The 70,173-nt window shown below is 40.8% G+C and overlaps 6 protein-coding genes and 1 non-coding gene across 10 annotated transcripts; 3 read left to right on the top strand and 4 right to left on the bottom strand.

Moving 5' to 3' along the window:
- Positions 1–13,115: 13,115 nt before the first annotated feature.
- trnat-cgu (transfer RNA threonine (anticodon CGU)) lies at positions 13,116–13,187 on the top strand. Its single transcript has one exon. It is a non-coding gene; the product is annotated as a tRNA-Thr (tRNA).
- A 4,576-nt stretch (positions 13,188–17,763) lies between these two features.
- pla2g10 (phospholipase A2 group X) lies at positions 17,764–24,448 on the bottom strand. The gene is made up of 5 exons (XM_062407937.1): positions 24,250–24,448; positions 20,545–20,628; positions 19,789–19,957; positions 19,014–19,120; positions 17,764–17,954 (listed from the first exon to the last, which is right to left on the bottom strand). Exons 1-5 carry the CDS (start codon positions 24,431–24,433, stop codon positions 17,806–17,808), a joined length of 693 nt encoding a protein of 230 aa, XP_062263921.1. The 5' UTR covers positions 24,434–24,448; the 3' UTR covers positions 17,764–17,805.
- zc3h7a (zinc finger CCCH-type containing 7A) lies at positions 24,400–36,338 on the top strand. Of its 2 annotated transcripts, none has more exons than XM_062407935.1 (23): positions 24,400–24,527; positions 25,844–25,950; positions 27,706–27,745; positions 27,925–28,128; positions 28,970–29,128; positions 29,737–29,817; positions 30,072–30,125; positions 30,207–30,246; positions 30,343–30,680; positions 30,783–31,023; positions 31,134–31,162; positions 31,251–31,395; positions 31,494–31,652; positions 32,160–32,365; positions 32,912–33,012; positions 33,199–33,380; positions 33,529–33,602; positions 33,712–33,845; positions 33,933–34,038; positions 34,134–34,242; positions 34,319–34,452; positions 35,388–35,551; positions 35,637–36,338. In XM_062407935.1, the coding sequence occupies exons 2-23, from the start codon at positions 25,883–25,885 to the stop codon at positions 35,824–35,826; spliced, it is 2,958 nt and encodes a 985-aa protein (XP_062263919.1). In that variant the 5' UTR covers positions 24,400–24,527; positions 25,844–25,882; the 3' UTR covers positions 35,827–36,338. The 2 variants fall into 2 exon arrangements, with proteins under 2 accessions (XP_062263919.1, XP_062263920.1); XM_062407936.1 differs by lacking the exon at positions 24,400–24,527 and adding an exon at positions 24,786–25,729.
- Positions 36,339–36,451: 113 nt separating this feature from the next.
- Positions 36,452–37,531, bottom strand: rmi2 (RecQ mediated genome instability 2). Its single transcript, XM_062407939.1, has 2 exons — positions 37,155–37,531; positions 36,452–37,068 (listed from the first exon to the last, which is right to left on the bottom strand). The coding sequence occupies exons 1-2, from the start codon at positions 37,441–37,443 to the stop codon at positions 36,917–36,919; spliced, it is 441 nt and encodes a 146-aa protein (XP_062263923.1). The 5' UTR covers positions 37,444–37,531; the 3' UTR covers positions 36,452–36,916.
- A 1,085-nt stretch (positions 37,532–38,616) lies between these two features.
- ubfd1 (ubiquitin family domain containing 1) lies at positions 38,617–43,621 on the bottom strand. The gene is made up of 7 exons (XM_062408701.1): positions 43,373–43,621; positions 41,087–41,359; positions 40,774–40,982; positions 40,624–40,689; positions 40,425–40,530; positions 40,246–40,328; positions 38,617–39,041 (listed from the first exon to the last, which is right to left on the bottom strand). Exons 1-7 carry the CDS (start codon positions 43,386–43,388, stop codon positions 38,931–38,933), a joined length of 864 nt encoding a protein of 287 aa, XP_062264685.1. The 5' UTR covers positions 43,389–43,621; the 3' UTR covers positions 38,617–38,930.
- A 1,525-nt stretch (positions 43,622–45,146) lies between these two features.
- LOC133971251 (UNC93-like protein MFSD11) lies at positions 45,147–55,882 on the top strand. The gene is made up of 13 exons (XM_062408534.1): positions 45,147–45,609; positions 46,214–46,269; positions 46,544–46,651; positions 46,732–46,811; positions 47,984–48,080; positions 50,631–50,689; positions 50,866–51,010; positions 51,989–52,038; positions 53,276–53,341; positions 53,433–53,558; positions 53,644–53,818; positions 53,922–54,057; positions 55,124–55,882. Exons 1-13 carry the CDS (start codon positions 45,520–45,522, stop codon positions 55,274–55,276), a joined length of 1,341 nt encoding a protein of 446 aa, XP_062264518.1. The 5' UTR covers positions 45,147–45,519; the 3' UTR covers positions 55,277–55,882.
- Positions 55,883–58,590: 2,708 nt separating this feature from the next.
- kdm8 (lysine (K)-specific demethylase 8) lies at positions 58,591–64,036 on the bottom strand. 3 transcript variants are annotated; one of them, XM_062408909.1, is made up of 8 exons: positions 63,852–64,036; positions 62,003–62,475; positions 60,883–61,055; positions 60,221–60,353; positions 60,048–60,098; positions 59,085–59,234; positions 58,885–58,977; positions 58,591–58,799 (listed from the first exon to the last, which is right to left on the bottom strand). In XM_062408909.1, the coding sequence occupies exons 1-8, from the start codon at positions 63,928–63,930 to the stop codon at positions 58,635–58,637; spliced, it is 1,317 nt and encodes a 438-aa protein (XP_062264893.1). In that variant the 5' UTR covers positions 63,931–64,036; the 3' UTR covers positions 58,591–58,634. The 3 variants fall into 3 exon arrangements, with proteins under 3 accessions (XP_062264893.1, XP_062264895.1, XP_062264894.1); XM_062408911.1 differs by having other exon boundaries at positions 62,009–62,475; XM_062408910.1 differs by having other exon boundaries at positions 63,858–64,036.
- Positions 64,037–70,173: the final 6,137 nt, after the last annotated feature.

The following is a 70,173-nucleotide window of genomic DNA, read 5'->3' as shown; positions in this document are numbered from 1 at the left end:
GCATAGCCCAAATGTGCACCTCTATGGACTGTACACAGGCTGCATGCATGGAAGAATATGATGGTGTGATAAATGCGTAATGTAAATGTAATAGAGCGTAAACAAAATTCCCTTTAAGACGCCTTGACAGCTGTTGATGGGACTAAATTGTGGTGACTGGTAAAGGCTCTGACTAATGGGCCAATTAAAAGAAAAACAGCAAGACATGCCCTGGTTTCACCTTGGAGCCTGAATAACCTCCTCAATCCCAGCTCTGTGCATAGAGTTGATGGTAATGGTTTTGGGGGTGGGAAAAAATAAATTCTGGTGTTAGAAAATGGGTTAATGATTTCAATGAGCGAATAAAGGGAGGTCTGACAGCTGTCTTCACACCATCTGTGATTTCACTGGAAATATTCTCTTTTTTAATGGTTGCCATCACATTCCCTTTAGGGCACACCCACTCCCTGTCTTGTCCAACACACACACGCACACACACACACACACACGCAATAATCGTTACCCCTGACTGAAGGAAGACAGCACAGACAAATAACTGCCAACAGTGTTATTCTCTGCGCAATCCGTAAGCGTGAGCAGCACGTGCACTGTGCTTAACTGCTAAATAAATAAATAAAATACAGTGTGACCAGGAGCACGTCTCGTGCCAAACAATGGCGGTGTTTAAATGCTCCGGGAATGAATTTCCAATTTAAATTTGCTCCACGTTACCTGCGTGTAAATGATGCACCGGCTCTACAACGTGAACGGCTAAGCGCATGCATATTTAAATTCACGGTTGTGCGGTCACAGGTGTGTGGGCGCGTGTGCATACGCGGAGCGGCTCGGGGAGACAGTTCGGGAGACATGTCCCGGTCTTTGTTTTGACCGAGAAGTGAATGGGCTCGTCACATTTTGAGGTGAAGCTCATCACAGCCATGTCTTGGCCTCTACGGCTGCAGCGGCGAGTGGGGGAAGGGAGGCACAAACTAACTCCGTACCCACACACACACACACACACACGGCCCCAGGGAGAGGGGGGACAGGCCTGTTGGCCCGCCGACAAGTGCACAACTTTGTCCCACTAGTCCCCCGCTAATGAACGCGCCGTGCCCGCTAACAGCCGCCCAGCTGCTCTGCGAGCCGCCGGACCTGCGTGTCCTAGCGCCGTCAGAGGACACGCAGGGAAATCCCGCATCAAAGCCCCGCAAACACTTAAGTGAACCATCGCTTTTATTGCCGCTTCTATCTCCGGACTACACCGCAATCCCGGTGCCTGAGCTCTGAGCCGAGGGCACCGGGAGGAGGAGGAGGAGGAGGAGGAGAGGAAGAAAAAAGTCACATATACTCAACCCATGAAAATCTTCTCGCTGCTTTCGGGTGCATCGGGTGTTTGGACCGGGACAAGTCCCCGCCGGCGGTGACACCGCTGCGAAGAGCAGCACTTTACAAATAACAAAGACAACAGTCCGCTCTCCACCTCTCCATGGCTGTCTCTCTACCTCTCCCTCTCTACCTCTCTCCCTCTCTATCTCTGTGCGCGGAGCCGAGGCTGCACCGCAGAACGTGCACAGCGCCCCATGCGTTCACTACACACATTACCACCGATTAGTCGTGGTTAGTTGTGCTACATTGACTGTTCTTCTCTTTCTCAGGTGATAAATATCTTGAACAAGAGGTCGCTATTCCCTTCAGTGATTTTTTAAATAAACAACATAAAAGATCTCAATTCAAATATCAACACGCCCTAAATAAAATTGCACATTGGGTGACATTTTTTATTTTATTATTATTACATAATAAAAGCAAAGACCTTTTCAAGAAATGATCACTTTATAAACACCAATCTCAATTCCTCTTTATATACAGATGTGTCAAAGTGTCTGGCTGCAGTATCTGTCATTATTGCGGCCCCCTTCATGTCATGGGACATGGATCAGACTAAAAATGTCAAACTAGACTAGAAGATGATTTGTTTCTCAAATATGGTTTCTGTTATTTTACATTGATTCATAGACAAGAGCAAATTTTTCCAGCACGCTGAGTTTCAATGCATAAAAAGGGGGGGGGGCATAGTGATTGACAGCTAACCCTAAATCGCAACATAAATAACGCAGACAAAATTTGCCTTTATGCTTGGATGTAACGTTAAGAAAAAGTTCTTCTCGATTTTCTTGATTAATCTTTGATTTATTTGGTTGTATTGGTGTTTTCTTATTATCCATAGTGATGTACAATAAAGTTGGTGGGGACAATGGTTAGACTATAAAATATAAATAGTCATTATTATTTTCTTGCCGTTAGGGTTTAATGAGGACCTAAATGCTGCTTCCTGTTTGTAGATGACTCATCGAAAGTAGAAATTTCCTATTTGACTGTGGCAAGAGCAGGTGAGACAACAATGTGCTTTAAAAGCTGAAAGTCAGCATTTTTTCCAGTCCAACCCCAGACTGCACTAGATGGCTCCACTGATTACTTAATATGTGCTTTGATCAACTGAATCTTCTTAGCATTGCACAAGAACAGATTAGGGAAAACTGGCCAGCAGCCTGCCAGGTTAATAGTACATTGACTGTATATAAAGATGTGTGTAGTGTGGCGCCACAATATCAAGATCCCATGGGCTCAGCCAGTCTCAGCTTTCAATCACGACATTTCGCCCCCTGTTTTATAGCATAAAATAATGAATTCAAGCCAATCGTATCAGAAACACCAGAACATAAGTGGTAAGAACCTAAAATAATAATTTTAGTTTAATCCCGATTCCCATTTGCTTAAATGAAGGAGGCAGGGTTTATGACTTATACGGTGGCCAGCCACCAGGGGGCGATCAAGATGTTTCGCCTTCATTTTAATGGGAGCGCCATGTCGTCCATCGTGGGATGGCAAATTTGCACAACTTGGGACAATGTGAAAACTATAGATTTTGTTATGTTTCCTACTAACATGACTCTGACAAAAAACTTGGAACGCACCCATTCACCTGTTTCAATATATTTGCTTCAAATTGTGCCGTTAATACTGTACTGAGCTTTATCTCTTCATGTCATGGTGTGTTGATTAATAAAACTAATAAATCTATTGAATAAAAAATTAAGGAGTGACAGACCTCCGCTGAATGAACACTACAGTGCCATCACAAAATTAGAAACGCATTAAATCCTTATTTTCTGGCTGAGACTGCTGTGATGCTTTGAAGCAAGACATCTATTGCAGCAATGTTTCAGTTCAACTGATGATTTTTCCACCATTACACACACTTGACATGTCATTACTTAACTTAAGCTTACAACACAAAGACTAAAGACGGACGGAATGCAGCAATAATGGCCTGTGTCAGTTTCTGTGCTTTCATACCAGGCAGCCACTGAGCAATCACATGGATTTTACTGACTCAAAGATGAAAGGCCAGTGGAACGTCATCAAAACCATGTATGCGTTTGATTATGTAATTACACCAAAACCATTTAGGATCACTGGAATGAACAGGGATATACATTTCACACTCCATCACACCACATCACAGGAACTGCCCGCTCGCATCTACAAAACCCAACAGTACACAGCGCTTACAATATTCATGCCAGTGACACTAAAGATGAAAAAGACACTCCAGCTTCCTCAGGGTAGAAAATGGTTTTGGGCAGCAACAGCTTGAACATCCTGATACTCAAATAATCTTCTAGCATCTATCATTCTCTCCATCCACCGACTGTTTTTCAGTTATTGGTCATATAACATCTCAGTGTTCTGCTAACATAGATGTCAAAGGTCAGCATTTCTTCCGCTAGAAAACTTTGACAGTGATTCAGAGCCCTCAGGCTGATGATGTGTCAACAGCATATCAAATCAACCTCCAGTCATGACACTGATTCCTTCACAGACAGTGCTCCATTATAGCTGCACACTGTACAAGTAACTAGAAGTGCAACAGTCGATCTATCAATTGATTTATCAATTAAAATAACATAATCTACACCTTATTTGATTATAGATTAATCATTTTTAGAAGTATGAAACATTATGGTTCTCCCGTTCGAGGTTCTTGGATGTGAGTATTTTCTTGTTACAGTTCATCATGTAAGATGTTAATAGAGTATTTTTGAGTTTTGGATAAGTGGTCGGAAAAAAAACTCGCACTAAAATTAGCAGCTTTAGTGCTTGAAATATGCAAATTTCTATAATTTTGTTCGTAGCTATGGACTGCTTATAGCACAGCCAGTCTACTTCCTCACACTGTAAAAAATATAAATTAAAAATATCTCAGATACGGTTGCCATCTTGTGCAGGTGACAGCACTGGGAGGCATTATTGGTCAAGGTCCCGCAAACACACAAGCTCGACCAACCAGAGTCAGATTAGGCTTTCAATCATGTCTTTCCACTTAAATTTATAACATCATATATTAAAACCAAACTAATCAGAAACATGAACACTTGAACATAAATCAGGGTGATAAAAACGTCAACTTTCAACTTTGACCCACGTCTCACTAACGTGAAGGTGGAGTGTATGACCTGTACTGCAGGCAGCCACCGGGGGGGCGATCAAGATGCTTTTTGGCCTCACTTTTGGAAGTTGTCAATCGTTAAATGTTCTCTTTGGCTGTAGCCCTTAGAAAAAGCTTGACTTTCAGAAATGTTTAACTATTGATAATCTAAAACTATTGATAATTAACTAATACTTTCCGTCAGTCACCAACATTCTCATAAGCTCACAGTTTCATCAACTCAGATTGATTTCTTACGTTGGATACTAAGCCTTCTCAATGTTGTTCGTGTCCACTTATGGCTCAAATTGAAGAAGGGACTGAAGGCTAAAGATGATCTGAAATGAAATACTTTATGTATCTTTGTCCGTGTGTGTGTGTTCATAAATGGTTCACATGCTGATGTTGAAGATTCACACGCAAATATACATGTTTTATCTTATTTGTGTTAACAGCATTTTATTGTTAATAACATGTGACCAACCGGTTTTACCTTAAATCTGATTGTCTTCCTCATGCATCCTCCAGCGGTTCGTCCATTTATTGAGGATTCCATTGTGCAGTTATAAAACCCATGGGTCTGCAGTAACGGTAAGATCCCCGTCATCTCAATGAAATGAAAATGTCTGGCCAGAGCAGAATATAGCCATAACACTTTTTCTTTGCCATCCATTTGTTCCTGGAAGAAAGAAATAAGAAGATGTTGAGTCTCATGTAAAGAGAAAAGTAAAAGTATTTTCTAGGTTGGCGCAGGTTAAGAATTCAGTAATGTGAGAGCAAGAAGTGCTGTGACCAGGAGGTTGGTAAACTGAATCTCTCCAGCAGCTTCAAACGTCTGAGTGTGGAGAGTGAACGAAACATTTTCTCCCCTTCCTCAGCAACTACAAACAAGAAGCCCTGAAGCGACTGGCCCAGTGGAGCTGCTCGAGAGACGGAGGAACAATGGAAGACATTTCACTGCTAAGCACTGAGGTGGAACTGTATGAACCAGAAGTGGTTATTTATGAAATCAGCCAAGACTGTGCAAAATCTGCTTTCTGCTGTAAAACAGTTGGAGAAATAGCTGATAATCCTTCACTGAGAGAATTAACATTCTATTGTCAATTCCAAATTTTTCAACCATCATCTGCTTATTCACCATTTTGTGTTTTCCAGAGTTATTACAAACATGTCTCCTAACGAGGGATAAACTCACACGTGTGGGATGATTTCAAAGCAAAAATCATTCTTGAGTTTTTTAACATTTTCCCGATTCTCGAACATCCCTCTGCGATGAAGTGTTACCAGTGGACAACTTAATGTTTCCCAGTTCAGTCCTTTCATTCGTCTTTTGTTCCACCTGTCAGTCTGGATTTAGATTCCCTTGTAGGACCTTGCCTGAAATAGGCTTATCGGTGCTGAAGACTCTCTGATGGACAAAAGCACTTGTTTTAAAATGAATGCTCCCATTCTGAGACCACACAATAGACATTGCTACTTTTTTATCTTCAAAAGAATTCACTGAAAGTTAAGATGAACAAAGGCAACAACAAACATCTTTGAAACCCGTCAAAACGATCAATGGAAAGTTATGCATTTATTGACACACTCAAAAGCCGTCGATAGGATTAAACCAAATTATTTAGCTGAGGGGGTTTTGAGAAAAGTGTGATGGGACTGTTAAAGCTATTCAATGTTTGTTTTAACTTCTAAAAATGAGTCATATCAAAGGAGCGTTGGAGAATGTATTCTGGAGTCCTGCTGATGTCCTTTGTCCTGGCTGAATATATCATGACTAACAAGCCTTGGACTGGATTAGGCACAGAGGATTGAGCAATTTGCCGATTTAAGTTTATTTTGCTGGGTATTCCAGCTCCTGCAGCGACCACACTCCTGCCGGACGGGAAAAAATCGTATTCAGGCCCATATTTCCTACGGTGACATAATACCAAAGACATACATCCGCAGCCATGTATCTAATCGCGAAAGTACATTGTGAGACATCTGCCGCCTTGAAGAAATTCAAATAGATGTAAGCGGTCGGTCTATCGGGGGTCTTCAGCAGTCTGGTCATGGGATGAACATTCGCCGGTCAAATCAAATGACGTGCTTTGGTTTTGATGAGAGGGACAACAAAACCAGCGTGGCACTGACACGAGAGACGATCAGAGACATAATAGACCGATAAACAACACAATGGGAAGTTACTGGTAACGGCGGTTTTCCTCCCCAGAGATTGAAAAGCAGACGTACCTGCTGGTTAACCTCACTGTGTGCATCTTTGTTTTGTTCTGCCGGATCGCAGACATCTCCCAGCGCTTTTCTATGGATCGAGCACAATCCTTCGCAGTCTGCAGTCAAGACTGCCGCCATCTTTAATCACAGCGGAGTCCATCTGTCGATGGTTCTTCCCTTTCTGCCCTCTCTTTCTCTGTTCCAGTCCCTCTGTTCCAGCCCGCTCTGTTTGTTGTGGGGGGGTTCCTATTTTCCATCCGACATCAAACCACCATATCGACAGGCTCATGGGCCGCCCAGCAGGGGGGCAGCTTGAACATGCTGCATTGGCTGTTGTCCCTTTGCACGCCGGAGATTAACTGGCCACTTTTATTTCTCACAGAGCGATATGGATAGTCCGCAAAAAAAATAATTATAAAAATAATAACGTCAGCTTCCAGGAATTTGATTTCAACAAGCCTGGCCTCAAAGCTCCTCCATGATCGTCCCTTAACGCAACTTTTCCTCAGATGTTCTGAATGACGGATTTGGAGCCGTCTTCAATCGAGGCCACATCTGTATAAATAATGTCCTTTTTGTTAATTTATTTACAATTATGATAGAACTGTCAATAACTGTCTTTCTTTTTTCTTTTAATTACCAGCTGCACCATCATATGTATCGTAAATGAAAGCACCTTTAACATCTGGAATTCTTTAAATATCACCAAATGAAACTACATTTGACCCGAGTAGCCTCGGAGCACATTTATAAGTATAAACAGACTCCTTCTTCTTTCATGCAACTGATGCATTTCATTTAAAGTGACACTTCTTTTTGTTGCCCCTGGTCTCTGTTGGCGTTCAAAGCCCTCAATGCGAAGGCGTATCTTGTTTACTGTCACAGTTTTTGTTCCGCCCAACTCTCTCAAACGAACAATAAGACTGGTTACGTTTCAAGATGGTAGACGCTCTCACCTTCCTCTCCTGCTGTGTGGCTCGTCGGATCTTGTTTCCGTGGTCCGCCATGACTGGGCGCAGTCCCCCGCCTGCCACCGTCTGAGACTTTTTCACACTCGTGCACCTGTTTCAGATTCTTAGGAGTGTGTTGCTGAAAGATGAGCATCTTTACTTTATATTGCAGCTCCAGCCGTGCGACCCTATTGGAGGAAACGAGGACCAGATGATTGTGTGCACAAGCGTATCGTGGCTATGGTAACATACCCAACAGGCATGAGTGATGTGCACCTAATTGCTTCCAACACATTAAGCAACAGGGAAATTAATGGAAAATTAAGCTGCATTGTGCTAAATCTAACAAAGAAATCGTTGATAATCGGTACAAAAGGTTATTAAATAAACTAGATCACTAAATGACATTTTATTGAAACGTCTATTGTATGATGATGTGAAAACAGCCGAGTGAAAGAGGAGAGAGAAGGATGAAAATACATTACGGAGAGAGGGGGAGAGATGATATTGCTTTTGTTATGTAGCTTCATCAGCTGCTCAGCTTTCAACTGGATTTCACACTTGCACGTCTCGTCGTGGTCAGGGTCAGATCCAGCGCAGCCTCCGCACAATGACACAATTCTCCCCTCACACTGCCCCAGCACAGACCGGCGGAGTTGGCTGCCACTTGAATTTGCCTAAACTCAGATGCATTCAAGCACAGTTTATTTCCAGGGTTTAACTTGTCGGATGGTCTGCATCAAACATGCATTATATAGGGAATGTAAAAGACTGTCTTCTGACTAAATTAAAAAAAAGTTACTATAGACTAGCAGGAGTGACATCATTCTCTCAAAGTGTCTTTGAACTTTAATTATGTGCAGAAAACGATGGATGTCTGATGTGATTATCAGAGAGACAGCAGGACCATGTTATGTGTTGGACAATATCACAGCCAATATTTCTTACTGTTGCTTTGAGAAGGGACTTACTTGTTCTAAAAAAAACACTGTGGGGAGTTAAGCTCAAGTGTATATTAGTGTGTCTCTGTGTGTGTGTGTGTGTGTGTGTGTGTGTGTGTTAGTGTTTAGCTAAAGACTAGCATGGCCTATTAACGTGAGTAAGGCTATATCTGTAATTGTAGTACTTTGCTCTGCCTTTCCAACAAGAGACTGTCTTGTTCTGTGCAAAGATAACATGGCTACTTCAATTTAATCAACACACTGTATTTTTTGGTTTAATACATACAATACAAAACTAGGATGGCCCTAATTAGAGCACATTCCTCCACCAAGGCCCAACACCCTCCTTATGAAACCACATCTTAATTCACTAGATCCTAAATATCAGCCACCTATTTGATTTTTCTTCATCATTCTCTGAGAAACTAACATTTTGAGAAACTCAATGTTAAAGAAAGTGAAAACAAAAATCCTGGATCTTTCCTCTGATCCGGATTCACCACAATATTTGATGGGATCGTCCGTTGGTCATGCCCCATCCTTCAACCAAATGTCATTGAAGTCCATGAAGTGTTTGTTGTGTCATATTGCATACAAACAAAGGACAAACCAACAAACTCACAGGGCGGGAAACATAACCTCCTTGGCAGAAGTAACCAGACAAGTCAAATCTGCCATTTACCAGATTATTAACTAAACATTATTTTGCTGGTCAGTTATCAGAAATTACGCATATAGCTCTTGTTTACATAATAGAAAAAAAAACATATTATATTACTGTATATATACTGTCAGAGGCAGGAGTATTTCTGCACAAGGGCAACAAAAAAAGATGATTTTACAAAGCAGTACACCAATAAATAATTAAGTAGGTCGCTACCGTAAAATCTCTTATTCTCTCAGGGATCGAGGAGCTTGGTTTTCCCCACATGAACAAAACATACCCCAGATCCATGTGATCTCAGACTGAAACATACCGAATCTGAGGGTACGATGTTGCAGATGTTTATTATTTAACACACGAACTGCTGAAGAATACAAATGTAAAATAAACTATAAGTAACTACAGTTCTCTAAAATCTGATGGGCTTGAGGATTCTTATTCTGTTTTATTGTTGGGGATAATTTGCTTTTAAGACATTAGAAGTGCATCATTCTGCTCGATAGTTTACTAGCTGCATGGAGATTCTCATCCTAAATAAGAGAGGAAAACAAATATCCAGCTTCATGTGCTTTTATCAAAGGTTGAAGAAAAAAAACACTTAAAGGGGCAGTGTGTATAATTTAGTGACATCTAGTGGTGAAGTTGCACTCTACAGGTGAAAACCCTTCCCTACCAAACATGAAAGAGAACATGTGGTAGCCTTCAGTCATCATAAAAACTCAAAAGATGTTATCCAGTTTGAGCTACTGTTGATAACATGGTGGCACACGTAGAGAGGACCCACTCCCATTGTAAATATGAAGTATTTAAATATAAAGGGCTCATTCTAGTGGAAAGAAAACAACATTTATAAAATTAGGACGAAACACAGATATGAAAACATCAGTAGGATTATTTTATGTTCATTTCTGCCAATAGATCCCTTTCACCTATATCTTACACACTGAACCTGTAATACTTGTGTATTAGATCTGACAAAGGCCAAACAAGAAATATCATTGTTGGCAGTTTAAAGCCTTAAGAAAAAAATAAATTATATTCATTACTTCCAGGAGCCTGAATCAGCCACAGCCGCCCATCAGCCGCCCATCAACAGCCAAACAGCAGCTCCTCAGTCAGTATTCACAATAGAGCCTGACAGATATGGATCTTCGGAGTAAATAATTTCCAATATAGATATATCAGTAAGCATACATACATGTATATGTATGTTTTCAAAACAATAATTATTATTTGCAATGAGATGGTATGTCATTATCAAATTCTCATGACAAAGAAATGTTATCAAGGCTTGTTAATTATTTAACCATAAACTTAAATAATATATTAAAACATGTCATTTGTAGGCGCTTTTCAGAGCACTCAAGCTCAACTTTCATGGCAGAACAGACCAACAAAAAAACAATGTTTCAAAACATCAATAAAATAAACAGTGAATAAGATATCTAGTTTTTGCAAAATGGAAGATCATCAAACTGAATATGCCAGTTTAAAAAGATGCATTTTCAGATGGATTTAAAAATGGTGCATAAATATAAATAAATACAAAAACATAAATACAAAATAAGAATAATCTTTACAATTTCAATAGGGCCTCTCACCATTCGGCCTTAAATAATACCAGAATATAATGTTAACTCTTCGACATAAATGTCAGCATAAACGCCGATGGCCAGCACCCTGCTAACCCTCAACTTTGAGATGTAGCATTTATCTTGAATTTTCATTCATCTTTTTCATCAATGCTCATGTATCAGGATTACCATCGGCAATCAGCACTAAACCTAACTTAACATTTTAAATTGTGGCTTGTTTTGTTTTACTTAAGCGAGACTCGACTTCAACTCAAACATAACCACATTTCCAGGGGCTCTAAATTAAATCTTCCTATGTGCTTTATATAAGAGTCTCCGCTCTTTTATCCATGCACTGACAACGTGCACTAAGCAGGTCAAGGTGAATATCCCACATCTGTGATTTCCACTGCTAACTCGTTCCCAATGGAAATGAGTCTTATTCATTTTTCAAACAGCCTCTGGGTTATCTGATCCACACAGAAAAAGAAAAGACAGACCGAAAAAATAAGGCCCCTCAGGCAGTCATTCATCTTTGATGTTTGGAAAAGAAAGACAGTGAAAAGCTGCAGTCTGGCTTCATGCATATTGTATCGCTGAGAAAAGAATCACAGCCAGCCCACTGTTTCTCATAGTTATTAGCTATGCAAGTTCAATCTCAGTCTGTTCTGCTCTGATTTGGAACAATATATGACCCGACTGTGCAGTTTGCCATCAAACTTTGTTTGGATTTTCATGATCAGTCGAAGATTCGTGGTATTTTGGTGACAAGACCACACCGGAAATGGACTGTGTTGCCGTGGACACCAATATTCCCAGTAAGAGAATATACTGAATCCAATGCTTCCTTGTAAACAGCATTTTCTATTTACCTTGAATAGTGTCATACTGGGAATAAGCAATAATGCAACCAAGACATGTTTAGATACATTATTTAGATACGTTTCAACGCATTATCACGTCCTATTGGAGTCTTCACAGCAATTCATGACATCCACAGCAGATACCAACTGTTTGATGACGCATGCCCAGGGTGGAAACAAGATGGATGTTGAACTCCTTCAGGTTGAGGTTTTAAATCTTGTGAAATACTGTCAGATGTTACGGCAAAGTGGACGTAATAACATGAGTCGTAATGAGGCTAAGCTCTGAACAATGTAAACAGGAATATGAATGGAATATTTTAGTAGCAACTGATGTAAACACCATCCTTTTAATAATTTATTATTCAGAATAAGGTCAATACTAAAAATAGTAGTGTCCATGTTACTATAAACATTGTCAGGCCAAGATACTCCTTCGACAAACTTTGCTCCTCATACACTCATCATAGAGTGCAGATAGACTGCTTCACGAAAGTGGACCCAAAATATCTTGATCGCCACCTGATGGCTGGCTGCAGTATGGGTAAAAAAAGGTCCTTCATCCTCTATGTTAATAGGTGGAAGATGGAATGAACTAAAATGTCAAAATAGTTGAGAATGACTTGTGTTTGGTTGAGCAAGTGCATTGGGCTCCGGCTACAAATGTGCAAGATGGCAGCGTTCAGGTATGCAGGATATTTTGCCTTCATTTCTGGACAGTGGGAGGAATTGGAGATGCATCGTCCATATACATTCATAGTCTCCTTAAGTTTTTAGTGACCTGCGCCCATATCTCTTCCACATCCATGAACCTACAGGACAAAACATTTATTGGACTCTAAACGACTGATTGATGTGAGTTTCCCTCCATTTGTACCCTCTGTTATCTAAGCTGCTCTCTTTTTTTGGCCTGTCTAAAAAATAAAGTTTGTAATCATATTCTGAGGCAGTCTCGAACCTCTTCCAACCATTCCCATCACTGAAATCAGTCTAAATAACATAACACCTCTGTGTGTAATGCATCAACACACACTGCGTCTTCAAGAAGTTAAATCAACACGTCTCTGAGACCATCTCAGCAAACAACCATATATTAAAAGCTCCATTACTTTGGCATATGTAGCAAACTGAACAACCTGACGTGTGTAATGATCCACACTGAAGCAGCTCCTCAACCTCTCTGAGCCTGTTAGTGTTTGTTCCGGACAAGTTGTTTCTCACTTGGTAGATAACAGCGTCTCCTTGTGGCCATAGTACAACGACACATGTGTTCAGGAAGTTCAACTCAGCAGCTTCCGGGGCTCGTGTTCGCACTGCAAGAGGAAGTTGATCTGTGACACAAGTTGTGAAACTCCAACGCCAACTCCACTGTTACGTATCTGCAGCGCTGGAATCTATACATTCTACCTTTAAAATGAATAGAAAAAGGTGGCACAGCGCAGGCGCGGTGGCCAAGTGGTAAGGCGTCGGTCTCGTAAACCGAAGATCGCGGGTTCGAACCCCGTCCGTGCCTTTTATTGACCGGTTCTAATGGAAATTATGCCTCTCACTGTCTGTGATTAGTTGTATTACAATAACACTGCTTTACCATGTAGAATAATATAAGATTATATAACATACAGAGATACATACAGAATAATAAAAACATATAAAGGCCTGCATAGTTGAATAAGTGGAAAAGTAGAGCACCACAGGTCAAATAATATTTGTATATTAAGACATTTCAAGTGGGTTTCTCTGTTACAATGGAAAAAGGTTAGTTTTTAAACATTATACAATCATGAATCAGCTCCGATTCAAGAAAAAACTAATAATTATAATAAGAACTCATTTGAATCAGTTTAATAGCATACAATTTATTGAATAATTATCTCTGTTTGAATTAACTGTGGGTATATGGGTCAGTGGTTCTCAGCTCAGATTCAAGACAAAACAAAGAAAGGACACAAGAATAATCGAAGGCTCCTATGAATCAATTTAATATTAGTTAATAATAATCTCTACAAATTGACTGTAGGATATAAAGGTCAGTATATCATCACTGGTGTGAATGTGTGAAAGTTTAGGTTAAGTCAGGGATATATTTGAAAAATGCTATTTTACGGACACACTACTAAAAAATACTACATGTGTCAATTCTTCACGGACATTATATGTGGTTGTGTGATATTTATATGAGCAGCCCTTAATACGAATAAAATAGATGTAGACCTATATAAAATCAAGTGGAAATAGGCCCATAATTGGTACGGCAGAAAGACATTAATATACAATGCATGTGAATTAAATAAAAGGAAATATAGTCCAGAAACAGCAGCTTGACATAAATCATAGAAGGACAGCGATCAGCTAAGTGTTTCTGATTTACAGTCATTGGCGGTTGCTCCTCTTCTTAATTGACTTTGAAAATATCTCAGGAAACACAGTGGTAACCGTGCACTGTTTTTCACATCCCACCATCGTTATGCGAGCGCAGCTGACAGTGATCAAGCAGACTGGTACAGTTTCCTTGGCAACACTCTATGTCGCAGCATCAATGATTCATGATCTGGTTCATGCGGCAGCGTATCATTATGTTTCCTCTTTAAAATGATGCATGATGAGAGGAGGCAAACAACTGGATGCTGCTGCAGTGGTTTGCAGAAAAAAAAAAACATCCTCGTCAGCACATCACATTAACCAGTCATCAATTGGAAATAAGGTCCAGATGCTTGTTGTTATCATTTATGCTATCAAATCGTTATGTCGGCTGCTGGACAGGTTCATTTCATACGGTCCTGGAGTTGTACAGCTGGTTCTTTGTGTGGAGTCTGCACCCACTTAGACCAGTCTATTTCACATGAGCAATAAAGACCGGCTCTTGTATGCAGCATGTCGCCAAGGCTATTATGACTGACAGCAGATATTTCCATGGTAACCGCTTTTATTTCTATTTTGTGGACAGGGTCAAAAGTAAATACAGATATTGACCCCTAATCCAAGAAAATATTTTAATAATAATTAAAAATATAGGTGCTTATTGTTTATTGGTTTATGGGGATTTGTGGTTTAGACAAATGACGTGATAGAGAAAAGAATTAAAAATGTTTTCAATTCTGGAGCCACGTTAAATAAGATTGTACTTTATAGGTGGAGAATACCAACATTACTATAATCTCACTTTAGTGGTAACCAGTGTGTCATATAACGTTTCCTCCAACAGTAAAAGGAAAGTAATTATCAAGCTTCTTCTAAATAGTTTGGGCTTTTGACACCTGCTGTTTAAATTCCACATACAGCAACAGTGTCACTCTTTGTGTTTTAAGGATCTTACTTTTACCACCTTATTCACACGCCACAGGTGAGGCCATGGGGTGCAGGCTTGGAGAATAAGTTCATAGAATCAGAATCAGAGTTGATTAGGAACCAAGGCTCTTTAGGAAATTCTGCTGGCAGAATGGGAGCTGACCAACCAGGAGAGGAAAATTAAGATGCTTCACGTTTGATGATATATTCCCCTTATTTCGATGAATTGATGGAATTTATTTTACCTACAAAAACACATTGAACACACGGCACTGCAGTCATTGCTTGTCTCTGGGTACCTCAAGGCATGAAGTACTGTCTTAATGCAGCCCCCTGGTGGAAACCTCAGGTAATGGTAAATAATGCCCACGTCATGCTGAAGATAACAGCTTTGACTTTGAAAACCATATTATACCTTGTGATTGAGCTGCTGAGTTTGTGAACGGATTTTGCAGAGAGCGCAGTGTGTGTTTCTCTTCCCTTCCTCGTCAGCTAAAGAAACACAAAGTTATATCATTATCACTGCAGCCAGTGTCGAGTGCTGCTGCACTGAGGAAGCACCACTGGGGGTTTCACATGGCAACATGTTCGGAAATGAAATAAAATAATCACCTGGGTAAACGTTTGGAAGAAGTGCTTACCCAGAAGCTGAAAAAAACAATTAGAGAGTGTGCCTCACCATTGAAAAACAGGTGGCATGGGAAATGCTGGTGTTCCTCACACGCTTCATTGCTGAGAATAATAGTAGTGACCAAAGTTAAGCTATTATTAATATGAAATTATGTTTATAAATATTTCTTTGCATTTATATTCCATTTTGACATTTTGTGAATCATATGTCCCCACCATGCAAAAATAGGAGCAAGACACCCTGACAAAGTTTGCTGTTTCTTTTAACATTGTTTTGTGCATTTGTGGTGGATTTGAATCTCATTTGAACTCATTTTGTGCTCTTTGTATTCAGTTCACCTATCTTTGTTGTGGGTTGTGTTTCTTTTGCTGTTTTGTTGTTTTTGGACTGATTTTTTTCGATTGACTTTGATCATCAATAAAGTCAAGGGGCCGGAATCCTTGACACACCACTTCAAGGCAGCAAGAACCGCGGAGAGGGGTGAGCGGAAAATGTAATTTGCAGAGGTTAGAGGCAGAAGGAAATATATCACCTTGTGTATTGAATTGATTTCGCTGTCTGCCTCGTGGTGGACAGAGCGTATGACTTCCACAACTTCCCGAGCTCATACCAGGCGAAGGTTGGACACAATCGAGCAAGTGTTTGTGGGCCATGACCCAGATACTTATTTCCAGTCCTGGGCCTTTGGACACTGCACCACAACATCGACTCCCATTTCAATCGGCGCTCATGAGCGGTGCACCCTCTCAACAAAGAAACTGTGTCTTCCTGTGCGAGCCCCACAGACGGGCCTTTGGAGTGCAAAAGCTCACTGGAGCAGTGGCATCTGGGAGGGTTTTGTTTACTGTGATTACAGACACGATGGCGGTAGTGTTTACTGGGTGTCAGAGGGGAAATTAAGGTTTTGACTCCACGTAGGGACTGAGAGCGGTTCACGAGCCAAACCCCAAAAACCAACTGAGTGCGACCGAAATAATGTGACCGACTGTGTCAACCACTAAAACCCCATTCAGTAACAGGCATCTCATTTCTCAGAGCTTAGGTGTATAAATAAAATCTGTTTTCATTTTCATGCTTCTAAATGATATTGATTTTAGCAAAGATTCTTTTGAAGCAGAAATCCTTTTTGAGTGGGCTCCCAAAATTGCCAGGATCTAGTAGTGGTGGGCTTCTAGTTTAGTGATTATGAATATGGCGCCATCTACAGGCAATATTTGGATCCTACAGAGGCTATAACCAGCTGGTTTGATGACACCATTTTTCTGTGGAGGCTTCCCACTATGTAAAGGTCGCAAATGTCACGTGACGCTTGTTTAAGTGCTGCATCGAAAACTGGGATCATGCACATGAGAGTTTTCCTTACGGTCTCACACCCTGGTGAAAGTACACAAAGTCACTTAATAGCCATCCCCTGAATATAGCTTTTTCGGCAGGCTCCATGGGAAAGTTCCTTCGGGCACAATGATCTGTAACCATGGTGTACTGCTGGGAAAACATTGGAGGAAAAAAAGAACATGGTCTGAATCAGTGGAATTAGTGAATCAAGTGGCTTTCTACGTTACTAAAATAAAACTACAAAGGCAAGGAAACTCTTTCATGCATGATTTTAGGTTAAAATAAAATAAGGGTTGAGTCACAGTAAACATAGACTTTAAATTAGACAAAGCTGAAAAATCTCATTTTAAAATTGTCTTTCGATTAATACATCTCCAAATACTCTATTTAAAGCCAAGTGAATGAGGCGTAGTCAGAAATAAGACCAGAGCACAGGGAGCTACCTTCAGAGTTATGAGGCGAGCTCTGTTTCGCATATAGTATTTCATTTATATAAGAGTAGTCTGTTGTGGAGCAGCTAACTGAGCTTTCCTCTGCTGATTAACATCAGACGTCTGCTGAGCTCTGAGCTCTGACTCAGCAGAGAGTCCCAGCACAGGAATGCTCAAGTCGTCTTTTTTTTCCCATCCGAATCTGAATCAGCTGCAGCTGTAAACCCTCATGACTCTTCCAGAGAGTCAGCAGGCGTTTGTCAGAAATGAGGTGCTCATGTGGTGTAAACGTGTTATACGTCTTAATTGTGGTTTTGCCTTATGGAAATATTGTTTTATCCCCCAGAATTCAACCACGATGATGATATAGTTTCAAAACAGTTCATAAAAGACACATTATAGAGCCATTGACTTTTTCGTCTGTCATCACAGCAGATGTGTTTATTGTATCAATAAATACTACACATCGGTTGTTTGTAACCGCACATAAAATCCGGCCACAAGGCGTATTTTCGGATGAAAGGTGCTTTTCTCAGGCATTTGGCAGCGTTTCTGTCACACTTGCACAGCAGCATTTCACAGTTGTCCTCCAAATCATCTGCAATGATAAAAAGTACAGTAACAATCTGCAGTCAGTGACAAGCTGGAAAGAGGATTTTCATGGAAGAAAAAATATATTGTGATCACTTTTTCTGATGTTTGCAAAATATTAGATCTTAAAACTAGAAGTTAGTTCTTTAAAATGGTTAAATCAGAGAAATGACTGAAAACTAAAAGGAAAATACATTAATTGTGAATACTGCGAATTGATTTTATAATAATTTTTCAAAATAAATCAATAACTGGTGCTTTAAAGAGTAAACCTCATGAATTTTGTTGCTATTTACCATCACTAACGCAGCACCCACTCTAAACCAGCCTGTTTGGAATGGGCTGTTCTCCTGTCCTGTGGTTATGCTCCAGAGCTATTTCAGAATTATTCCTTGTCATTAGTAAGTCCTACCGGAACTTTTTGGTTGTTTGTCTGCTGGATGTTTTTTGCAGAGCTTTGTATATCCAGTCTATGGTGCAAAGTGAAGTCAGTAAAACTATGCGTTCATCCTACCTGGTTTAACTGGAAATTGTACAGGTGGTGTTACTCAATATATTACATGTCCGCTATTTCAAAGGTGTTTTAATCCTCAGACCAAAGTTCACAACTTTTCAAAATAAAAGGTCTGTAATTCAGCTCAATGTAAAAACATTGCAGGAAGAAAACAAGAGTTACAGAGGGCTGGTCGCCTGTTCATAATTTTTCCATTGATACTGAATGTATCGTGTCTCCAAATTGCCCCAAAAACGGCACGTTGAAGCCAATAGGATGAATAGTTTGCGATATATGCGTTTCACAGACAGACATAATTTTGTGTAATTAGTGGGTAGATATGTTACTTTGATTCATGGGGACTTAAATACAGGTTGTAAACATCTCCTTTTCCTCATCAACTGCCTTCTGGGTGTTTTTATTAACACTCAGAGACTGATCACTGTCAGGGTTTTATACTGGTGGCATGATTTTTTTTCGTGAGTTGCAACTAAGAAGAACAATGAGTATTTACTGTTCTTTGTTTTCCATAACAAACACAAAAATGTTGGCTAAGCATTAAATACACAGTACCGCACTCAGCTGTCTTGTCCTCACACGTCCACTGATACTGGTCTGTTTTGGTACTGCAGCCCAGACTCTCTGCATCTCCATAACAGCAATCATGCTTGTGGCAACACCTGAACGTAGCACAGAAAAACATAAACAACAGCATGGAGGTTTTATTTTGAAGGCTGAAGCCGCCAAAACTACGTCTAGACTTCACATGATCAAGAATGCAGTAGGTGGGTACAGTCCCTACTCTGTGGTTTGAACTGCACCACTGCTATTTTTAAGGCAAGCATCACCACATGAGTTTTCTTAACAGATAGTTAGCAGCTTACTGGTTTTGTGGGGGTTCAATGTCCTGCGGTGAAGAATGAGGCCGCAATTAGGATTTGGGTGTGGAATTTTTGGGCCTATATCGAAGCGACCACTGGGCCATGTGAGTCGGCTGAAATTGGACATTTCCTCCCTCCATCCCACGGCACAGGGTTTGTGGTTCAGTCGTCTCATTAGCAAACGGAACCTGTGTGTACGGCCCAGGACGTAGCATGACTAAAAAGAGTCCAAGGCCTCCAGGAGGAGGAAAATAATGTGTACGTACCATCTCTGGAGTGGAGGGCTAAACACCACCAAAGCATGCTGGATATATATTTTGCTCCACATAATGTATAGGTGGGCCACATATAGAGTGTCAACTTGTTTACATTTTGCTGCACACTATCATCGAGTGTTCTGACTTGTGAGATGTGTTTTCTTTCGGGGTCGGGTTCGAGGGGAGTGCGATTTTAAGCTGCCGCCTCACCAGTCCGCCTGGTCCCTGGGCCAGCCCTGACCGCCCAGTCCACAGTAGCATCCGTACATCATGTAAGCCAGGGCAGATCTCCCTGTGCTGCATTTGATGGCGCCCGCCAGCTCGAGTAGCCCTCTCCTGGCCCGCTGGGACCTGCGTGCTGCCACAGAGGCCACAGCCACTGCAAAGAGAAATAAACAACAGAAGAGGGAGAACAAACTGAGCTCGCTCCTTGGAAATGACTCACTTCCTCTGGCACTGGTTTTTGCAGCAGAATTTGATAAATATTATACAAAGAGGAACAGCAGGAACCGTGCAGATTCACAATATCTTATTCAAGCAACAAAGTCTCACAAGAACCTGTGCAGGTGTATTGACTTAAGATATCCATATTTTCCTGTGTATTTGACAGATCTATATCTAATCTGATCTAATCTATAAAAGGTGCAGCTGAACTGAATTCCACACACCCTTTAAAAGTGAATAAGACTCAGATAAGACTTTATATTTTCTAACATCTTACTCCTCAGGAGCAACATGAAAATCTACACTGACAACCTTGACCAGCTTCAAAGTAGAAATGGAGGAAAAATACATATTATTGTTAAGAACAACATAGATTGAATAACACTCTCACTGGGTCGTATGTAGTTTCTCCCCAGGGCGTTCACCTACGCTGACTCCCTCCTGTGTTCTGATATTATCATTTAAGCCCTCAGCATTTCATCGCCTGTAAAATCTCCCCTTCATAGTAAATGAGAAACTTACCAGACAACAGGAGAAGCAGTCGGTAGAACGCAGACATGTCAACAGGCAGCTCGACTCCACACTGTTCACTTTCACTCAGTCTGTCTGAGTGGGGAATAGAGTTGAGAGCTTTTCTTAGGTGCTGCTTGAGTAATCTCCTGAGCATCACTATTGGCCAGAGGCTAATCCAGTGTTTGTAAAACAGTACGCCCCCTACAGGACTAAAGCCTAAGGTTATTGTTTTTTTAGAGTAGATGTGGAAGAATATTTTTACTTTTCAGGAGACACAAAACAGTTAAGGTATTCATCAAATTCAAATACCCTTTATCCAATTAAATCATTTTTAACTTATTTTGTTTTCCTAACTAACTGTGTACTAAATGTTCTTTTCGGGTTTTTTATTGGCTTCTAAAAATAACAGAAAGACATTCTAGGATGTCGCATCGTTTTTAAACAAAGTTTCTCCAAATAAGGTTTCTAAAACTGTGACTTAACATCACGTAACACAACAAACTGTTTAAACTTTACATATTGTAGTCACCCTTGATAGTTAGATCTAGAGTAATGATCAATAATTAAAACTACAAATTGGGTTTACCAAATATCTGATAGCTCCACCAAGAAGCTTGTGTTTTTGTCTGTCTGTTGTCTGGACGGATTACCACAATGTGGGGCGGCTGAGGCTTGGCGGAGACATATGCTCTTTTAGTGCCATAGTAGTGTTCACACAGAATATACAGGGTACAATAAATATGGATTAAACTAAAATAAACTTTTCTTAGACTATAAAAAGAGCCAAACAGACCATTCAAATAAAAGATAATTGCTGCTCACATTATAGCGCACTGCCAGTTACTCGAAGAAACACAACAAACAGTGTAGTTTCACTTCCTCTAAACAGATTCCACCAGACTTTATGATTACAATAATCACACTCATAATGACACAGTTTTTCCTCCATGATGATGAAGAGATCGACCCGGAGCCTCTCGCCCATCTCCTCCTGTTGTAAATAAACATGTCAGTGGGGTAAGCAGAACCGAGCCTTGTCCCCATTAAACAAGCACTCAGGACATACTGCAGCTATCATTGTTGTCAGCCTGATTTACCGAGCAGCACTCCAAGTGTCTAAGTTTAACAGGCGAGGTTGTTTCTTTGACAAATTGCAGAGCTGAATCTGGAAACGGCATGAATCCTGTCATATCTCTGCCTGCCATCTTTTTATTAGGGTTTCTGAAAGTATATTTTCTGCTCTGTCACACTGGACCCCGTTGTCATCTATAATGTGCTAATGTCAGGCCAGCTAAATCATAAAAGACACACGGTTTGGGCTTTGATAACAGGGGACACATTCACAGTGTATTTTTTTTGTGTGTGTGTGTGTGTGTCTCTCAGTGATGCTTCTGCACAATGTGAGATAAGCGCCTCCTCCTGGCAGTTTTTATAGCTGCCAGGATGACTACTGCACGAGGAGACACGTCCCTTTATACACACACACACACACACACACACACACACACACACACACACACACACACACACACACACACACACACACACACACACACACACACACACACACACACACACACACACACACACACACACACACACACACACACACACACACACACACACACACACACAGGTATATATCCCTATATATATATATATATAGCTCCGATCCACTGCCACAAAACATCCAGCCAACGGTAAGATCATATCAAGCTGAACCCACCATGACTGAATATATATAATACTGAAATCTCATTAAGCTACAAATCTGCAAAGAACTGAGCAGGAAGCCAAACAGGTATTTCTTTAGTTCTTTGTAACATTAAACCCCCAGAACACCGTGTATGATGTAGTTAAGAAAATGGTCACCCAAAAAAATCTAAAACATCTCTTTCGGGTGAAAGTGGCAAAAGATTCAGAGGGCTGCATATACTGATTATAAAGATGGGTGCCGTGTCTCCACTTCCTCCCCCTATACAGAAATGAAGCTCAAATATCCTGGAAATTTTCCACATTTGGAACCAGACTCCGCGCAGCAGGGATCGGGGATGGAACTGCGGTAGTGAAGTGCCATCAATACACAAGCTCAACCAATCTATAGTCGGTCTTAGCTGTCAACCCTGACCCTAATTAGGTATCAAGAATCAATATGACATATTTTAATAACATCAGCTTGACAAGAACTATCTAAAATGACCGAAACAAATCTTTGAGAAAAAAGTGACCTGTGCTTTGACCTTTTAGTTTGGATCTTTTAACATGGAGACTTCAGGTAGTGTTTGAGACATTTGGCTTCACTTTTGGGGAGCAGTCATGTCGGCCACCTTTATGTTCAGACTAAAGTAAATGTCAATAAAGAAAAGAAAACCCCCGGCCAAGATTAAGATCAGCTGAAAATGTTTATGTCAGTCTAAAGCCTTACCTCACCAGGTAATTTAACTTTTTGGCCTTTCTGTAACTCAAGTCTCTCAGAAGGCGGATGTGATTGTACAAAGACAAATGACCAAATAAAGACACTTTCTGATTAATAAAAAGGTGAGAGACTCAGAGGACTGTGTCCATGTCAAACAGTAAAGCAGAAAAATCTCTGAAGTAGAAAAAAACATCCAGCCAATGTTGAGATCCAGTCAATTTGAAGCCTGAATACACCACAAATGTGCAATGAACTGAGCTGTGAGTAAATTCTCAGGCTTTATTAGTTTCCTTCAACAGAGACACTCAGAAGGTTGAGGATGATGTGATTGCACAAAGACAGATCCAAAAATACCTTTTCTGATTAAATGAGAGCAACGAAAGGTGAGAGATTCAGAGAATTGTGTCCCCATCAAACATTGTTACGTCCAAAACAAATTAAAAACGTATGTTGGAATTGAAAACCAACTACTCGTTGTACACTGCTGTTTTCACTTTGGCATAATGGATTTGAGATTTCACACATGACTTACAAAGTGCAGACAAAGATAAGCAATTTACATTGGTTCTGCTATTGCTTATTTTTTTTTCATGTCCACCCGAATGTGGGTAGATTTCACCTGGTGAGAATCAGACAGCAGCTCCAAATAAAGAGACAAACATTTTCAAAAACAAAAAAGCATCCAAAGAAGAATACACACTTTATTTAGCTGGGTGGTAATTGGAGTCAGAGTATGTGATTTGAGATACCCACAAGGTGTGTGAGGTTCAAAGTCACAGAACCTGCCGTTCAACCAGTTTGGTTAAATTTTTTAAAGATGTGTAAACAATTACCTCAGATGAAGTCACCTGGTCAAAGTTTTCTTCCATCTGATAGATTAATTAGTAAATGAATGAAGAATGTATCAATTTCATTTTTCTAAATAATTGTAAGATATTTTTAGATTCCTTTTTTGAATTCTATTTCTGCATTTGACGATAATGAAAGGAGCGGGGAAACAACTCTTTTTTTTCTAGAAAATAAAACTTAAAACAAAGACTCAATGAGGCAATGAGCCTGTAGAAAGCCCTTACTTGTGACCTCACTAGTTTCGCTTGCAAGTAAAGTGACACGCAAAGGGAAAGACATTTGATCTTCTCATGCAAACAGTTCGGAATGCCGCAACAAAGGGAGGATCCTCATTATACTGAAGGCAAATGAAATGCAACCTGCAACAAATACAATTGGAAATCTGTGGATCCAGGATTTTTTACATTATTGTGGATTTAATTAATGTTTCATCATAATCCTTTCTTTACCTTTATCTGTCTGTTTCCAAATGCAAAACTCTGTGTGGATTTCCCCCTGAAGTTGCATCGTCACATGTATGCAGGATGCTGTCGTGTCCCTCAGGTGCCTGCGGGGGGCAGCAGCTCCGTGTACGCTGCGCCGCCCCTGGCAGTAGAAGAAGATGCAAAGGGCGGCCTTCAGCGTTACAGCCATCTAGCTAAGTTATTTTAGCTAAAAGGAAATAAAAGCATTTCTTCTTCTTTTAGATAACCGACGTAAGGTTTGTTTGGAATAAAGATCCATTCATGTGAGTACGCACTGCGGCCGCCGGCGGCTCGTTTCTCTGATATTCGCCGGGTCCCGGTCGGAAGAGACATGAACAGATCGCTATTGTTTGCGTTGGGGAACTAGTTTAACTTTGGCATGTCTGCGCTTTGTTTGGTTCCCACTTCTCCTGGAGACGGAGCCCGATAGCGTCATGGCGCCGGTCGAGTCTGTGTCTTTCACAGCGTAGTTTGAAACTGTTGCGCTTTATTTGAGCGTCGGCAGCGGTTAAAGTGTATGTGTGGGCTACGAACAGCGAAGCGTTGCTAGCATCTGATGCCTGTTAACGAGAAGTGTCCCCCCAGGTGGTAACACACGTGTGCTAAAGCATATGCATCCATAATCGGACAAAGGTTTACTTCCTTGTAAAACTCCCATTTTATATATTTATTTCTACTGTCAGTCGTATGTGAGTAATCTTGGTTGTTTGGCTTCCGGGCACAGTAAAGTTCCCGAGAGTAAAAGTTTGTTTTGGGCTGTTGCAGTGCAAATCAGACCATGCCCACCCGCCCATTAGCTGACATGACGTTACCACAACTTTTCTGCCCCATGAGTCGATAAGCAAATGTTGCTGTGACCCAGATCCTCTTCTGATCAGGGAACCCGTTGAAATTAACTTTAAAGTAACGTGGTGGAAACCTCCATAGCGAGCCAACACAAGCGGGGCTGACAGCTTTAAATTGGCGGGTTTATGTGTTGTGATTTAAATCCTTCACGTCAAGGGGCTGCTAAAAAAAACCATGTGCTCTAATAGAAGCCATGTGGGCTGTTTGGATGACCAACACTTATTGTGTATCCAGTGAAACACTTGAGTGGGTCAGACAGTAGATTCTACTAACTCCCGAATTGAAAGTGTCCGATAATGGCCATCATTCTGTTAAAAGCCCAGATTGAACGGGTCCCCACGTTCAGGAGCTGTAACCGCCCCTCCCCTACAGATCCAGATATTAAGCTTTTACTGTAAATATGGTCAAGAATCAGTGGGCGCTTCATTTGTTGACATCGTTAGCTCCCTGGCTAAAGGAAAACAGAATTTCCGGATCCGCACTGTCGACGTTCTGGCTAAATGCGGAAGCGACCAAAGTTGCAGTGAAGCAGGACGAGACTCACGTCGACAGGCTGCTATAGTGACCGTCAACCAGTTAGACGACCTGCTGCTGATTGTGATTCATTAAAAAGGACAGGGTGTGTTTGTGTTGACACTGTTGAGGATTTTTCCTGTATGTGTGTGTCTATTTTTCTTCCTGGTCAATTCAAGGAGAATAATTCCGATGATAATGATGATTGTCATCATTTCAGGTGCTGACCGAGGAGCGGATATTTCATCGCACAACCATCATGTCCGCAGCATGTCAGGACAGGAAGAGCCGTTGGCAGGAGATCCAGAAGGGCTTGCAGTTCATCCAGTAAGTGTTACAGTGGGACATGGGTCAGACGCCGTTTGTGTGTACAGACAAACACCTGGTTCACGCAGGGATACATCATTTTCATACAGCTGTTCTCACATTATGTCCTATGTAAAATATTCATAGGATTTTGTCTTGATTTTGATTTAAACAACATATCACATTTGTTTTTATTCAGAGTATTGATTCAATTGTTTATAAAAGTCTTTATTGATCTTTTGAGAGTGAGAGGGATCCCTCACAAGTGACTCTCTCTCTGAGGTTTCTATGTATTTTTACCCTGTTAAAAGGGTTTTTAGTAGTTTTTCCTTACTCTTGCTGAGGGTTAAGGACAGAGGATGTCACACCCTGTTAAAGCCTGAAGAGACGAATTGTAATTTGTGAATATGGGCTATACAAATAAAATTTGATTGATTGATTTGGTCTTCTCAAATGTTGATCAATTTATGAAATTGCGGTTAACTCGATGACTGCTGTGTAGTTTTTAATACTACTACATAAGAGAGAGAGAAACAAGGTGGTGTAAGGTTTGGGTCCCTGCTTGCTAATCTGATGGTATCTTGCCCTCAAATGATAGAAATACCCAAGTTTTACTAATATGATAATGCAACTCTTCATAATTACACTTGTGTAAAGTCTAATGACTTATTCTGGGTGGTTTCAGCTCCTGTGTTATAAACCTGTTTTTGACACAGGTCCTAGAACATCACTGTTGTCAGTTCATTAGAAGAACAAAGCTTGGTCATCTCTGTAGACAGTGTAGTGCTCGGGATGATCTGTCATTGTTGCATCATGTAGCGCTGATGGCCTGGTGTCAGTGAGTCAGCTGATTACTGTCAGTACTGCCGCTTTGTCTTCTAATGTGGGTTTGTAGTCATGCATCTGGTGCACTGGCTGTAATATCCACATGCTGTTTCAGAACTGTGCCAGGCAGCGCTTCATTTCATTTCATCGTATCTGACAAGGCCCCTTTATCCGCGAAACAAAAGTGATACTTAAAATACTACAATGTATGTCATCACTGTGCAGTCAACATGAAACTTCACTGACAACACAACTATGACTATCACACAATTTTCCACTGTAACATTTAATTGCACTTGAAATCAAATCATCAAATCCTTAACAGTGCACCAGAGGTAGTATTAAGTGTTGCAGCCATTACTCTTGGCAGTCACCTCTGCTCTGTGTCCACATGCAGATAACCCAATATAACTTGTTGAACAATCATGTATAATAGATGACATTTAATAACTTAAAAATTAGAATGAAACAATTAGAATATTTAGTTCTGCGGGGAGGGAGAGTTTTTTGTGGACTCTGCAGTCAGCATCTGCACACACAGCAACCAAACCAAGGACACACACACACACACATGCACACACTTCAGCGAATATCACACTGACTTAAATTCATTTCCTGGAGACATATTCTCATCTTAACCATAACTTCTACTGGCCTAAACCAGTCCCTTACCCTGACTTTGATCTTAATATAGCCTTACCGTAACAAGTAAACCACAACGACAACTTTCAGTTATATTGTGAATAAAATAAAATGTATAGCTGTTGCAATTTATATAATCAAATATTTTACTTATTTCCTTTTTTGTGCTGAATCTAACTTTGTGCTGAGTTAAGCTAAATGAGCTTGATTGAACCCCGAATTAAATCTTATTCATATTTCTTTTAGTTTTTTAGTTTCTGTCCAGTTGAAGCTTTGAAAGGTTATAACTCAAACCTTGTTTCCTTTCAGGTCAACGCTTCCATTTCCCGGAAACCAAGAGCAGTATGAGGTAAGCTATGTAAACATCCACCTACTATTAAGCATCAGCACTTGTACTTCACAAAGCAAAACCCATTTATGGACAATGCCAGGGCGACATGAAAAAAAGCCAGTGATCTTGGTGAGTAAGTAAAAGGGCAGACCCACTGCACTGTTTTCAGAACTAATCCGGTTCTTTCTGATCTCCAGGTGTTCATTAAGGACCTCGTGTGGAATCTTTTTGGAGAAGGAAATGACGTGTATAACGAGGGGGAATGGACCAAATCCATCGAGATGTACACGGAAGCTTTGAACATAGCAGAGTACGCTGACTCTGAGGATATCTCTGTTCCAACTGGTTTACTAGAGACGCTGTATTCAAATCGGGCTGCTGCATACCTAAATGTTGTTCCGGTAAGCAGGTGGCGACTGTCAGCCTCAAGTCTCTTTCAGTTTTACTCTGAAGCACTTTAAATGCCAGCTCCCTTTGGCCTGACGCTTTACACTGTAAGTGCTCAGTCTCCGGACGTCCCCTGAACCTCACTGCACACTCACTGGCAATAAAAGATACGCTCGCATTGAAGACTCTGTCGACTGCAGGTTCTCTGACTGATCACTAGGGGTGGGAAATGGCAAAAATGTGACTTTTCGATAGTATTGCGATATTTGGGCCACGATTCAATAATATTGTGATCCTTAACATATTGCGATACAGCAAGTATTGCGATTCGATTCTGCGAAATATTGCAATTCATATCCCTCATATTATTCAAAGGCATTACAAAAAATGAGGAACATAAGACTGCTCAACTCACTTCAAATATCACCTTTAATTCTGTGAACAACATTGTCTTCTACACATTAACTGAAGTACAAAAACTAAGAAAGGGTAGTGCAAAAACTTTGTCCTTGAACACTCAGGACACAGGACCTTTGTAATTATATTTTCTGAATAGTAAAATATAATATAATTATATATAAATAAATATAGCAAAAATTGTAAATAAAGTATTAAAAAAAGAAAAAATATCGCGATACTGAACAGAATCGATTTTCCCCCCACCACTACTGATCACAGGCTTTGACAGGGCAGCCCCATATCGGTACTGTTAGAGGAGCGTCCTGTCAGTGAATGCATAGTCATGTTCCATGGCAGGGAACAAACACTTCTCCGGGAGGCTACATACCGCACCCATACTACTTTATGTTTGAAGAGCTTTCCATAACGCTGTGACATCTCTTTTTTTTTCCTAAGGGACTGTACGACCAAGCACTAGAAGACTGTGAAAAGGCTCTCCACTTGAACGAGGGGAACTACAAAGCACTGTACAGAAAAGCAAAATCTCTGAAGGAGATGGGGAGGCATCAGATGGCCTACGAGACGGTTGCCAAATGCTCTTTAGTTGTGCCCCAGGTAAGGTTCTTAATCCGTGTGTTTCTATATTTACTTAACCAAATTGGCCGGACATCCTCCTACTTTATCACTGAAAATGTGACAAAAGTTGAAATGTCGTACAGGCCGCCTGCAGGCTCAGCACACCCAGTAGAGTCATGTTGTTATTAAAGGTCCCATATTTTGTATTTAATTTGACGTTTTTAAAGCCGTAAGAAGATACTTTGTGATTTAAGGCTCCAAAAACAACTTCAGTAACGTTTTACATCAGTTTTATGTTTCTGTCAGGAGCTCTAGCAACAACCGGTCGGTTTTATTGTTATCTGAGTGACATACGACCAGGTCAACGACAGCTAACCACTTGTTGTCTAGACCTGCTCATTAAAAAAAGTTAAACATCTCTTTTTACAATATGGGACTTTTAAAGATCAGCAGTGCATTTAAAGACATGTTACTGCTACTATAAGTATTCATTCAGAAATTTCCAGGGAAACTGTTGTTGACTCACCGTTGGGGAAATGTCAGATTGTGTGACAGATGACTGCATCAGGTGTGACACTGGCCAGTCCACATTCTAACATTTGAATAACCTTTTGAATAATTGCTTCTCATGTTATTATTTTACCCAGGATCCCAGTGTTACACAGCTGACTCAGGACCTTGCCAAAATTTTGGGATTGAAAATCCGTAAAGCTTATGTGAGGAGTAAGGTATGTGTGAGTTTCAACTTTCAAGAACCATCTCAACCATCTTATGACAACGAAGAGAAGCCATATCAGATAAGGTGAAATTGGAATTCACTAAGAAGAACCAGTTGTAAATGTTCTAGTTAAGGTCATAACAGATTGGAATTTGTATAGATTTGTTGTTGCTTTTAAAGTGTTAGTTAATAAAATGCATTAAACCATGTGATGAACATAAATAAATCAAATTTTTTTATTTGTGTATTTTCCCTTTTTAACAGCCTGCCTTGAATGTAATGCGAGGATCGAACTATCAAGATGCATCATGTGACAAGGTAAGGAAGCATCAATCCCACTTATGGACGTGTATTTTCCCATTAAAGACATGATTCAATGAAATTCTTCTAAACTTTCAGTTTTCCCATGGCTCCTCTTCAGTTGACGATATAGAAGTTGGTAAGTTGAATACTTAACCTAGCTATGATTTGGTTATCAGAGCAGAGTAGGGCAAAGGTCAGTCATTCATCTTATCTGCCCCTGATGTGTTTTTAGAAGTGCCTCAGTTGACCCAGGACGGCAGCATTTTGGCTCCGGTCCTGGCTCCCATCCCCGCTCCAGTGGCAGCGCACCCGCCCCTGAATGATGCAGTGGTGGACGACTTTCCTCCCCAAAACAATATCTCATCGGTGACCCCGTCTGAACCTCCGGGCTTCGAGAACTTTATCCTGCCTGGGTCTTTGCCCACGTCAGCTCCTCTCCCTGTGCACGCATTTGTAAACGGCTGCAGAACCGTGGACCCTTGCCCTCTACTTGAAACCAGTTCAGATTTTGACACAGACATTATTGGGGATGACCTAGATGATCTTCTGGACCAAGCCGACTCAGACATGGTAAGTCAGATAAGTAAAGATCAGATAAGTAAAATGAGTGTGTCGATCCCTGAAGAGAACCGCGATTTAACCGTTACCATTCTTGTTGTGTCGTTTATTCAGGTTATACCCACAGTGAAGGGCCCTCTTCCTCTGCCCATCAGTATTGCCTCGGGCAGTTCCATGTCGAGTCCATTCCTAATGCAATCTCACATCAACCCGTTTCTCCAGCAGTGCACTGTGACTCTGCCCCCGCTCTATCACAAATCAGGGACAAGTACATATTTTGATATGGACACTTTTGAGGCCCTGCCCCCAGCGCTGGACTCCCTAGATACGCTCACCATGACAGACTTCAAAACGGGTATTTCTCTTTGTTACCTTTTATTCTGTAGACATGTAGTAAAAGATTTAGTAAGTAAATAAGTGGCCGGCTGATCTTGTTTTCTTTTCTCTCTCTTGTCCAACTTTCAGATTATGTTTCAAATCCGTTCATTCAACTGGTAATTCATTCTATATGTTATTAATTATTGGGCACTTCATCTGTGTATTGTTACGTGTTTATATTTTGTCACTTCTTTTTTGATACAGCTTGACAATAAGGAAACCCCGATGGGGATGGCAGTGGGCATGCCTGAGGTGAAGGGTCTTCCTGCTGCTGTGGATTTAGCAAAGAGCCCGTTAGCTGAAACGCATGAATTCAAACAAGCCTGCTCGATGTGCTATGTCAGAACTGGTGAGGAATCGTTTTGTTGGATTCTTTTTTTTTTTTTTGCAAAGGAAATAATGTTGCAACCATGTAAACGTTTTTTTATTTATTTTTCCTATCCACAGGGCCACGTGTGTTGGATTACACATTTCATACCGAAGAGCATAAATGCAAAAAGGATGCATTACTTGGCAGAATCAAGCATTCGCCAGATAAATCGTGGAAGCTCATTCGGCCCAGACCAACAAAAACCCAATATGTAGGGCCATATTACATTTGCAAAGGTAACAATTACAAACGAGATTTTATTTTCCCTTTTCTGCCCTCTATATTAAATCATTGATTTTAACGTAAATCATCTTTATGCCTCCGATAGCCAGTGGCCAGAGGCAATATCTCAGAAGCACCTTGAAGGAATTTCTTCAAATTCAGTTGGACTTAATGATGGACTGATTAGACTTTGGTGGTCAAAGGTCATGGTGATCTCATAAGAGTCTGGAAAAAGTTGTATATAGACTGAAACTGCACTGGTGGGTGGAGGCATAAAACCAAAGGCCGCTAACTCTAGTTCTGTCCCTAAAGCCCATCACTTAGATTTTTCCAGAAGGAAAAAAATTGCAAAAGTACTCATTTCAATAATAAAGTAAAAGCAAAGAAGACCCTAGGTACGTTGACTCGTTTACCTTTTCCTGCCTCTAATTTTCTGTCTGCATGGCGTGTTTTCATTTTCTTGGACTTTTTACACTTTGCTGTATCTGGATAAGAACAAAACGTACAATGTGTCGTTTCAGAGGTGGCAGTTGGAAAAGAGTGCCTGTACCCTGGCCACTGCACGTTTGCATACTGCCAAGAAGAGATTGATGTTTGGACTCTGGAGCGAAAAGGGTTCATCTCCAGAGAATTGCTCTTCGATCCTTATGGACCCAACTCCAACATCCGGTTGAGTGTACCCAAAATCTTGCAGGAGCATCGTGGGATTTTCATGTTTCTCTGCGGAGTGAGTAAACTCGAATATGGTGGGGTACATTTGTAATAGTATTGCATGGGTATATCAAGTTTTTACTAGAAGTGATGCACGTAAGCAGAATAATTTTTCGTTTCAGTGTGAGGAGAAAATATTTAAAAACCTTTTCCCTTCAGGTGTTTCTTTCAATCTCCGGCTGTCAAGAAAACTGATTATTTGTCCAAATTTGACACTTAATCTGAAAAATAAGGCATTTATATATAAAAGTGAAGGAAATAATTTAGCTCTTTGATGTTTTTTCTTTCTTTCTGTGAAATCATTTATTTTTCTGGTACTTATTAGTAGCTGAAAGACTCGGAACAGTTATAATGGAGTTTTAAGTGGATGCAAGAATATAATATAATGACACATAAACATCTTCTGCTGCATGGTTGGTTTAATGTGCTTATTAGAACAAACCCTCCCTCAAGCAGAAGCTCTCCTGTGTAACAACAGCGGAGTGATGGATGTCGCCCCTCTCAGCCTTCTGTTATTACCAAAATACATTTGGGCTGGTTTTAAATTGAATGTGCTCCACAGGTCTGCTTTGACCACAAACCCAGAATAATCAGCAAAACCAACAAAGATCACCCTTCTTATTGCTCTCATCCAGTGACGGAGCATGTCTTCGAGGACCATAAGTGAGTCATTTCACATTTCCTACCTCTAAAAACCCCCGTGTTTACTTTAACAGTATGTGTGAGCGGTTGACTTGACTTTAGAGTCCAACTCGTACACTAAAAGCAAACAAGACCCTGTGAGGGAATGAGATTATGAGGTGCGATTAGGATAAGCTTGTGAGCATTGAAGTTCTGTTTGTCTTTTAGGTGCATGGTCCACGTTTTGAAGGAGAACACGGTCCGATATTCTAAAATCAGGCCGCTGATTCTCAATTGCCAGCTGGATCTCTGTCGCCATGAAGTCCGCTACGGCTGCGTGAGAGAGGACGAGTGCTTCTACGCCCACAGCCTCATCGAGCTGAAGGTCTGGATGATGCAGCACGAGCTTGGTGAGACTCTATTTTTCCATCCTCGATCAAATTGGTTTTACACCTGAAATACACGCCTAGGGATCTTGTCTTTTCCACAAAACCCAAATGAACAATTTCCGCAGTACTCGTCGCCGCTTAATGACATTTTTTCTTTTGCATCATGAAGGTATTACTCATCAAAGTATTGTCCAAGAAGCAAAGCAGTTTTGGAACGCCACAGCATCGTTGCAGGGAGTCCAGGTAAGTCATCAGGAGTCGGTTCGCTGCTGGTTTTCCCAAACCTGTCAGTGTGTTGTTACATTAACAGTCCTCATTGGCTTTGACCCATCCCTTCCGATCTCATCCGCAGCTGTCCAACACACAGAGGAGGTTCGGGCCTCCAAATCTGAAGATGATTTTTGTCTGTGGCCAGTGCTGGAGAAATGGCCAAATGAGCGAAGCCGACAAAAACAAGAAGTATTGCTCAGCCAAGGCAAGACACACGTGAGTAATCAGAGGTCTTTGTTAATGTTTTCAAAAATAACTGTATAATCGGGTGCATAATCACAAAGTCTGACTCTTATGTGTCAGGTGGGCGAAAGACAGACGGGTGGTGCTTGTAAGTTCCCATGAGAGGAAAAAGTGGACAACAGTTCGAGCGCTTCCAACCAAAAAGCCGATCCCGTCTCAGTTTGAGGTGTGGAAAAAACTTTTCTCGACTGAGCTTGCCTCATTTGCTTTTTTGCAAATCCCAGCAAGGATCACCAAATGTTTGTTTTTTTCCTTACTTAGATTTGCATGCACGTGACTTCTGGAAAGAAGTGTCAGTACATCGGGAACTGCACATTCGCTCACAGTGTAGAAGAACGGGACCTTTGGACCTACATGAAGGAAAACAATAGTGAGTTGGGCTCTCTTGCTTGGTGGCATCTAATTAGTATGTGACGCACACTCATTTCTATCCCCTCCTCATTCAGTTCCAGATATGGATCAGCTTTATGAGCAGTGGCTGCAGTCACAGAAGCCTGGCTGGGGGGACGAGACCTCGGGTAACTCTGTGAGGGAGAACGGCAAGCAGATCCACATGCCAACAGACTACGCAGAGGAAGTGGTGAGTTTAAAAGCCCCGTGGTGTCAGTGGTTTTGTCTGGTGACACATTCAAACTGCTCTGGGGCAGTTAGCTTGTGAAATAAGAGCCTACTGCTTTGTTTAGGTCGAATTATACAAATGCTGTAGGATAACACCTTCATTTCCTTTTCTTTGTTTTATGTGTTTATCATCTCCAGCTATTAAACCGGGTTGTTATGAAAACACAGACGCATCAGCAGCCGCGTTTTATTGCTTTTATACTCGATTGTTGATGAAATAAACACTATTTTTGCCTAATGCTTAACGTGTGTGATGCAACATAAGATTTTAATGTTTTAATTCAATTATATGCATAGTCAATAATATAATGAAAATGTCTTTTGCGACCAGGATGGAATAGTTTTGCTTTTATGCTTCTTTTTTGCACCTATTGCAATAAGAGTAATAGTTTGAGATGGAAATATATGGCAATAGTCTGAATAAGATGCTGTCATTTTTCTAATTACCTTAATCCAAATAGCATAATAGATACAGGTAACACAAAAATGACCAATAATCAAATCCGAACATGTGGAGTATTCTAACTGTAGTCCCATTATGTATACATCTTAATCACATTATAATGTCCTATGGCACTTTTCACATTTAGTGAAATTGACAAATGGCTGTTACTAACTGCTTGTTGTCGCCATAATCGATGTAATATTGTCTCTAACATGTTAATGGGAATATAAATTGAATATTCTGATACCAACTCGTGAAAACATTATAATCAAAGAGAAGCATTGAGCAGAATCAGGTCAAGGGGGGCCTGCTGTAAATAGCCCATCAGCTGCTGTCTTCATGTTATCACTTGGGTGAAAGTAGATGCTTAAATAAAAAAAGAAACCCCAATATATTTGGTAGTTCTGATAAACAGATGGCAATTAGTGAGATTGCTCATTCTTTCCCCCCAGGCTGGCAATCACTGTTGGCTGTGTGGTAAAAACTGCAACAGCGAGAAGCAGTGGCAGCAGCACATCACGTCAGAAAAACACAAAGACCGGGTTTTCAACTCGGAGGACGACCAGAACTGCTGGCAGTATCGATTTCCCACAGGCACTTTCAAAGTTTGTGAGAGGTGAGATTATCTGACGCAGCGTGTTGTTTGTTCCCCGGCTCCCAAGCTTCTGATGGTTGACATCTGATGTGTGGTGTTTTGACAGGTTCCTCAAAGACACGTGCACAGAGGATGACCACTGTAAGCTGGCCCACGGGGAGCAGGAGCTAAAAGAGTGGACGGAGCGCCGGGAATTCCTTTTGATGAAACTTGCCAAAGCCAAAAAAGACCATCTTATAGCACCCAATGACAATGACTTTGGAAAATACAGTTTTCTGCTTAAAGACATCAAATAAAAATGGCGACAAGATCCATGCTCACTGAATGACAAAGCAGTATTCCAACGGTCCCGAATCAGGTGATCCTTGAAAGCCTCTGAGATGCACAGGAAGCAGCCTGATCACAGCATGGTTTTAAAGAGGGCGATCGGGGACCGGCCCTATGTTGGTGGCTTGTTTACTCTGATCAGAAGTACGGGAGTGTTGACAGCAAATTATTAGTGTAAGACACTTTAAGCTTTGCTATGCACCTTTACAGTAGATCTGAAATCGGTGATGAACATAGCCTGTGTAAACCCTGATCAGAGACGTGTTCAGACACCTAACAGTTGACCTAAAAGAATTGTTTAAATTTTCACAAGAAGTTTGTTTGTTGATGACCTCTCCTTTTTTTCCCCAAGTTTTAAGTATGGGATACTTAAAATACCATTCTTTTATTTTTATCCATCAACATAGGTCATTTTCCATTTATCTAATAGTGTTACCAGTGTAATGGGCACCACACCAAATAAAGCTTCTTTTATAACCTGTGTTTAAACTGCTGTGTTTTTAATTGATTTCACATCTGCAACTATGGTGAAAGATACTCGACGGGTAAAGGTCCCACACTGATGGGACATATAAGTGAACACATTTCAAGTACCATGTCACTAATGCTTTCACTTTCTTTAACAATCTTTTTAAAAATGCTTAGTTCTATTCCACAGCTGACGAACATGACAGGCAAATATACACGTGAACATTTGCTTAATTTTGAGGAGGGTATATTTGCTGCAATCAATTAATATTCAATGACTATGAACTATGAAACCCAGCTTTTGTATATATTCATATTTGAACTGTCTTTAATAACAATTGTATAACCTGACAAGATGTTCCTTAGAAAATAAGTTAATGACATAAGATGTCAAGGCTGAAAAGATACAGTAGAAAACAAAATCACAAATAGTATTTCTGCGTGAACAGTTCATAATAGACTTGTCCTCTAGTCTTGAATCCTGCCTCCAAAGCCTCGCATCCTTTCTTCAGTTGTTTCCATTTATCATCGATTGTCTTCTTCACTGCACATCCATCCGGGGCAGTGACAGGAGCGGGTCGTCCTCTGCTCTCAGCCCAGAACCTGCTGCAGCTCCTCCACCTCCAGCTTCCACATCCGCCTGTGGAGCGTTGCGTGCTCCGAGAGATCTGCCATCTTCACCGCCCGGATCACTGGCTCCGGGGAGGCGGCCTGGATCACACCCATCACCATCACGTACTTGCCTGTGACATCGATCGATTTAAACCACTAGACAAACAGGTTGATTGTAAATAATGAAATGTTTCCAGGAGTTGTGGGATTTTCTTACCTTGGGACAAACATGCCTTCCCCTTGGGGATGTTGTTGACACCCTGAACAGAAAATGTCCCCGTTTCATCCATCAGCAGGACGGTGTTTTGGTCCAGCTGCGCCCGCATCACGGTCCCCTGCATCCACACCAGTGACACCGGGAGAGTGCGACCTTTTCCCGGTCTGATGAGCCAGCTGTCCCCGCCGCCAGCGGCCCCCTGGTTCTCCGCGCTCCTGAGCTGACAGGAGAGCACCTTAACCGGGGGAGGACGTTTTCTCTCCAAGCTGCTTTTCTCCGGTTTATACATGAAGTGTTTTCACGCTGTATCACAGCTGGAGATGTTTGTGGACTTCACATTTCCCGCGTCCTGCAACGCGTAACCGGAAAAGGAGGGGCGATTTTTTCTTTCAGTTCCCTTCAGGCATCTTCCAAAATAAAAGGATCACCTCAAACTTGATTGTTCATAAAGGTGCTCAGAAACCAAACAGCACCCGAGAGATGAAATGATTCATCTGTCTATTTAAAGGGAACCACTGGCTATAATTTAAGGTAACTGAAAAATTGTTAGTGTGTTTTCTAGTAAAAAAAACCTCAGCAATTTGAACGTGTTCCTTTGGACATCAGAGAATAGTCAGTGACATCTTTCATTATATTCTCAGATCAGCTATTAGAGAATATAACTTTTAGATGTACCGATGAGTTTAGTAAAATCTGAAAATCTTCTAAAAGATCAGACATGATGAAGCACCCAGCTAACAGGAAATTGCATTTTGGAGGAGCACATTTTAAACAAACTTGAAATTAATCAAATTATGTTTGACCCAAATTATATTCAGTGAAAATGGGGCATTGAAATCCCAAGTGGTCTGGTTGCCCTCTTCTCCCATTTGATATTCCAGTCTTGCCAGTGTACAATTCCTATTTGAGAAAAAGATACAGAAGTCGTTTTGGACAAATAGTGCATCAAGAACTTCAAATATAAATTATACTGTAAAGCCAAAGGGTAACAAATGTGTCTATGTATGCCTAGGTCAGTTTTACTCATCATCAGTACCTACAACCAATCTCAATATTGTAAAAATGAAATTACATGGATGACTTGAAATATTGGAAATAAGACATGCTGATATTATAAATAAATACTGATATTGTGACTTAAAATAAAAGGCCTGTTTCAGTCATGCTCTATTATACCAATAATAATTGAGCCTTCAAGGATAGTTCTGACTGGTACATTTATTTTTCAGCAGGAAAATGACCTAAAAACATTAAACTAAAACTAAAGAACAGTTTTACGGGCTAAGCCCAGACTTCAGTTTAATCATAAATTAAATTGAATTACTATTCACTAAAAAGTCTTTGAGCAGTTTACTGCATTGTTATGATGTGCAAAACTTTGGTTCCACACAAAATGGATCAAAGATGTCGACAAGGCTTCAACACTGAACACAGACAGAACAAACAACAATGTCCAGCTGACTTCATTTTATTAAATAAGTTTTATTTCTTTAAGAACAACTGAAGAAAAGTGTTAGCAATTTCTGTACAACGGTTTCATTGTTTTCCCTTGGATTTGCTTCAAACCTCAAATGATCAACAGGGCTGAGAAATGTTACGCTGCCACATAGTGCACTTTTAACCTAAAAAGAATATGATTAGTCCACAGGCATCCGTCCGTTTCCTTTGAATATATTCCGAGAAGTAAGCTTCACTATTGACTCCAGTTTCATTTGCCACTGGCTCCTCCTCTTCCTCCTCTCAATCCCAGTTCATCATTGTCAAAAAAGAGGCACATTAGAAATACTGCCATTTTCCAAGGACTGTGTCTTTGATTGCATCAACAAACTGAACAGGCACCCAGTAGACCCAATATTGAGACGCTTCTGTCGGACCCAACTGAAAAGCCTATGGAGGAAGAGGGAGAAAAAGACAAACACATATCAAGGTACAAATTCAAAAAGCCAACAAAAATAAAGCTAAACAAAGAGGTTTTATAGATAAATCCTAAAATGGGACATCTGATTGTTAAAAATACATGTACATTGCCTCCCATGAGATTTTCCAATGAAAAAGACAATTTCCTTTCCATTATATCACAGCCCATTTAACATCCCGGCAGCCATTCAGCAATGCAGCGGCTGACTTTCACTTTCACTCATACTCCGGTTCACTCGAGGTGGATCACTGATACCAGGGAATAAAAGCTTCCTGCCCAGTGACATTTTAAATCATCCTTATCTACTCCTCATACGTTTCCCGCTCCTTTGTGATGCAGGAACAGGCCATAAGCGAGTGGCCGACATCATGTTTCACTTCTGAGCCAAAACTATCAAAACAGTGATCGGTGTCCTTGTGAATACGCTGTTCTGCATCAGGATGTGACATTGCTGCACGATTGACATTGATCAAGTTCAGTAAAGCGGCTAAACGCCCCCTCACATTTGCATTGGCTCCACTTCCATGTTGAGTGGTTGAGCTTGGATAATGAATAATGAATAATTTGTTTTTGCCTAAATGCTTAAACTCACAGCATTCTTAGATCACTTACATGCCTTATAGTTATTTTCTCATAAACTGCCATTCACACGGATGTAAAATGTAAACAATACCAGTTTCTTTTATACAGTTTAAAAAAACTTCAGTTATTCAAAGTGATTTAAGCATCAACTCAGCATTCTCTTAACTTCATAATCTTTATACAAACGCATCAAAACAAATCTTAATAATAAACTGCTGCTACTTCTCTCAATATTTCTACTGTGGGCTCCAAATTGAAAGCTGCTGTTTTCCTCTAACATTGAGGAAGAGAAGTGCCTTTACACATAAAGGTTAATCTAGAGAAGGCACTGACATTTCCCGCTCCGCTGCAGAGGCCCATAACAGCAAATGATGACCCTGTCACTCTGATGTACAAATACTGCAGTGACTTCAGTGAACCAGCACTGTTTACTTACACGGAACACCCCTTAGATATGAGCCAAATAAATTGAACTTATTTTTTATAAATTTCTACATTTTAAGAGTTAACTTTCTAGCTTGGTTAAGTGGAGTGATCCATATCCACAACTATCAGTATTTGATTTTTTCTTATTTTATATACAACACTTACCATCATGTGATAGTCCTCATGGCCTTCAATGGGTTCAGTCACTACGTTTTTAATGGAGCCCATTGGGACCTTCTCCGTTCGCTCTGTGGGGGAAAATACACACAAACAATTAGGGCATTTGGTATCATCAGCATCTCTTGTGTTAGAGGGAGTGAAGCAAACTGAGTACAGCTTCTCACCCTTTGTTCCAAGCCACAACTGATCCTGCTCCAGTTTAAACGTGAGTCGAACTTTTCCCCCGGACTTGTTGAACATTCCGGATAAAGGCACTGTTGGTAATCGTTCCTGTTGGCGGGGCAGAGCAGTTACTCACCGTGGCTGGTTAAACATGTTTAACATACAGTGGATCTGTGACAACAGCATTGCATCTTCTCTCACCTTTGTTCCTTTAATAGCTGCCATTATGTCATCTGGTTTACCTTTGTCCAAGACTTTCCTGTGTTGCTGAGATAAAAAGGGCAGATTTTAAAAATCACAAAACCCCCATAAATATTTTACTTTACTCTGCAGCAATGTCATTAATCCTACCTTTTGCCTGCATAGAGGCTCTTTCTTGTTTTCTTCCGCTTTGACTTCCTCCTGAATGACCTCTTTGGGTGTAGTCACGGCTAATACATCGGTCATCGTCGATCCTACCACCATTATTTTTGCCCCATTTGTAATCTTTATTTCACGTAGCGTCTTGTCCTCGGGGAGCAATCCTTTGTACATCACCTTCTGCATTGCCGGGGTAAGACCTGAAATGAAGAAGGTGAACACTCATTAAGCTTTGTGGCTCACACACACACACACACACCACCCTAACATTGAGTCTGTACTAAACTACCAGGCGGGCTCTTACCGGTGAGTGAATGGATCCTCTCTTTTAGTTTGGCTCCTGTGCTATCAATAGGAATTTTCAGATCATATTTATTTTTGTTCCAAATAATCTTCAAGTCCACCTTCTCCCGGTCATCGTCCGCGTCGTCCCCATTGCTAATACTAGAGTCCTGAGTTGTGGCGTCTCCTGTATCCGAGTGAGACGTAGTTCCCGCTTCACTTTTTTCAGCATCTTCAGTCGGTGGTTCAGCTTCTTTTGGCTGTGCCTCAGTCTCCATTATGACTTCTTCACTTCCTGGAAGAACAAGAAAAAAACAAAACGATTTAGACTATTACCAGAGATTCTTTCAAAATTCAGATGCAATATGTAGCTAATTAAACAAATCATGAAAGATGACATTACCTACACTAATATACAAAAAAAGAGGACTTATGAAACAAAACAACACGTTTAGGTCAAATTAGCAAATGAAAAAGGCATATAATTTTCACAATAGTGATTCAATTTGTCCAATGTTAAGGCAGTCGTAACTAAATTTTTCAGAAGTAAGGTGTTTCAGGCCCTTCAACTGTATTCATTCATTTAAGATTTTTAGAGGATAAACGTTTTAAAATCTTTCAAAATTGTGCAGCCTTTATTTTTACTTTGGTGGTTATGTTGGTGAATAATACGTTTGCTTTGTATAAAAGCCTCTTTTTTTAATGCTTTGATGCTTCAATCATCTTTTTTTATGACTGCAATACTAGTTATGCATTGTCAATACTACAATACTAGTTATGCATTGTCAATACTACAATACTAGTGATGCATTGTCAGTACTACAATACTAGTTATGCATTGTCAGTACTACAATACTAGTTATGCATTATCCCATATTTTGCCAGTGAGCGGCTTAGAAAGTGGAGACTGCAGGAAAGGGAATTAAGTGTCATGATGTCACACCTCCACTAACATCATGAGGAATTGAGTGTGGCCACGGTTTAGACAGTTGTAACTAAAATGATTATGAGCAAGGTGTGTCAGGTAAAATTAGCTGTATCATAAAAAGTCATATCATTTATCTGTAATTTTTAACAACCTTCAGTTAGTCATTTATTTTAGACTTCAGACAATATTCATACCATTTTGAAATGTACAGAATTTAGACATTTGTTTAATATGCATTTCCCCAATTCCTTCTCAGAGCAGGCAACTTTAAAGGGGAAAGAAAACGACAGTAAAAAGTATGAAGTGTGTAATTCCACTAACATCATGAGTATTATACGAACTTTTACAATATTAAACTATATCTTTTAGGGCAAATGAGCAAAACAAATAAAAATCATATGATGACTCAAATAAAAGTGTCAGGACCTGGCTGAGGAACAAACTTTCCTAAAATAAAAGCACCTACATCACAGTCACTCACATTATCTGGCAGTAACAAACCTTCGGTTACTCATTGATTTTAGACTTTGTGATATACGCTATTTTAAAATCAAGTCTCGAGCCTTTTTACGTTAAGTTGGTTTTGAATGAGCAGTTTGTTCACATTTCTAGTGTCTCTTTTCTGATTACTACGAATATAAATATTTATTCCATATGCATTAACTCATACCTTCACACAAAGTACACAAACACAACTTCGGTAAAGAGTATGAAGTGTGTCATGGAGTCTATTTTGGCTTTGATCACCCCCCTGCCGTCCTCCCCTCTCTCTATCTCTCTCTCTCGGTCTTTCTAGCATTTTCCATCGCTCATTTCTTTTGTCATCTATTGACATTTATTTTCACTTCAATGTCGCACGATGAGGCCAAATCAGAGCTAGCATCGTCTCAACCAAACCCCCGTGTGATTCTCGTTGGTAAACAAGAACACGCAGTTGTTTCGGGCTCAGGGAAACACGAGTGGCCTTAGTGGGCACACAACTGCACCGAAGTGGCAGCGTTAACTCCAACAGCACACGTTAGTACTCCGTCGTTACCATTCATAACCCGACCACGTTTAACGAGAGCCGTGACAGCCGAGGTTAAACAATGCAGACGCGTCATCGAGTAAATGTCAACATTATAACCCCAGTCCTCCACAGAGCCACCTGGGGTTTGACTGCTGTTAGCCACCGTGGACGTTAGCTAGCTACACACACACACACTGGTGAACATTTGAGAGAAAAACGCGTAGCGCGAGAAACCTAAATTCAAGTTACACAGGTTCGATAGCGGCGCACAACAACATGCTGGCGAGAGGCACGAGCCGTGCCATTAACAGTGACATAGCAGAGCAAGGAGACGTGAAGGGAAAACGCTGCTGAAGCTGCTCGATACCCACCATCCTGCGTCGCCATGATGATTGTGTACAATCTGTTGTAGGCTGTGGCAAAGAGAGTGTAGAGAGCAGGATGACATCCGATACCGGGCGACGAAACTCCACCGGGGCAGAAGTCGTGTTGGAGGAAAACGCGTATTTAGGGGGAAATAAAAGATACGAGCAGAAGTCAGTGGTTGTTTTAAAGTGACAATACGAACACAGCTTTACTCGCCACCGCGTTAAAACATTCGTAGTTTCACTTAGCCGGCGGAACGCAACGATAGAAAGACAACGCGCATGCGCTGCTGATACACAACTGCAAATAAAGTTGTTTTATGATATATATTGGTTTAATTTACGATGAAATTAATATAATCTAAACACAGCTGTTCCATAGGTTTATAAGAAGGCGAGTATTGGCAGTAGAGTCGTTACAAATACGAGCAGCATAATGTAGCCACAGACGATATTTATCTTAGCAAATGCGGAAGTGAGGGGTAGTGAGTGCTCTCGCTTCTCCGCGCTTCTTTGTTGTTGTGGCAGTGTCGAGAGGTGGCACGTAACTCAGCTGCTATTGGACAAGCTCTTCTTCTTCTTTTATTAAGGTGACGTCTGGGATTGAAAAGGTAGCCAAGTCGCCAACTACAGGATATTTATTTATTGAACTCACCTCCCCAGGCCTTCACACCAACTCAATAAAGCCTGTTATCTCACTGCAGATCTGGTACAAATCCCTCTATTACTGTCAAATGCTGTTTACCTGAAGGTTCAGCTTTAAAAGGGTCCAGTGTGTAAGGTTTAGGTGACAGGGATCTATTGACAGAAATTGAATATACAATTACCCAAGGGATATTTTCACTAGTGTGTGATCATCTAAATTGTTTTCTTTACCATATTCAAATACTTTGCATTTACAACGGGAGTGAGTCCTTTTTTTTGGCCATGATTTTTTTCGAGTAGAACAAAGTCAACCTCTTTTGGGTTTTTATGACAACTGAAGGCTGCCACAGGCTCACTTTCCTGTTTGGAAGAGGAAGGTGAGGTGAGAGGTATTCAGCTGTAACATGCAACTTCACCACTAGATGTCACTGAATTCTACACACTGAACCTTTAACAGTAGGCTACTGTTTCACTCACCCAGTTTCAATACAAACTCACTCTTGAGGTCGTATTAAATGCCTCAAACTGAGATGGACTTGCTTTACATATTTCCTGTTTCATGATCATTGTGGTCATCTGCATTTCTCATTTTCTTACCACATTATATAGTCACGACATAATAATGATAATAATAATAATAATGATATTAAGAAGCTATATTTACAAGTATTCAACCCTCACAGTCATTACGCATATATTTCTTTCTTATTATGTTTTTGTACGTAGAAGTCTTATTTAATTATTGTATATTTATTTTGAAAATACACAGGTTATTCTATTCGGTATCGTATTGCTTGAAATATAGAATTATTATTATTAACATTATTGTTGTTCTGGTTGTCTTTTATAACTTCTTTACTTCCTTTTAAGTTGTTTACATGATGATACTTATATAACTGGTGTGACAATAAACATCTTGAATCAGAGAATGTGGTGCAGTGGGAACCTAAAGTAGCATGAAAAGAATAACCCTCATATTTGTACTTGAGTACAAGTACTCATATTCATTCCACTACTGCTTAATTCTGCACAATGACACTAGAAGACACTCAAAACTCTTCCCTCCTCGTTGGAGAATATTCCCCCTGGTTTCCTCTGGAAGGCAGCAAAGCTAAATGAGTGCGAACGAGAGAAAGAAGAGGAAGAGGAGATATGATCAGGGGATGGATGTTGACGAAAGCAATGACGAAGAAGTGAAAAAAAAGGAAGACTGCTGAGGAAAGTACTTTTAATTTAAGTCACAAGTTGTCATGAGAGGGTCGGTTGGTTTTTCAGGAGGGAAGTGCGCCCTTGTCTCGGTGGTGCGTTCACTGTCCTGCAGATCAACAGTTCGTGCAGCGGCTCTTCAGGCGCGGCTCAGTTAAAATGGATTTACCGGAGTTTCTAACCGTATCTCCGTATGGGAGTCTGTGTTAGATCTGCGGTTCGTACGACTCGACAGCACAACGTTACCAGAGGCTGTAAACACACCACACCACTTGTGTTCCTGTTCGAGGCTGAATCACACCATGGCAGACACAAGGACTTTCAACGTTGTGATCCTGGGTGTGGGATTCCTGTTCATTTTCACCGCCTTCACCACTTGTGGGAATATTGAAGTAAGTTGAATCAATAAAAATAAAACCACTTATAACTCTCGGTTTTGACTTGTTTTAAACTTCCTGCACAGATGTTTGGTCTTATTTTCATCACGTGGTTGCTCTCTGACCCTGAGGAGATAATTTATTGCTTTAGTGCATGTCTTACATTTCCTATTTTTATTACGCAGATGTGTAATTACAGCATGTTTCCACAACTGTGTGAGTAGGCTTCCTGCACGTACATGCAAAATTATATTCTTATGTATTTCAATGCTTCATAGTCCCTGCATTTTATTTTTTGTGTATTGTTTATACCTTATTTATCCCAGAAATAAATTATAATTCATTATTATAAAGTCTAGTTCTAATGCGTTTATTACTTGAACTTTTCTGGGCTCAGTTATTAATCCCAACAGGAGATACATTATGGGCAGAAGGAAGCTGGTCAATCAGAGCTTGTGTCATGTGCATCTCGTGTCTCTAATTTGCTTCAATGGCCAGTGAAATTATCAAATCAGATGGATGACTGTGGGACATAATTTTGAGGTATTTATCCGTTTGTCTAACCCTGTCTTTTACGCAACATGTTTTCTTTCTTTTCTTTTTTTTTCTTCACTTTTAGCAAACAGTAGTGAAAAGCCTGGAGAATGGCACTTTCACTGGGAGTGGTTACCACAGGTAGGTCAGGCAGGATCACATCCTCCGCTCAGCATGGGATTTTTATAATAAACCAGTATCTTTTTAAAGTAAACCTGCAGTAATGTTTGTTTTTATATTTTATTTGTTATCTCATTTTAGATGTTTTTTCATATCAATAGCAGCCTTTGATTTGAAATTATGTCTCTGAGGTTTTGTGTTCTTGTTTTTTTTTTGTCCTGGTGGCTGTTTTGAACGGTGCTATAGGAATAACGTTATTATTAGTGTTAACATTTCCTTTGTGCTTCCTTTACAGTCTTGGAATCATCTATGGCATCTTCTCCTTCTCAAATTTACTTGCACCAGCAGTTGTTACAGTATTAGGACCAAAGATTTCCATGTTTATCAGTGGCCTTCTCTACAGGTAAACATTGTCATGCAGGATGCTGACATAGATGATGGCTGAAACATGTCTCTCATGACCGTTCCTCATGTTCTGTCTAGTGGGTACATCGCTGTGTTCATCATCCCGTCAACATGGTCCTTTTACTTCACTTCTGTACTCATTGGCATAGGAGCAGCATGTAAGTACCTCTCCCATAGCACGTCCTGCAACGTATGATCAAATATCAAATTATTTTGATAATAAGATACTTTAGGAAATTATCCTCATTAAAGCTATGGCATACATTGGAAAAGCATGTATGTATCCTAGAAGGAAGGGGAAATGTTGAGGACTTCAATTGTTTTTGTACTTGTACTTGTTTATTCCCATATTTCTATTACAACAGCAAACTGTTGCAAGTTACATTCATCATTAAGAAAACTTTCTTCTCCATTACTTTCCCCTGTATTATGACACAGTGAGTTGAATCCTGGTTTATAATGTCAATTAATGCATTTTATTTTTATTATCATTAGTCTACTTAATCTTTTTTTACCAGTGTACCTGATTTTTTTAACTAATGAACATCTAATGATTATCCTCAGCAACAATTAAACTGTCGGTAATTTTCTTTATTAGTCGTTTTGCTCATCAAATGCTACAGAAAAAAATGCTTACTCTTCATACGTATACGTAGCCCAAGGTGAAGATCAAAATCCGAAGATGACGAAGAAAAGCATCTAATTCTCTCGTTCGAGAAGCTGACACCAGATCATTGTGCAATTTTACTTGAAACATGGAAGAAAAACAATATCAATTATATAAATTGTTGTATATTTTCTCATGGAATAATTGGCTTATTGTTTCATCAGTTTATTCAAATACCAGATTTGATTACATTACATTTACAGGATACAGTGTGTTCAAAATAGGTCAAAGCACTGAGGCAGATGAATACATCCGCTCAGCAATAACGCGTACAGAGATTATGATAACTGGGAGGTGATGATGAGTATAAACAGTATGTCCCAAATTAGACCTCAAATAGGTTCAGAGCTGTGCGTGTAAATACTGTGCAGCACCTTGAGCTCGCTCTAAGATATAAATGAAAATAAAGAGAAAGCGGCTCTTTGCTGAGAGGTTAGCTGAAATAAAATGAAGAGAAATGATTTGTAGCTGGTTTTTAATGCAGCCTGAAATTGCTGCACTGCGTTGAATTCCAAACTTGTGCCTGGGCCACAGTGCGGTTAGATGCTTTTCTTACCAACACAGAAAGATAATTTTTCACATCATGTGGGCAATTAACTGACCGGGTACATTTTTTTCTCTCTCCTGAAATGACCGCTCTCCCTCCCGTTTCCCCCCTGGCAGTGCTGTGGACGGCTCAAGGACACTTTCTCGTGGAAAACTCAGAAGCCTCCACCATCAACAGGAACACTGGGATGTTCTGGGCTCTGTTACAGTGCAGGTAGGCTTCTACTGACTCGAATGTTAAATTCAGGTCTCTGTCTATTCAGTGTTGACTGACTGCATAACGGATAGAGCTGGGCAATAAAACAGTATAAATAATATATCATTTTAATCAATAGGAATATCGCAAAAGGGCTATATATCAATATGTTGCGTATGCATTCTGCAAGAAGTGAGGGGGTATAACAAATAATTTATCAAAAAGATAAAAAATAGAGTTAAAAATCACAGCCTTTACCCTGGAGCATAAATTTAATTTAAGGGAAATATGTGACGTTTGTCAGGATACTCATCGATAGATAGAAATACAAATGTTTATCTTATACTTAGACCTAACACATGTCCGTTACCTGCCAAACCATTCACAGGCACTCTAACACATACCAAGCATATTCAACAATCAGTGTTCATTCACTCACACAAAAACAAACCCACCCACACACACACACACACACACACACATGCACACACACACGCACACACACAGGAGTTAGGGACAGCCAGGGTAACCAACCTAAAATGACAGAAACCATCTTTGAGAAAAATTTATTCTGCATTTAGTTCGCTCCATGTCCCATCCACTAACATGCAGGAGGTAGGATATATGATCTATACTGCAGCCAGCGGCCCCCTCCCCTTTTGGGGAGATGCCATGTCGTCCATCTTTAAACAGTCTGATGACACTGACTCATTGTTTGAAGGACACCAATAGAATGCATATGATTTGAAAAGGTTATTTTACACACACTGCATACTTAGATTATGCTGTATGTGATTATCTAGAATAATTTATCTTTAACCCAGTGAAGGAAGGAAATCTTTCTTTTGTTTGAGAACCTTAAAATCATCAATTAACTGCTTAATAACTAGCTATATTATATCATCCTTTAATTCCTGCATTCACTTCACCAACAGGTTTCATCACCATGTTTTTCATATTTGATCAAAGCTGTCACTAAACTGCAGACGTCTAAATCTTGTCCTCTTTTTATATTCTATCTGATAGTATATTACTGTGAGCTTTATTTAAAAAATGTATGTATAAATCATGTCACATATTGTCATTTGTTTGTGTGTCATTAGTTTCTCTGCAAAATATATAAAAATAACAAGCCAAAGCTGCTGAGACCGGAGCGTTGTGCAGGAGTTTGGGCCTTTTCATCTCTTTTGTTTGGCCCGCTTCTCTTGCACAGTAGCTTGGACATCTAATTTGTATTTGCTAAAATATGCAAATTGAATTAGTATAATAATTACTTTGGCTGTCACCTGTGCCAAAGCTCACAACAGGGTAATGCTAATCTGAGTCTGCAGTGGTGATCCCTGCCACAGTAAACTTATGAATCAATTCTTCACAGCCTTCACACACACACACACACACACACACACACACACACACACACACACACACACACACACACACACACACACACACACACACACACACACACACACACACACACACACACACACACACACACACACACACAAACACACACACACACAGAGTGCAGCCAGTCTTATCTTCATGAATAACCCCTGTTATCCCTCATTGAGGCTTGGGACAGAATAATTGCACACAATTTTAAGCCCCCCAGAGATTTGACACCAGTAAAACTCGCTGTCCATAACAAACAGCACCAAGGTTGTTCTAATTAAATGTTAGGGTGATTAACTGAAATTAAAAATCCCAGAAATCAACTCCGTGATGACGACGAACACTTGTGGGACGATACCTCTCTTCCCCGAAGGTCCACATGTGGCGACTGCACCAACAAAATACAAATTTGTATTATAGTGGGGGTTGAAAATTGTCTTAAAGCGCTTCATAATACTTTTCTGCGAGATGGATGAGAGGATGGTGGATTGTGTTTCTTATCAGGTGAAAGCTATGTGTTTCCAAAATGTCACCCGGACAGACTAACTGTCAGCTAAATACATTTTAGCTGAGGTGAGGCGGTAGTTGGTTCGTTCTGGTCAACAACAGTTGGCAAAACAATCTCAGCTCAAGGGCCATCTAGTTGTCATTCGGGATTTTAAGTCATATGACTCGAATGATCTTCCTCCTTAAACCTGCACTTACTGATGCTTTTGACCATTTGAGGGCAGCAGAATCAAGCCATAAACACAATGTAGATTACCTTACAAGTTAATATTACAAATTTGATAAAGAGCATTTGCTTATTTACACATCCTGCAGTTACACAGCAACATGACCACATGACAACGTGAGAGACATGAGAAAGAACCTAAACTATAAAGCTGTAGGGCGCTTAGCTAAATAATCTGCTACTACTTTATAAAACTCATCTGTAATTTCATGACATCAAGTCTTTCCACTGATAAAGATCATGTAATATGATTAAGAAAACTGTTAAACATCTACTAAATTCACAATGAATGGAAATTGAATTGAAGACATTTCATTGACTTAGCTGAAAAGTCCCCAAACTGGAGATACAAGGTTTGAACCCAGCAGTAGATTTTCATTTGAATTCCTGTCATATCCATCATGTACATATTTGACTCATCAGTATTTTCTCTTTTGCAGCATGTTGTTTGGGAATCTTTACATTTACTTTGACTGGAATGGAAGAGCAGAGATATCAGGTAGGATTATCTCTGAGTGGGTCCTGTCACCACCATTATAGAAAAATGTAGGAAGACGATGAAAACATCAAGAGCATTACAGAGCACGACAAATTGGCTATTCTGAATGGGCTCAGGCTCTGAGTATATGTGGTGCACTTAAGTTAAAGTGGTTGATTATAATTTTCTTCTCTCAGACAGCAGCAGGAAAAACATCTTCCTGTCCCTGCTGGTCACCTCTATACTCGGCACGCTCAGCTTCCTGGTGTTGAGGAGGAGCCATCACGAAGAGGAGACTCTCTCTGAAGAGGAAGGGCGCCTGCTGCTTTCGACACACGCGATGTAAATCCTTACGATAATTGCACCTCTCTCCCCGTAATCAGACTATATAAAAGTGTCTGAGGCGACGACTGGAAGGACACAGTGAAAGTGAAGTACACTGTGATTTATACCACATGGTCAAATTTATTACAGTGAGCAAGGCAACGGAAGTTAATAATTTACTTCACCATGTTAACCTTTAACCAAACCACCCACGAAATTGATATTTGATCGAATAACCCAGCTTGAGTCGTATGAGGGTTTCCATCGTGACTTATCGCCTCAGCTCTGCAGGAGTGCTTGTCCTTCACACGAAATGACAATGACCATTTTCCCACAGATCATTGCAATTTTGACGAGTCTAATCATAGGCCTTTTTGGAGTGGTGTGCAATCACGCAGATTTTGGACGGCCCGGGAACGAGACTTCCCCTTTTCAGAGTGACAGCGGTTAAAAACCACAGCCACTTCAGACGCAGCCCTCCATGCTATTTCAGACCTTTTAAATCATAGAAAAGAGGTTTGACTCAAATTACAGAAATAACTAAAATATTGTATAAAAATATGGATGGCGTCAAAATCCAGTGATGTTCATGAAAAATGAGGGAAAAGAAGATGCAACATTATGATTAGACTGAAATTTTGTCAGCCTCATTATTTCAGAGAAACATAATTCAGCCCTTTTCTCTCTCTTATGGTAGCAGCTTGTTTAGACCCTATTCTGAGTATCTACTCGATCCAGGTATTTGCTTTCTGTCTTGCAGCATAACAAGGAATCCTATAGGGAGCAATTTTTTATCTTTGGAAGTGCTGTTCTGCTCTCTGTTGGGATGTTTTCTGAGGAAGTCCTGTCAACTCTTTGCAGCTTAAGTTTCTGAGATTTGTAAATCGCTTCACTTGGGGTTCACTCAAAGGACGTTACATCATTGTTTGTGTGAGTAGACTATTTCGGTAGAGGGCGAAACACATTTTATAACACATTTCATCTTCTGTGGTTTAGGTATAAGCACAGAGCCAGCAGTGCCATGCAAGATGCCAAGTCAGAATTCAGTAAGTTTTTACATTAAATATTTGTGTTCCACGTGATCCACACTACATGGAGTTCTTCAAAGCAGGTCTTCATTATGTGGTGTGTTCATCTCCGTCTTGTAATGTTAAAGAAAGTGAAAAATAACATAGATCTGCACCAAAATTCAACGTTGGCTCGAGACCTACCCCTCGACACAATTTCATGGTTTTTGCATCATCCTGCAAACTAACAAACAACACTGACCTCCTTAGCAGAGGCGATTCAACCAAGCTTATTGATAAAAATAGCACTTAAACATATATGAGGAAAAAATGTGTTTGTCATGTACTATGACTTTTCCATGTTGGTCCATGTCACATCCACAAACATGGAGGAGGCAGGATTTCTGACCTTTACTGCAACCAGCCACCAGAGGGCTCACAAGAGGTTTGGTCACTCCTCTGGAGCTGTCCTGTCATCCACACTCTATATGCAGACTATGGTGGCTATAGAGTAATTAAAACAATGACAGGTTAATTCATTAGAGTGCATCATATGGGGACCACAAACATCTGTACGAAGTCGCCTAACCTTCAGTTTGGCTCAAAATGCACATTCAGTCGAAGAGGTACTTTTTCTCTTGCTGTGTATATATTTATATATGTTTTAACAGCTGATATAAAATCTACTGAGAAAGTGCAGAGGTGTGTTATATTGTCGGTCTTCCTCGGTTACTTGGCGTACTGCAGGCAACCTCCAGTTCTCCGTTTCACTGCTGTTGGTCTGACACTAGCAGGCAGTCACAGGCAGCTTTGTTTTTGTTCGAGCGAAAATTGCTTTCATGTTGATAAGAATCTTTCGAGCATTACAACCGAGTACACAGAAAAAACTGCCTGGGCGAGAGTTTTTATTTCAGATTATATCTGTGTTTGTCAAGTAGAAACTCTGCTGCACTTGCACCTGCTGTCAGTGCAGCAGAGATGCATGCTGATTTATGTCGAGAAAGGGCATCCCGGCATAAACAAAGAAACCTGGAGGGATTTCTTCTTTTGAAATCTGAATTTCCCTGTAACAGCACGAGTAAATCTCTCTCTTGGGTGTTTCTACCATAAATGTGGCTTTTTGGCTGATTGAGATGGAATATTTCACGGATTGTGGTTGCTATAAACTTTAATTGTCAAAATGTGGCCTTGACAGCTGCATTTTTATCTGAGCTCAATAGATCTAAATATCATCTTTAGCAATTCAAATCATCCTTTTGTGTCCACTCCTGTTTAGAAACAATTCTGCAACTTCTGAAGACCAAAACTATACTGCTCCTAAGTCCCTGCATGGCATACAGCGGTGAGTACAAATGGAGGATGCATTTCCTGTGGTGAGTATTTTAGCCTCCGGTGAAGGCTCGCGGCTACAGCCTGCCCTCTTTGTTCTCCAGGCCTCGAGCTATCTTTCTACAGTGGCGTGTACGGGACATGTATTGGAGCAACCACACAGTTTGGACTTGCAGCGAAAGGCTTGATTGGGATCTCTGGGATCGTGGTGGGCATCGGAGAAATAGTGGGTAAGTTTACGCTCCTCTGTTAAACTTTGATTCACAGTCACAGAACGTCTGCCGGGCTCACGTCGTCTTTTGGCTCTCTCCTCAGGTGGAGGCTTGTTCGGTTTGCTGTGTAAGAACAACCGCTTCAGACGGACCTCTGTGGTGTTTCTGGCAATGGTCGTCCACTTTGTCGCTTTCTATTTGATCTTCCTCAACATCCCAGATGACGCCCCCGTCGTCTTTAAGACCACGACCCAAAAGAACCCATATCTAACACCGAGGTAGCAAATTTATCTGATCATTTAATGATGAAAATGTATGAACAACAAAGACGCCTGTCACACGTCTCTTCTGTTTGAATAAGATCTACTTTTTCTCTCACAGTGTGTCCATTGCCCTGCTGTGCAGCTTCTTGCTCGGACTTGGGGACAGTTGTTTCAACACGCAGCTCTACAGCATACTAGGCTGTGTTTATGCTGAACAAAGCACGCCTGCTTTCGCTATCTTCAAATTCATCCAGGTAATCCCGATTTCCCAATTTACCGACGTTGTTAGCAGTGACGAGCAAAGCCGGGTTAAATGTTGTCTTGTCAGGTGTGAAATAAATTCACCTGAAGCACCATTAAAAAGGAAAGACAAGACCCCTGTACGCCTCTTAATCTCTCCCGCTGTCTTTGCAGCCAAATTGGCCTTCAACCAGAAAAAAACCCTTGAAATTGCAGTTTTTTTAATATTAAAAACAAATACTTAAATAATACGCATGTTACCAGTTGTGCCACAACGAATGAATTGTTTGAATGTTGACATTAAAAAAAAACCACTTAGCTAATTATCAATGCTGTTAGATTTATGCTTGAATGTATGTATTTTTTACAGTGTGCGTCACTTTTATGAGAGGATAAAAAATAGTCATTGGCTTGAAATAAAGATGGAAGATGGGTGTCTATTTGCCCCTTCTGTACAAAATTTAAAAAAAAAATGTAAGATTTGTCATCTTGCAATTTTTATGTTTCACTTTTGAGGAGCCTCATATCCAAAAGTTGGCAAATAGGTGTTACGCTTTAACGTTACTGAAGTCCAAACTTTTTAAAAAGCAAACAGCAGGACACAAGCCACAATTTAAACTGTTATCATGGCATCCGGAACACTATGTGTCGACTCTAATCCTAAAGTGGAAACCTTTAACTCCTCCAAATAAGATGTTATCAGTAATACGCTATTCATTAATAGATTTAGTCCATTCCTCAGATTTTTGGTGTCGTTTATTGTGTTGTAAATCCTTAATAAAAAGACACTACCCATAAAAGATTCTTAATATAGAATGTATTCTTCATACAAAAGCCCCTTTGAACAAAGCTCGACAGACCTGCTAGTTCCGGATGAACAGCTGCGATTGGACAATTGCTGTTCAGGAGAGGCTTTTAGTGAATGGTCAGCCGACAGTAAATGCACCAGTGGGATCTGTTAGTTTGACAAAGAAGTGCGAGCGCTACTTCCTCCTGTTAAAGGGCGTCATGCTTGTTCAGCCATGTTAGAGGAAAAACTGTCTGTTAAACAACTAAATAAAATCTCCTCTCCCTCGACAGTCGGTTTTCGCAGCCGTGGCGTTTTTCTACAGCGGCTACGTCCTCCTGATGTGGCAGCTCCTGCTGATGGTCATCCTGGGCTTCGCCGGAACGCTCAGCTTCTTCGTGGTGGAGCGGATGCAGAACATCTCCTTAGACTTGCAGGAATATTAGAAAAGAAGACATTCTTCGAAATCAACGTTTTAGACATCTTGGTTGGCGGGACTGAAGTCACCAGGAAAAAAAAAACAATCCTGCTTGTTTTATTTCAAGAGGTTATTTTAAAATCTCCTTTTACCCTAATGCACTGAGGATAAATATTCACACAAGAATATTTTAAAATGATGCCACAACTGAACCGATTTGCCTTAGGATAAGCTTTGAATAGTGCTGCATGGTTTTTGCACCTTGCAAATTTTCTCTCTTCATTTTTGACACTACATAGTGTATTCGCTAATTCACACAATTTTTCTACTGCACTTGATCTTACTGTAGGGTGGGTAAAATAACCACTCACGTACAGTATCTCTAATCTGCTTTCAGCTCAGGTCCGTTTTCAAATGCAGTGTCATTGCTGAGAATATTTATGCATTGGTTTATAGCTTGTCAGAATTGACAGATTGAATAAGAATTGATTATCTATATATATCTTTCCTGTCATTGTTTTCAGAAAATGTTAATTAACTAATGCCTGACAATCACTGTTCTCAAGGTTTTTTTTGTAAATGTTTGCATATTAATGTCAATGAATCTTTGATGAATAAAGTTTTATGCATTTTGCATTATTTTTTAATTTCCCTATCAACCACTCAAAGCGCTTTACGCCACAAGCCACAGACATGCATACAGCACTACTTTATTATATCAGCGGCAATTTGGGGTTTAGTATCTGGCCCAAGGCTTGTGTACTGGAGGAGCTGGGGATCAAACCACTGACCGTCTGGTTAGTGGACAGCCCGTGGTACCTCCTCAACCACAGTCGAACCTAATCACTGCATTATTAAGGGTACGGGTTTAGGTAAAATCCATGTGAAACAAGGCCACTGAAGGGATATATTTACAGCTCATACTCAGATCAGCCTGCAGCTCCAGAACAGATTCATCCAAGTTACTTTGAAAAGGCCCATTGTGATCTCACATCAGTTTGTGTTTCAGGATTGAGGAGGATTCCCCGTTTAAGTCACCTTAACTTGCAAAGTGTCTTTCCATGCACTCGCTTTATTGTATAAGACAACATATAATAAATCTACTGGATTAAATCCTGATTTAAAGTCAGGGGCCATTAATCAAAAGAGGAGCAGGAGGCGAGGGGCCAGATGGAAGGGAAAGGGTTACAGGCCCAGACGTCCCACATCACTTCACTGGTAATTAACTATTGATTACATTATAATGAGAGTAAGCAGTTTTGTGTGATCTTAAGTCAATTGTGCCACCTACTTGACAACAGCAGTGCACCGATAGGCCAAGTGAGGTACACGGCATTTACTCAGAATTAAAGTCTGATGTGGTTCATAATGGTTGAGCGATAACCTTGTAAGGGAAGTAACTAGGGCTCGGAGAAGTCTATTACCTGCACCCTGGCATGTATAATAAATCGGCTGTTGGTGAATCCATGTTGTTTCTCAGTTGTTCATTAGTGTGACTCAGCAGCAGTAGCGCTTCACTTAAATCTGTTGAGTTTAATCTATCGACAAGATCAGATGATCCTTTATTAGTTCCACCAGGGGTTATTAGCTGTGTAACAGCAGCAGAGAGGAACGTTTAACAACAGACATCGGCAAGATAATAATCAGTAAACAAACAATACAACTAAGAAAATGAAAAATATATAAATAAAATATAAATGGAGTTGACTTTATAGTGTGAACAGGATTCATTATTAAACTGAATCAATAATTCATTGTTTAGTATTTTCTTTGAGCGAATAATCAGAATAATCAACCACTAACAGGAAACAGTGATTCTGATTGAAGATAAGAATATATAAAATCATTGTGCCTTATGAAAGTGTGAAATAGTTTTTGATTTTTTTAAGTTGTTACTAATAATTGTCTCATTAAAACCGAACAATTTCAATGCTGCATTGTGTTTGTTTCTTATACAGTTCTCTCTTCAGTAAGTTAACCTTTAATCATGAGATCATGTGATGATCATTCCATTCAGAGGAGACAAAGAGAGGTTCATTAGCTGACTGGTTTATCTGATGTTACTTAACTCTTCATTTATAATTCGTTTGACTAATGTGGTACAACAAATTCTATTACCAAGATGGAAATGGATTCTACAAACACGGGAAACTGGAGAAAAGTGGGCAAATTGATTGTAGACACTTGATAGCTGACACACATGAGAGCGGTTCAGTCAACACATATAGTTTTTCCAGATCATATGAGGCCGCCATGACCTTTGACCTTCAACCAAAAAATTGGAATCAAGTCATCTTTAACTCAATGTGAACGTTTGTACCAATTTGAAATTCTTTCAAGGTGTTCTTGAGATATTCATAAGGATGGGATAAACGGGCAACCTGAGAACATAATGCCTTGCGCCTCCGCGGAAGCATAAAAATACACTTTCCTCTGGCATACAAAATTTTATTAGAAAAATGTTTGCAGAAAATAGCTGGAGTTTATTTCAACCACATTTTGGGGTTTTAATCTCTTGATTTCAAGTTTTTAAACACAAATTTTCAGAAGAAAAAACAAGAAATTGTAATGTTTTTTTATAAAAATAAAATGATTTCCCCGAATGGTTCTTTATCTCACATCTCCTCCCACCTCATGGATGTGATGAGCATGTTTAATTCAAATGGACCGACAGGAGTAAAGACTCGGGCTGAAATCAGAAATGAAAAAACTCTCAGTAGTCAGGTGTTGTGTTTTTGCTGCTCGACAACAATTGTAGTGTCAAGGTACTTAACCAACGAGACCATTTTAATTGAAGTCTCTCTGCACTCAGGGGATTAATACATTTAATTTATTAAGTCTCATTTGTGACCTGCTTGATTGCCACACTGTCAGTTTAACCAGAGATCCGTGTTTATAACCACATTTCTTTGTACCTGTAGCTCACTCGGTTATTAAATCTGCGGACTCGCCTCATTTCCATGAATTATGGAAATCATACAACTGAGGATATTTGTAGGAATGAGGTTGAGAGCACAATTAAATAAGCCAATTTGAAAAGAGAAACATATCCTATCAAATTAGATGACAGCCTTCTGTTAATTATATGCGAGATGAAATGAGCACAAACAGTTTTAACCGCTCATTTGTTGTTTTTTATCCCCGCTGTTGGCTTTCCACACAATAGATGTTGTTGCAGTCATCAGCGGCACAATTAAACTAATCATTCAGCAGAGTGTGTTCATTGTTCATGGATCAAAGGTTTGTGTGATCAGCGGTTGTCCTCACATTTATGAGAATTAGCTTTAGTTGAGAACTCCACACGGATTTCCATCCACCGCAGCAGGAAACAGCAGAATCGTATAAATAAACAATATATAATTTATTACGATCATGGAATCGGATATTCACGACCACCAGAAGCTGACGGAGAAGCTGAGCTCCAAGGAGCGGACGTAATGCCAGTGTTGGACAGGGATGAACAGCACGTCTCCGGGCCGCAGCACGCATTCCAGATATGGAGCTTTGGCAAATTCCGGGAACCGCTCCGTGTCTGGATTCTCCACCTCCACCTGCACCGAGAGGAGGCAGATATTGGAAATGCTGCATATATTTGCAAGCTCAACATGTTCTCTCTGTATGGACTGTCAATCCCACCTGACTTGTATTGCGAAGCAGCTGTGATTGATGAGGGTACAGCTTGTCCGTGTCCTCCGGGGAATACAGGCGAATGTATTTGCTCCCCACAACCTAATGTATATACAGAGGGAATCTCGAGTGGTAAAGAGACAGCACATCACGGAGCTGATCTTTGACATTGACTGGATTCATTACGCGGGCGGCGTCGTCGTCCTCACCTGAGCCAGGAAGTTCTGTTGCGGGTCTTGGTGAAGAGGAGACACTGTGCCTCCAGGTCCAAACCATGCGTTCACTGTAATGTTGTCTTCATCTTCCTCACCAAGACAGCAATAATCAGGGAGACGGATGTCTTCCTTCAGCTCTGGTATCTAAGGAAACAATAATGAAAACATAGTTCAATTACATCAGGGGCTCTGACTTCATATTATCTTGTTGGTTCTGAACATGAAGACATTTCCCAGAAATTGATTTTAAATGAAGTTCTTTTCTTTCCCTCAGTACTCTGCTCCATCCACTGGTATTGTGAAAAATGCCAGTTTAATATGTCCAAGAGGATGAGTTTTAATACACGAGTGAATTATAATAACTTTGCTGATTATCACAGTTATATTTCATTTTGGGAAGTAGCTCTAGTTTTGAAAGGCATTAAATAAATAAAGTTTATATTATTATCATGGTTATTGTACCTTCATCGGTCAGGATTTCAATTCGTCACATATTTGTTACAATAGTGTAGAGCCATAAGATATGTACTATGTGCATAAAACACCTACTGAGCTATTTATATAATAATAATAAAAATAATAAACAGTAAAATAAAAACATACTAATGACAAAAACTCAAAATAACCTGAGGCTGATTTCTGACAGCAGAGGACAACGTGTGATTCCTCCTCATTTTGCCTCATTCTAAGCTATCAAACTTTTATCTTGACAAGATGCCCTTTTGGTAAAGTTCAACCCAGACAATTTATTGACTTCTATGGTACAATTAGCACTAAATAGTCAATTCTGTTCAAAGCAATATGGTTGGACGATAAGAGCTGGAGAAAAATTCTGTTTCTAGCTGTTGTTATAGTGCTGGAAAATGAGAATAATCAATTAGTAAACTGACACAATTAATAGGTTGTTATTTTCACAGTCATTTTGTTTCATTTAAAAGTTAAATAATGAAAGTGCACCTGATCAAAAAGCTGGTGTTGAGCCAGATAACCCAAACCCGTCCCTCCATCCTGGGCGGGTCGGATCCACAGAGAAAAATAAATGAAAATATCCAGTTATAGATCACAATGCAGCATTTTACCTCTGTGCCTTCATGAATGCAAATGCAAGACTCTGATGATGATGCCCTTACTTTATTCATAATATATCGATCGATGAATTCATTGACCGTAATTAGAGTTTGGGACCATGCCTCGTCCGTGTACCTGGATCCCACCTCCACGGGAACGGTCCGACAGCCGGCCACGGACCTCAGGTATTCTATGCTTTGAAGGAGGAAGGAAATGAATGAGTGTACGTGAGGTGTCATAGAGAGAGGGAGGACAGCGACGGAGAGGCGGTCAGATCACAAGAGTCAGGAACGAGAGATGCAGTGGAAAAAAAAACCCACATGCTTGAACTCAGTGTATGTTTTTCTGCATCTCAAGATAACAACTGAAACTTACATTATTTGTCTCAGTGCTTCATATCAAACTGATTGTATGTTACATGTCGCCGAGCCCGAGACGCGATCAGATTTCTCCTCTCAGCTGGATTAGTGCACTCGTCAGTCCTCACGAGTGAGAATCAGTCTGATTACACAAGCAGAGCGGAGGACTACTGATGTGTATGCTAATGCTCACAGTGCAGATCCGAAGGTTATAGCCAGAATCTATCGTTTCTGTAAAGTGGCTTTATAAATCACAGATGTATCTTAAAATCATGTGACGCAACAACAGACAACAATATACCAACCCATATGTTTTGATTTTCAAAGCATGCAAAGAATCTGAAAGTGACATTAGGAGCTCAAACCTCCAGCGGTGTCCATTAAGTGCAGGCCAGTGGTCAATGATCCCTTCTAAAATCACTGGTTTGAGGGGCAGCAGCTGGTTTGTGTTGAAGCTCTCCAGCGACGGACACTTCACCCTGGGAATCGCAAACTCTGGTCTGATCACAGGAACATCTGGCCGCTCGAGCTTCAGTCTCTGTTCACGATATTTAAACAACAGGGGTTTGTCAATTCTTCAATTCAAAATGAAGCCGTTTTTCGAGGGAAATAACATAAATAAGAAAAACAAATGACTGTTAATTTTTCTGTAAAAGGAGGATGAAAATATTGTTGTTTATTGGACTAACTGGTTTAAGTGGCTGGTTCTCTAATACAAGGATATGCTTATTTTGTTGTGATAATAAACTCAATGTGCTTCTTTCTGATATTTACTTTTCACTAACTGAACGAGCAACGAAAGTGATTAAGCCAGAAAATTGGCAAATCTGAAGATAATGAAAGTAGTCGTTAGTTGCAGCATTATTCTCACGAGCAATTTGACGTCGATATTTTTTTGTTTTTTAACCGACAATTCTGCCAGCATTGCTCGAAAGTCTCCTTCTCAGTTTCGATTGCACCTGATCGAAGAGATCTGACCTCTGAGTGTTTGTCGCACTTTATCTGCAGAGACACGTGATGGAGAGCGACCAGATGAAGAGCAACAGGGGACATACAATTCCACAACTTCTGAAAGGCTTATTTTGAAATGTCATCGTTCAATGTTTGGTCAAGCCTTGAATCACCGAGAGAATAAAAAAAACATGTGTGGTTGCACACCTTAAAAAATGGCTCTATTAAAACATTAAAATGAGAACTACATTGCAAACTAGTTTAACATGGATAAGTGAAGGTTGACAAAAAGCTCAACTAAACCAGATAATGAGTGAAAACCTTTAATGATAAAGATTTTTCCTTCCTTTTATTTTTCTCACATGAGTTACTGAAAATATGCATTCGTAATTTATGTTTAGCCAAAAGGACCTAGAGGGAAATGATACTGCTCACACATCATAATACTTCGAAAGTAGTAAAGACCTTCAAATAAACACAAGTGACAAACTCCCTCATAGAATAATGTGTATTTTAACTATAAAGTCCACTGACCTTCACCTCAGCTGGTTCATCTTCTTCTTTCGACGACTTCCTGACCTCGTCCTGCAGAATCCCAACTAGAACCTGAAGTATGTTATCCAGGACGGCCGCACCCATGAGCAAACCCATGTCACAAGTCCGAACTGCCTGCAGGACCTCGTTCTCTGATGGCCCATCGCGGCACAGAGCGGCCACTTTGAACAGGCAGCCGTACGAATAAACACGCCTCCACTCTTTGTCCACGTGGCGCCACGTTCCCGTGTTGAGCTTCTCCCATGACACATCCAGAATGATCTGAGCCCAGAGTGAGAGACTGGTGCTCGCGGTGTCGCCGTACAGCTGCCGCCTGGAGCGCTTCAACACGTCCACCACGCTTGACTCCACCGTGCCACTGAACTGCAGAGGGAACTGTTCCTCATTAGGGGGCAGAGCAGCAGAGATTTTAGACGAGACTGTAGCCATCGATGAGGAGGTCTTCATGGAAGCTGTGGAACAGAGATTGTTGGACAAATTAAGATCATGTGCACTGTTTTTAAATTTCAATGTTCTAAAGGCAAAGACTAATTTGATAACTTGTTCTGTGCTCAGCAGTTAAGGGCTGCACCCATCTCGCAATGTGGCAATAACTTCTCACAATTTCTATCCCCATAAAAAGGACGGATGCACTTTCTTTCTTACAATTCAAATAAAACAGAGGCAAACCTGGAACATCCAGCATCCCCTGCCTGGAACTCTCCATCTCAAATTACTTGGGGTTTCACTCTCAATAAAGTGATTTAACGTTTGCGTGTCTGACTCTATCTACAGTAACATATGATGGAGTAACACACACACACACACACGGTCTGACAGCCTTGTCCCTGCTGTGAATACACCTCATTTCCAAATTGGCATCTACAGAAAACGCAGGTGAGAGCATCCTGAGCTTTGAGTGTGACACATGCACAATGGCGACGCTCGGTCACACGGTGGCTGTTAACTCCCAACTCTCCCTGCGTGTTTTGGTGCTTCTGTGTCGCTGCGTGTTGCCAAAATATGAGGCGGCCAAGCGCGTGAACCTGATTGATTTGAGTATATAAACACAGGCTGGTGTGAACTGAACAGAGTCAAACTGAATGGCTGCCTTTACACACGCCTGAGAATATCTTGAGTGTGTGTGTGTTAGTGTGTGTGTGTGTTTGTGTGTATGTGTGTGTGTGCAGCTACGTCCCAGAAGTGTTGCCATTGCAGCCACAGCAGCTGAAACATGTCGACTACGTTTGACACTTTATGTCAAAGAGTAATATTGTGTGAAATACGTTCAAACATGATCTATAAACATGTAATCCACTCTATGATCGTGTTTATTACCTAATCTCACAAGAAAATTGGCTCATGAACTTAAATTTAGAGTTTTAAAGTCAAAATGTAGGTTAAATTTTAATTCATGTGTGATTCAATTAATCATTAAACTGTAACTGGAGAATTGTGCACAAAAGATTAGTTATGAAAGGAAACTGTAGAATATTAAAATATTTCAAATAAAGCTATAATGGCTAAATGTGAAAAAAATAAATATAAATATAATGAATAAATGTACAAACTTTTAAATATAACAACTTCTTAAATCCAAATATGTTATATGCGCGTATGCAAATGAGATAAACTGGCGTCAAATTTGTCTTAATATAGAAACGCTGTTTACTTTATATTCAAGCAAATCACAAACTTTATCTTCACTTAAAAAAACAAACAGTTCAGCTCGAATCTACCTGATGATATCAGCGACGATCTTAAAGCGGAACAAACCCAAACACACGTGTGGAGATGTTCAACAAACTAGTAAACAAATAACAAGAGCGGCAAGTGCACTACTAATTACACTTACAGGAAGTCCAGGACACCGAGGCTTTTAAAACCCAGAGAGCTAAAGACAAATTAAAATATGATCTATGAGTCATTCATCTGTTATCGTGACGTTCTCACGGTTTAATTAAAACATGATCTATGAAACAATCAGAGACTGAGACCAGCGACAAGGCTGCTGCTGCTCCAACTACAACTCTGCCGGCGGTGCCACAGCAAAAACACACCGAGAGGAAACGAGAGCGTCGGAACACTCTAGTTCCCTTTTGGCGTTCAGGGCATCCAGGACAAATCTTTTTTTATCTTAATCTTATTTTTAAATACATAAACTCACTGGTTTTACAGTCTAAGAAATGTCGAGGCTGTCCGTTTGTCTGTGTTGATTTGTAGCTTTCATTTGTAGTCACTCTCTGGACCAGCAGAGGGCAGTACTCTGCTCGTGCCATAACCTGTGAAATAGGCATATTGGTACTTAATAATTACTTAATAGTAAGTAAGTAAATGTTTATTTATAAAGCACCATTCAAAACCAAAGTTTAGAAGGTACTGTATCAAACAACACAAACAATAGAAGATTAAAAACAACACAGATTCCAAACAAAAACAATGGAACCATCAGGACTAGACCACGTTAAAATATTTACGAAATAGGTGAGTTTCCAACATCCTCTTAAAACTGTTGAGGGGACCCTGCATTTTTTATAACTGAAGGAAGACGAATCCAGAGGAACATAAGACACAAGCACACACAGACACACACACACCCACACATACACTGCACAAACACCTGTTAGCCATGTGTTAGCCAGTTTCCCCACCGTGCGTACACCCTCCCACACTCTGCTCCTACACAGTCACATCTGTCCACCACCTCTACAGCCCCAAAAAATCAGCTTCTCTCTCCATCTCAGGACTTTTTCCTCTTTTATTTCATGCTATCGACCAACTGTTGGGAAGCTCAGCCAATCGGAAATAAAACACAGCTCATGTGACTGCAGGGCCGGATTTACGTACACAGGAAAACGTGTCATATTAATTATCTAAATCTGTGTGGACACAGGTGAGCACCGTCATTATGTGGCACCTTCCTCCATAATAAATGATGGCACATGTGTTACACAAACATTTGCTCCCCTGTCGTCTTTCCATCGCGCCTGCAGCTCAGAATTGTCTTTTATGTAAATACAGATATTCCTGGAGGACAGATTGATATGTATCTGCTCACGCGAGGCTGAAACAATAATTGGGTTTGTCTTTTTGATGTCACACGGAGATGTTTGAGTTTTTTCGTATTCAATTGCTCTTGCGAGGGAGTAGGGGTGCCTGAGCAAACATGATAGGAATCCTTCGACAGGGAAGTCTGGAAATCTATAAAACACGTGGCACTATAATCAAATGTCAAACACTCTATGAAATTCAAATAATCTCAGTGCAAACTGCGTAGCTGTCCCCTGTATGTAAAGCAGATGGAAACAAGAGGGAGACAGCATGCCTTCGCAGGAATCACAGGGGATTTTAAAAATGTTTCATGCATTTCTGTTCGCTCTCTCACTGTGTAAACAGCGGAATCCTTATGGCTCGATCTATTCTTCACTTACTCGCAGGGAGGTGTGAAATCCCCCCCCCCCCCCCCTTTAAACTCCTGCTATTGCTTTTGAAATACTGGGGCTTCAAGAAAACCATGAATTAGAAATATAGATGTAAAAGAAGAAAGTGAAAAGCGGTGCAGGCAAAACAGGGACCTGGCCGCAGCTGGTCAAACCCACTGTGTTCATTATTGTATGGGATGCTGTGGGAGAAATCCTCACACCAAGTTGTGAATGCTGTGTTTGTGCACCTCGGCTTGTGCGAGCCCTGGGGGTGATCCCTGCAGGAGAGGCCTATGTATTATTCAGAAGTGTCTGGTTGTGAGACAGTGTGGGGCTACACTGAAGGTCAAAGGCCCAGCAATGTTATTCCTGCCTGTGCTGTCACCACTGACTTCATGTGCAGGGCGTCTTCCCAAATCTTCATCGGCAGGGGTCAGCGACCTCTCCCTTGTTTACTTGGAGGAGGTGGATGATCGCTCCCTCTGTTCCTCCCAGGACCTCGTTAGCCGGTGTCACTCAGGAAGTATCGAAGAGTTTTATTTTGAAAGGGTTTGTGAGATTTAGCCCTTTTGATTTTTCAAATTTACTCTCAAACTTATTTTCAACAATTCAAAATGATTTTGTGATGTTGAAATATTAAAGGTAAGTCTTCTAAACACATTCAACCCTCGTTTGAGCTTTGGGGGTGCTAGCTGAGCTAACCATTTCCCCTTGTTTCCAGCATTTCTAAGAAGCGAAGCAATTGTAGCTTTACATTTACTGTCCGTGAGAGTGGTGTGGATTTCCCCATCCAACTATATGGGAAGAAATCCAACAGTCTTATTTCACAGAATGATCAGCTATTCTTTAATTTTTTTTCTCAACAATTTTAAACTCGCTGGTACTATCAGGTAGATGCGAGCTGAACTAATTTTTTTAAAAGTGAAGATGAATGATGTTGCTGAGCTAATGATTCACATTCAATCCAGCTGACGGATTTATTAAGGAGCTTTTGAACATGATTCCTTCTCAGTACTTTGCCTGAGATGCTGAAGATCCTGTGATTATGTCTGAAAGCTCCAGAGCTGCCGCAGAATGAAACTTTTGGATCAAATCTGCATTTTGAAACGATTGAAAGAAAGGAATCACGTGTGTTTGGTTTGTTTCTGATTCAAAACTGAATTGTTTCAAAAATATCAAATTTTTGTGAGTACATTTCATTTTGCATTAAACAGTTTTTTCTTGTTACGCCTCTACAAACAAGAGCCGGTCTCAAATACATTGTTCGGGAACTCAACGGTGCCTGAGTTTGTGCAGTAAACAATTCATTTGCTTTGTATTATCATAATTCCCTTTGAACCTGGGCTTGTCTCAGCAGCACCGTGACAAAAAGCCCCAGCAGCAGCGGCAGCAGCTGCTCGGCGTTTGCCAGCAGCCGAACGGGGCAGCGGGGCAGCATGGACCGTGACTGTCAGCGGCGTATCCTCCGGGGGCCCGCGAGGGCTGAACCGCCGGGACGCCACAGGAGGGATGTAATCACCACCATTACGCTCCAGGTGCCGCAGAACTAAGAGAAGGAAACAAGCCTCCGGTGGTGTTGCCATGGATCAGAATCCAATTAAACACTGTTTAGCTCGACACAAACTGCCAGTCGTAGCCTGATGACTCATGAAATTAATGTATTGTCCTGGCACAAAGAAACTGTTGCAGCAGGGAGTGCGGCACGACCCGCGGCTGGGCCCTTTTCAACCTGCTGCAGCTTCATTCTTGGGTCTTCTTGCAGCTGCAGCTCCAAGCTCCAAACATCCCTGCCCCTGCTCACGCTTTGAAGGTCACCTGTGTGCTTAAGCTTCAACACACACACACACACACACACAAAAAAACATGTCCACAGCCCTATAATGCGGTGTCACATTTATCCCCAAGATAATTCATGCACACGTATAAAAGCTAGTGGAGGTTAAAGGTTGCTGCATTCCTCGGAAACCGGGTAATGGATATTTGGAAATGCCCCCGAGGAGGTAACAAATGAGAGGTGTTAAGTTCAATGTCCTGTGAAATCATCAGGAGATCTGAAACAAGCCGCCTTTACAGCTCTGGGGAGGTTTTCCCCACTCTCAATTATCCCCGGGGCGCACGCGGCCCTCAGCCCAGTGCGACTGCAGGTCAGCTTTGCACTGGGCGCGAGCTCCTTTACAGATGTTGCCGCTTCTCCTCTGTACGCTGGGTCACGGCGGAGAGGAAGGGAGAAGTGGGCTCGCCCGCTTGGCCCATCTCCACAGTGCAGTGCGAGTGTCTGCTCGCTGCAAGCAGGTGCTCGGTTCCAGTGGCTTAATGCGGGACGTCAGAGTGCAGGCAGTCCGTCAAAACCACTTTAGATCAAATTAATGCAGCCAGGTGCGCCCCTGCAGTCGGGGCTCAGGTGGCACCTGCTCCTTCCCTTTAATTGGAGCTCAAACATCTGTTTCCGGATCGACAGGTAGGGGAGAGGGTCCCCAGGTTAGGCGTCTGCCTCACCCTGCCGCTTGACACTGGTCACATCTGATTACTGCTAGGAGCTTCGGGTGATGCCGATACGCGGATCAATATCCGGAAGATGGGGGGAAAACACACGGCCTCACCCTTTAGTAACAAATTAAAGGAAATAAATTGATTGTGACAGTAAATGTGTTTTCCCACTTGAGTAGCTCTCCCTCGGTGCTTTTCTGAGAGGAGCACGGCACTTCTGGCCAAAAAAGACTCACTTCTGACAAATGTGACTCACTCGCAAAGCAAGGCGAAGATAAAAGTGGAGACAGGCTTCACCTCGTTACTCGAGCACTGTGCAGAATCTTTCGGGCAGGTGGTGGTGGTGTGTGTGTGTGTGTGGGGGGGGCTGCAAGCTCTTAGGGTAGTTTAGGTGGCTTTGATCTTTCTTGGCTGCAGCAATGAGCATAGTGCAGATGAAGAGAGGGGGGGTATCCATCTTGAAATATGATTTCCCCTTGGTTCTTTAACAAGGCTGAAAAGAGGTGGGTGGGCAGCTCCAGGGGCTCGGCAGGAAACTCGTAGCTCCTGACGAGGTGTGAGCGTGGGGTTTTCGCGCAAAATAACAAGAGGAGCCGAACAAAGTGGTATTACTCCGAATCGACGGGAGGCCCCTGCAGCTTGGGCGCCTGCGAATCACTGCTCGAGCTGAGCGCCTCTCTCTGCAGAGCATCCCTGGCATGCTGAGGTGCAGGAAAGAAATAATGAATGGCACTGGTTTGAGGATTGATCCCTCTTCATACGAATGCAAATATGCAGCAAATGGATTTCTTTTCACAGTGTTTGAATTTACCTGTGGAATTAGAAGAAATTGTTTTTTTCCTTCGTCTGTGACTTTCATCCTTTTCTTCCAAAGTAAACCCTGATTCTCTCCCCCTCTGACCTGACACCGTGCAAAGGTCAGCCCGACACCAGAAGTTCATTTGCCAGCAGAGAGCAGTGTTGTGGCAGCAAAGTCCTCGCCCCCCCAGCTCAATAATTTATTATGCAAAGAGGAAACAGAGATAGTGAGGTCGGTCTGCTGCCTTCCCTCTTTTTGTTGACAGTGTTTTGACTCCAAAGCCTGTTCATCAGGTCAGAGCTATGAACTGCACAGAGGGAGGCTGTACAACAGAGATTGAGACTTCAAAACCTCCGTCAACACAGGGAAGACATTATTAGCCGTGCACCAAAGGTTTTTACGTTTTCTACTTTTCAATCCACAGAATAATGTTGTTGCTCATGAATACACAGGCGTGCTGAGCTGGAAACACTTATTTAAAAACAAAGATCTGGAATTGTTAACAGATGCACAGCCAAAAGACGAGTTGGTTTCTGTTCGTCCTGTATTTGGTAGATACACCAAAAAAGCCTCATGCCTCAATATTTGTTGCAGCAACTCACAGGCAACAAAAGAACAGGGTCACATCCACAAATGAGAAAAGAACACACAAAATAAAAAAAAACTATGTAGTCAAAAATGTCGGTTGGGGTTTATGAACGAATGAAAAACAGAGGGTGTCTGACCGGCACACGTTACCAGCCTCAAACTGGGTCAACAGTCGCTTCCACTTGTAAAACATTGTTGAGAGCTAATGCTCCATGTGAATGCATGCAGGTGCATGTCAGTATGTGGCTGAATACATGTTTGCAGCAGCGGGAAGAATAAGGTTAATTTTCATGGCACCTGTGACCTGCCACGGTTTCTGTAGCAAACAACTGCCTGGGTGGATGAGGAGGGAGAGAGGACGATGGAACTCGGCAGATTCAGAGGCACAGTGTTTGTGTTTGTTTTTTTTTTGCTCATGCCTACAGTCACTCGCAGACGCAGGCAGAGCAGGGCGATGTCAAACTGCTGTCACATGGTATTGATTTAAGAAACCTGAGTAGATAATTGATGATTTCCACTCAATGAACTTTCCTCTCCCTACAGCTCTGGCTTCTGTTGTGCATGTTTGACAGAGATGCTGCATGTACATGGAAAATTCTCATATATTCCTTTACTTAAAAAAAATGCTAATAATCTTGATCATTTCAAGGCTGCAATCACGGATCATACAGCTATACACTATGGGGCTGATCTACTCAGTTCCCAAATAAAGACAGCTTAATTGCATGTGCATTGTAACAGATTGCACGTTTGGATTGTGGGCGTTTCGCGGTTGATCTACTATAAATAGTTGCTTAAATGATAACAGGTGCAAACATGTTAGAGGCAGTAGTGTTTACATGAGTGTCGTGCGTGAGTTACTGAGAGTGCAGAGC

The sequence above is a fragment of the Platichthys flesus genome, chromosome 16, assembly GCF_949316205.1.
Source record: "Platichthys flesus chromosome 16, fPlaFle2.1, whole genome shotgun sequence".
NCBI lineage: Eukaryota > Metazoa > Chordata > Actinopteri > Pleuronectiformes > Pleuronectidae > Platichthys > Platichthys flesus.
Note: the sequence above shows the minus strand (reverse complement) of the source record. Positions and strands in the feature narration are given on the sequence as shown.

Bases quoted from the DNA above. Each gene is read 5' to 3' on its own strand.
- kdm8 (XM_062408909.1), bottom strand. From the start codon at position 63,930: ATGACTCATAGATCATATTTTAATTTGTCTTTAGCTCTCTGGGTTTTA. The intron at 60,099-60,220 runs GTAAGGGCATCA...CGACCCGCCCAG, and splicing joins ATCGATATATTATGAATAAA to GATGGAGGGACGGGTTTGGG. The intron at 59,235-60,047 runs GTGCACTTTCAT...TTGTTTCCTTAG, and splicing joins AACACCAGCTTTTTGATCAG to ATACCAGAGCTGAAGGAAGA.
- rmi2 (XM_062407939.1), bottom strand. From the start codon at position 37,443: ATGTATAAACCGGAGAAAAGCAGCTTGGAGAGAAAACGTCCTCCCCCG. The intron at 37,069-37,154 runs GTAAGAAAATCC...TCGATGTCACAG, and splicing joins GAAGGCATGTTTGTCCCAAG to GCAAGTACGTGATGGTGATG.
- ubfd1 (XM_062408701.1), bottom strand. The intron at 40,690-40,773 runs GTAGGATTAATG...TTTTTATCTCAG, and splicing joins AGCCTCTATGCAGGCAAAAG to CAACACAGGAAAGTCTTGGA. The intron at 40,329-40,424 runs GTGAGAAGCTGT...TTTCCCCCACAG, and splicing joins GTTGTGGCTTGGAACAAAGG to AGCGAACGGAGAAGGTCCCA.
- pla2g10 (XM_062407937.1), bottom strand. From the start codon at position 24,433: ATGGCTGTAACGCTGAAGGCCGCCCTTTGCATCTTCTTCTACTGCCAG. The intron at 20,629-24,249 runs GTAAAGAAAGGA...TTCCCCACTCAG, and splicing joins TTGGAAACAGACAGATAAAG to ACAGACTGAGTGAAAGTGAA. The intron at 17,955-19,013 runs GTACTGTGTATT...TTATCATTGCAG, and splicing joins GGACAAGACAGCTGAGTGCG to ATGATTTGGAGGACAACTGT.
- zc3h7a (XM_062407935.1), top strand. From the start codon at position 25,883: ATGTCCGCAGCATGTCAGGACAGGAAGAGCCGTTGGCAGGAGATCCAG. The intron at 29,818-30,071 runs GTATGTGTGAGT...CCTTTTTAACAG, and splicing joins AAGCTTATGTGAGGAGTAAG to CCTGCCTTGAATGTAATGCG. The intron at 33,846-33,932 runs GTGAGTAATCAG...CTTATGTGTCAG, and splicing joins TCAGCCAAGGCAAGACACAC to GTGGGCGAAAGACAGACGGG.
- LOC133971251 (XM_062408534.1), top strand. From the start codon at position 45,520: ATGGCAGACACAAGGACTTTCAACGTTGTGATCCTGGGTGTGGGATTC. The intron at 45,610-46,213 runs GTAAGTTGAATC...CTTCACTTTTAG, and splicing joins CCACTTGTGGGAATATTGAA to CAAACAGTAGTGAAAAGCCT. The intron at 52,039-53,275 runs GTAAGTTTTTAC...ACTCCTGTTTAG, and splicing joins AGATGCCAAGTCAGAATTCA to AAACAATTCTGCAACTTCTG.